The sequence below is a fragment of the Bombina bombina genome, chromosome 3 (genome assembly GCF_027579735.1).
Source record: "Bombina bombina isolate aBomBom1 chromosome 3, aBomBom1.pri, whole genome shotgun sequence".
NCBI lineage: Eukaryota > Metazoa > Chordata > Amphibia > Anura > Bombinatoridae > Bombina > Bombina bombina.
The window spans coordinates 527,551,986-527,617,707 of record NC_069501.1 but is presented as its reverse complement, the minus strand read 5'-3'; the positions used below and the strand labels follow the sequence as shown (position 1 = coordinate 527,617,707).

Here is a 65,722-nt window from a genome sequence, read left to right as displayed (position 1 = left end):
AAACCTAAAGTTTGTAAAAAAGTGAACGATTTTATTTATTTAATCGAATTTGGCGGGGAAATGGTGGTATGAAATATACCAAAATGGGCCTAGATCAATACTTGGGGTTGTCTACTACACTAAAGCTAAAATTAACCCTACAAGCTCCCTAATTAACCCCTTCTCTGCTGGGCATAATACACGTGTGGTGCGCAGTGGCATTTAGCTGCCTTCTAATTACCAAAACGCAACAACAAAGCCATATATGTCTGCTATTTCTGAACAAAGGGGATCCCAGAGAAGCATTTACAACCATTTGTGCCATAATTGCACAAGCTGTTTGTAAATAATTTCAGTAAGAAACCTAAAGTTTGTGAAAAAGTTAGTTTTTTTTTTTCATTTGATCGCATTTGGCGGTGAAATGGTAGCATGAAATATACCAAAATGGGCCTAGATCAATACTTTGGGTTGTCTACTAAAAAAATATATATACACATGTCAAGGTATATTTGGAGATTCCTGACAGATATCAGTGTTCCAATGTAATTATCGCTAATTTTGAAACAAATGGTTTGGAAATAGCAAAGTACTACTTGTATTTATTGCTTTATAACGTATACAAAAAACAAAAAGGAACTTGTAAATATTGGGTATTTCTTAACTCAGGACAAAATTTAGATTTTGGGGGTCAAAGTAAGAAAAAGTGTGGGTTTTTTTTCAATTTTTTCATCAAATTTTGTATATTTTTTATAGTAAATTATAAGATATGATGAAAATAATGGTATTTTTTAATGGCGAGACAATCGGTATATGTGTGGGTACAGTAAATGAGTAAGAGGAAAATTACAGCTAAACACAAACACCGGAGAAATGCAAAAATAGCCATACGGTGAACAAATGGAAAAGTGGTCTGTTCACAAAGGGGTTAAGGGCCAGCGCCGTACTCTATATGACGCTGCTGTCCTGGGCCTCTCTCTGCCGCGATCTCACTTAAAGTAGCGAGATTACGCTATTTCTGAATGCCCCATGATTGCAGCAGTGCAAAAATAGACGGGCAGAGTTACTGATGCAGAGGGCCACTCTGTATCGGACAGCGGTGGTACTGATTCATTGGGTGGGTGAGGAGGTAGGCAGCCCATCACTGGAGGGGGGGCGGTAGTGGGTGGGTCCGCTAGGCTACGGAAAAAAAGGTTCTCACACAGTGAGTGGGAAGGAGGGTCTTCTATATTGGAAAAGGTGATAAGTGGGTGGGAAAGCCATTTGGGAGGGGGTAGTATAGCAAACTGGGTACCTAAGATGGCGGCTCATAGGCAGAGGTTTAGACAGCTGTTGGGGGGGGGAATAATACACAATCCAGAAAATAGAGTGAAAAAAAGCCTTATGTTTTCATACTGGCAGACTTTCTGCCAGTAATTAAGATAGGGGTGACCTTTGGGGGTGGGAAGACAGTTTGAGAGGGGTCAGGAAGTTTCAGGTGGGAGGGTAATCTCTACAGTAAAGCTAAAATTAACCTTACAAGCTACCTGATTAACCCTTTCATTGTTGGGAATAATAAATGTGTTGTGCACAGCTTCAATTAGCTGCTTTCTAATTAACAAAAAACAATGGCAAAGCCACATAAGTCTGCTATTTTTGTACAAAGGGGATCCCAGAGAAGCTTTTACAGCCATTTGTGGCATGATTTCACAAGCTGTTTGTAAATAATTTCAGTGATAAACCTAAAGTATGTGAAAAAGTTAAAAAAAAAATTATTTGATCGCATTTGGTGATGAAATGGTGGCATGAAATATACCAAAATGAGCCTAGATCAATACTTTGGGTTGTCTTCAAAAATATATATATTTAGTTTTGATAGGTAAATATAAAAAAAGGCTCAATTTCTGTTTAAATACAGTGATGGCAGAAATGCTCTGGTCTTTTAGGGAAGTTTCAGTCTGAAATGCCCGGTCCTTAAGGGGTTAAACAATAATTTTCAGTTAGACAGTCCCTTTAACGTAAGAGGTCCTTTCCATAGTTTCATAGCCATATTTTTCTTTCACTACAAAAAAAATAAAATTACAATTTTTTTGCATTTTAAAACAAAGATGTACAACATTTTGAAATGAGACCATACTGTATTTTCACCCCCACACGAGGCCAATTTGAACAAGTATACTTAAAGGGACAGTAAAGTCATAATTAGACATTCATGATTCAGACAGAGCATACAATTTTAACCCCTTAATGACAACTGACGTACCAGGTACGTCATGCATTAACTTACAGTTAATGACAATAGACGTACCTGGTACGTCAGTTGTCTAAGAGAGTGCTGGAAGCGATCGCAATCGCTTCCAGCAGCTCTCAGGGTATTGCAGGATGCCTCCATATGGAGGCATCCTGCAATACCCTTTCAGAAGACTCTGATGCAGAGAGAGCCACTCTGTGGCCCTCTCTGCACCGGTAGCGATGGTGCCGGTTCGTTGGTGGGTGGGAGCTTACAGGGGAGGCGGGTGGGCGGCCCATCGCTACCCGGCATCCGGCTCCTGTAAGTGCAATGTGCACGCCGGGTGCCGGGAGCGTGCGGGGGCGCGCATGCGCGCGATTAGCTACCCACTGACACCAATGAGGAGGGAAGAGGGGGGAAAAAAGAATAAAATCAATAAATATATAAGGATCTGGGAGGGGGAGGGGGTATTGTGGGGGGCTGCTACACTACAGAAAACATTTTAAAATGGCAAAAAGATAAAAAAAACACTTGTTTTTGGGGCAAATTGGGTACTGGCAGACAGCTGCCAGTACCCAAGATGGCGGCAATTAGGTAGGGGAGAGGGTTAGAGAGCTGGGGGGGGGGGGGGATCATGGAGGTTGGGGCTAAGGCAGGGGTCCATCACAGCTAAAACATTTTATTTTTTTTTATTAAAAAAAAGAAAAACTCCTTTTATTTAGTACTGGCAGACTTTCTGCCAGTACTTAAGATGGCGGGGACAATTGTGGGGTGGGGGAGGGAAGAGAACTGTTTGGGAGGGATCAAGGGGTGGGATGTGTCAGGTGGGAGGCTGATCTCTACCCTAAAGCTAAAATTAACCCTGCAAGCTCCCTACAACCTACCTAATTAACCCCTTAACTGCTGGGCATAATTTACGTGTGGTGCGCAGCAGCATTTAGCGGCCTTCTACTTACCAAAAAGCAACCCCAAAGCCATATAAGTCTGCTATTTCTGAACAAAGGGGATCCCAAAGAAGCATTTACAACCATTTGTGCCTTAATTGCAGAAGCTGTTTGTAAATAATTTCAGTGGGAAACCTAAAGTTTGTGACAAAATTTGTGAAAAAGTGAACTTTTTTTTTAATTTGATGACATTTGGCGGTGAAATGGTGGCATGAAATATACCAAAATGGGCCTAGATCAATACTTTGGGTTGTCTTCTAAAAAAAAAATATATACATGTCAAGGGATATTCAGGTATTCCTGACAGATATCAGGGTTCCAATGTAACTAGCGCTAATTTTGAAAAAAAGTTGTTTGGAAATAGCAAAGTGCTACTTGTATTTATGGCCCTATAACTTGCAAAAAAAGTAAAGAACATGTAAACATTGGGTATTTCTAAACTCAGGACAAAATTTAGAAACTATTTAGCATAGGTGTTTTTTGGTGATTGTAGATGTGTAACAGATTTTGGGGGTCAAAGTTAGAAAAAGTGTGTTTTTTTCAATTTTTTCCTCATATTTTATATTTTTTTTATAGGAAATTATAAGATATGATGAAAATAATGGTTTTCTTTAGAAAGTCCATTTAATGGCGAGAAAAACGGTATATAATATGTGTGGGTACAGTAAATGAGTAAGAGGGAAATTACAGCTAAACACAAACACTGCAGAAATGTAAAAATAGCCATTGTCATTAAGGGTAAGAAAATTGAAAAATGGTCCTGTCATTAAGGGGTTAAACCATTTTCCTTCTATTGTCTATTCTTATTTTGCTTCCTTTTTTAATAGTTTTCTGAAAGGTTTATCATGGTAAGCTCAGGAGCAGCAAAGAACCTAGGTTCTAGCTGCCGATTGGTGGCTGCATATATACGCACCAATTGTCTCACCCATGTGTTCAGTTAGAAACGAGTAGTGAAATGCTGCACTTTCAACAAATTATACCAAGAGAATGAAACCAATTTTGATAATAGAAGTAAACTGAAATGTTGTTTACATTTTATGTAATGCCTAAAATCATGAAAGAACATTTTTGGGTTTCATGTCCCTTTAAAAAGGTATAGAAAGGTTAGAAATGTGTGCATGTTTGGGTGCATTTTTGTGCAATATACATCCATTAGCAAAAGAGCTTTTAATAAGTTACTGCTTACCGTTTTTCAGCGGCATACACACATATTGTAAATGCCATGTGCACCAACATTTAAACAATACACCTTCTTAGAGTAGGTAGCTGCTTATATGACTCAAATTAAGGCTTTACTGATAAAATACACAGCACTACCAGCTCTCTGAGCACGCATGGTGTTTTATGAGTATGCCGTTGAAACAGTAAAAACTTACTAGAAGCATTTTTGCTAATGGAAGTATATTTCAAAAATGCTTCTTTTAAAACTGAAATTCATTCATGCACATTTCAGTTTCGACTTTTCTAGCCCTTTAAAATAAGCTACAACAGCAAGATGTGCCCTTTGCTAAGAGGACAATAACATTTGTGTGGAGGGACACATTGTGCTTCAAAAGGTGCCTTAGGTATGACATCGCTACATAACTTTTTTTGTTATTTTATCAGGGAGGTAATATCAGCTGTTCTTATATCTAATTTCCAATCACAAAATTATTAAAGGGCCATTGTACACTAGATGCATAAATGAGCCATTGATATAGCCCACCTGGTAGTGTTTTTATGAAAATGTATAGTTTTGTTTATTTTTTTTAAGAACATTGTGCTGATTTTCAGACTCCTTACCAAGCCCCACAGTGTCAGATGTATACATGCGTTTACAGACTCTTGCAAGCTCTTGTTTATGTTATCTGTCTTTTCATATACATGGGGGGGTCACTTTAACGACCAGCGTAATTCGTCTTCTTTAGGGCTTTGTTTTTCAGCAGCACGGATTTGCCACCAACAGCAAGATTGCGCTATCTCAGGAAGCCTGCAGGAAGGAGAGAGGCTATAATAGTGCAGTCTTCCCGCTGGCGGTGAGACCCACGCTATTATATAGATAGGAAAACCCTTAAAGGGACAGTAAAGTAAAAAAAAAAACGACTCATGATTTCAATAGGACATGTAATTTTAAACAACTTTCCAATTTACTGTTATCAATTTTGCTTTGTTCTCTTGGTATTCTTAGTTGAAAGCTAAATCTAGGAGGTTCATATGCCAATTTCTTAGACCTTGAAGACTGCCTCTAATCTGAAAGCATTTTGACAGTTTTTCACCTCTAGAGGGCGTTAGTTCATGTGTTTCATATAGATAACATTGAGCTCAGGCATGTGAAGCTCCTAGGAGTCAGCACTGTCAAAAGAACTGAAATAAGGGGGCAGTTTGCAGAGGCATAGATACAAGGTAATCACAGAGGTAAAAAATACATTATTATAACTGTGTTGGTTGTGCAAAATTGGGGAATGGGTAATAAAGGGATTATCTACCTTTTTAAACAAAAAATAATTTCTGGTGTTTACTGTCCCTTTAACAACCAGCGACATACAGGGTAAAAATCCGAGGTATTTCTGGCTTTAAATATATACTAATGAAAATCCTCAGTTTGAACTCTGCACTCTGCCTTCTTATTACATTCAAGTTTAACTAAAAATGTTTACAACTGATTACATTATACCCGATAAATTTAGCAACAAGAGGGTCGCAGTTTTGTCTGAAGAGGTTATGAGGAGGTGATTAGTGAACATTTACAGCAAAGGAAGTTCCTGTCTTTGTCATGTTTAAAGGGATACAAAATAGTTATTTCATGATTCAGATAGAGCATGCAATTTTAAACAACTTTCCAATTTACTTCTAGTCTTTTTGCTTCATTCTCTTAGTATCCTTTGTTGAAGCAGCAGCAATGTAGTACTGGGAGGTAGATGAACACATTTGTAAGCCAATGACAAGATGCATATATATGCAGCCACCAAGCAACAGCTTGTTCCAAACTCCTAAGACTACCTAGCTATAATTTTGAACAAATACCACCAAAAGAACTAAACAAATTAGATAACAGAAGAAAACTTGAAAAATCGTTTAAAATTGTATGCTCTATCCGAATCGTGAAGGAAAAATTTGGTTTTTGATGTCCCTTTAAGATATCCCCAAGCATCTGCAGCTCAATTATATTTAAAAGATGTATGGCTATTACAGGGTTATATTATGCGTTTCATGCTTAGTAAACAGATGTCACCTGTAGTGTGGACTTTACTCACTAACGTGAGGTGTGACGTTCCTTTCTTAGCAAGGGTGTGCTTGCTCCTTGGAAATTATAGACACGTTAGAAATCCAACTTTTGAGTCTGTGTCTCTAAATTGTAACATGCAAACTTGGCCGAGTGGCGTTTTTGTGAAGAATGCTGCTGCAGCAAACAGTCTGTTTGTCCTGTCCTTTATCTCAATTCAAAGTCTGTGTTAAATGTGTGCGAGTGAGTTTGGTGGAACTTTTGAATTTCAAAATGACTAATATACATACAGAATAGAGACAGTTGCTCCACACCCTTTCCTTGCCAAACTGATCAAGTCTTGTAACTGATAAGTCATTTAGTACCAGAAAAATAGGGTTCCTCACCCAACACAAAACATTGTACTAGGGTAATCCAATATTTATAAGTGTGAGGCTACGATGGATTTGGTTTTATGCACAGGATGAAAGCCTTTTAGAAAAGCTATACACTTTAAACACTACAAAAATATACACAGACTAAAAACAAAAACACACAGGACAGAAATCAGCTTCCTGCAGTCTCTCTTGCAAATGGGGAAGAATGAGGAACGAGCCAGAGGGACACATTTCTGAACCAAGATGGGGGGGAAATAATTAAAAAAAAAAAAATTATGCACTTTTACAGTCGGGTTACATAAATATGTGGAAGCACATACAAAATAATGCACACACAGATGCAAACCAATTAACTTTTTTTTCTCCACATTTTAATGTCAGAAAGTTCACAATAAATTACAAGTTTTTGAAATTTTTTCCGCTTTAGTTTTTTTCCATAAAATATGCTATTTTTGATCATGAAAAAAAAAATAAAAAAAATATGTATGTGCAGGATAAGTGAGACAAGGCGTTTTTGTGGAGCACATGAGCGGTCAATTGGTATGTTTACCAATAAAATTATAATTTTATTGACAGTTTAACTGGATTGCACAGGTGATCAGCAAGCTTCTTCAAATTGTACATTTTAAATTCATGAGAGTTAGTCATTTTCAAATAAAACAGGGTATGATTAGGTTGATCAATCCTGAGTGGTATTATGCCTCTGAATGTAGTCAAACCCTGGACATGTCACATTAAACCATTATATCAACAACACAGATTGTTAAAGTTTCTTAGACCAGAAGATCCTACATACAAACCCTGCCACATTTTGACAGTCGTGGATACAGGACCACATGTATAACCAACATTCATACTGTTGCAGTCTAGAAGCCCTCTTCTTCCCCATCCAGGCTACAAGCACTAACTCATAACATTATTAATACAGGGAAGGCCAAACAAATCCCATGAAAGGATTATATTCAGTTCAGAGGGCTCACACAACCCCTTTTTACACTACATGAGATCACACAAACTCCTAACACACCATAGGACTAAAAATATTCACATATAAAAACTTTCATATCGCAATAAGTCAGACAAAGCTCATCAGTCCCAGGTTCCTTTGACGATTATGGGCCAAGACTAACAGCAATCACACATAAATCTCAATCAGAGTCTTGAGTAACAAAACTGTCCAAACACTGCCACATGCTAAAATGTCAAAGTCCCTTCTGATTAATGACCCAGCTTGGTCCAATGTAGGCCTTATGTACCAATAAATACTTATGTACAATCAAAGTGAGCCAAGCATACAAATTGTGTACTTTCAAACAGCAGCAGCTTATTTAAAAAAAATCCTGTGAGTTATCCAGTACTGCCACTGGAATGTGCAATCTTAAACCATTTTTTCCTTTACAGAATATAGAATGAAGGTGGAAAATTGTGGAGGCAGAACTCTTGAAGGGGAGTTATTGTCGAACACCAGCCCTTGTAAGGGTGATAAAAGATCGCAATCAACTCCTGTGCAAAAATAAATTGAGGGGGAGTCTACACAATGGGAACCAGAAATATACATTTTAAACTCAAAGCCCTTTAGTCCTATAACTGAAGCAGCAAAAAAAAAAAAATCAACCTTGGGTTGAATTAATTGGGCTAACATTTTACAGTGGATGGACAGAGGCTGAAGGCGCAAAAACAAATTAAGCAATTTATACCCATAAACAATTGTCTCTCAGCAAGATTTTTTTTGATTGTAAAAGGGATTCTGAGCTGGCTGAGTAAACCCACCCATTAAAAACATTCCACAATGAATCCCATATGGTGCTGGGGCCATCAACACCCACCCATCTCACAGTACCCACCCGAATTCCCAATTACACCCTTTGTTGGAGGAGTCGGTGTCACGTCTCCCATGTGAAGTTTCTGAAAGCAATCTGAATAAGGCGGAGCTCAAGTTGGAAAGCATCAGGACGCTCCTGTGGGTTTGCAGAAAGCATTTGGTGCAGCAACTTCTTCATGTGTCGATTCATTGATTTCTTTCTTACAGGAAGGGGGAGCTCCAGTTTGGGGTTTTCAAGCAGTGCCTCCCCCAATGGCACCACCTGGACCCCACGCTGCACAAAGCCGCCCAGCAGCCTCTTTTTTGTATGAGTGTCTGTGATGGTGATCCTCTCAAGCATAGCCCACAGAATGATGCCTAGTGCAAAGATGTCTGCTTTGGCAGTATAGTGTCCCTCCCATACTTCTGGTGCCATGTAAAAGTCTGTGCCACAGGCAGTAGACAGGAAGCTCTTATTGACACTAGCTGGTTCCTCTGGGTTCAAGCCAGAGCTGGAACACACTTTGCTCAGGCCAAAGTCAGCAATTTTTAGTGTAGGCTCTGTTGCACCATCTCGGGCCTTACACACAAGGATGTTATCAGGTTTCAAGTCACGATGGATGATCTGGTTCTTATGCAGAAAGGCCAGGGCACTGCTTAGTTGTAGCATGAAGCTGGTATTGATGCGTCGGCTTGGTCTCCGGGTCAAAAGGTACTCATTCATATCTCCGCCATCACAGAAATCCATCACAAACCAGAGGCAATATGTGCTGCGTGGGTCAAAAGCAATTTCTCCCTTGAGAGACGTCTCCACCAGCTTCAGGGGAACACAAAAAAATAAAGATAATAATAATAATAATCAACAATTTAACAAAAACAGAGAATGGTAGAGAGAGAATGTTTTAGAGTCTGATTAACACTTCAAACAAAGTCAGCACAAATAGCAGTGTATTTAAAAAGGGACAGTAAAGTCAAAATTAAACTTTCAAGATTCAGATAGGGCATGCAATTTCCAATTTACGTTTATAAAATTTGCTTTAATCTTTTGGTATTCTTGTTGAAGGCTAAATCTAGGTAGGCACATACGCAGATTTCTAAGCCCCTGATTCTAAACCTCTGCAGGCTGCCTCATCTCAGTGTATTTTATTAGTTTTTGCAGCTAGACAGTGCTAGCTCATGTGTGCAATATAGAGAACATTGTGCTCACTTCGGTGGACTTATGCATGAACCAGCACTAATAGGCTGAAATGCAAGTTTGTTAAAAGCAATGAAATAAGGGGGCAGTCTGAAGAGGTTTAGATAGAAGGTAATTACAGGGATAAAAAGTATATTAATATAACAGTGTTGGTTATGCAAAACTGGGGAATGGGTAATAAAAAGGGATCATCTATCTTTTTAAACAATAATGATTTTTAAGTAGACTGTCCCTTTAACCCCTTAACGACCAAGGACGTACGCCACACGTCCTCAAAAAAAAATACACTTAATGACCGAGGACGTGTGGCGTACGTCCTTGGTCTGGAAAGCAGCTGGAAGCGATCCTGCTCGCTACCAGTTGCTTTCCGGTTATTGCAGTGATACCTCGATATTGAGGCATCCTGCAATAACCTTTTTTTAGCAATCCGGTGCAGAGAGAGCCACTCTGTGGCCCTCTCTGCACCGGACATCACCGGCTAAATCCGTTGGTGGGTGGGAGCCGGGTCGGGAGGCGGCCATCGATGGCCCTGATGATGTGTAGGGGGGCGGGATCGTGGGCGGGGGTGATCAGAGGCGCGCACAGGCACGGGAGGGCGGGCGCGTGCACTGGGAGGGAGCGGGTGGGAACCGCTACACTACAGAAAAATTATGTATGAAAAGTTGTAAAAAATTGTTTTATTTATGTAAAAATACATTAGTCAGGGGGTGGGGGATAGGTCTGTGGGGGGGGGAGCTACACTACAGAAAAAAAGGCAAAAAAAAAAAAATTTTTTTTTTGCAAACTGGGTACTGGCAGACAGCTGCCAGTACCCAAGATGGCCCCCAATAAGGCAGAGGGGGAGGTTAGAGAGCTGTTTTGGGGGGGATCCTTCAAAGTAGCATATGTAAATATGCTAAAAAAAAACAACTTATTTTAGTACTGGCAGACTTTCTGCCAGTACTTAAGATGGCGGGGACAGTTGTGGGGTGGGGGAGGGAGCTGTTTGGGAGGGATCAGGGGGTTTGATGTGTCAGGTGGGAGGCTGATCTCTACACTAAAGCTAAAATTAACCCTGCAAGCTCCCTACAAACTACCTAATTAACCCCTTCACTGCTAGCCATAATACACGTGTGATGCGCAGCAGCACTTAGCGGCCTTTTAATTACCAAAAAGCAACGCCAAAGTCATATATGTCTGCTATTTCTGAACAAAGGGGATCCCAGAGAAGCATTTACAACCATTTGTGCCATAATTGCACAAACTGTTTGTAAATAATTTCAGTGAGAAACCTAAAATTGTGAAAAATTTAGCGTTTTTTTTTTTTAATTTGATTGCATTTGGCGGTGAAATGGTGGCATGAAATATACCAAAATGGGCCTAGATCAATACTTGTGGTTGTCTACTACACTACACTAAAGCTAAAATTAACCCTAGAAGCTCCCTACATGCTCCCTAATTAACCCCTTCACTGCTGGGCATAATACACGTGTGGTGCGCAGTCGCATTTAGCAGCCTTCTAATTAGTAAAAAGCAAAACCAAAGCCATATATGTCTGCTATTTATGAACAAAGGGGATCCCAGAGAAGCATTTACAACCATGTATGCTATAATTGCATAAGTTTTTTGTAAATAATTTCAGTGAGAAACCTAAAGTTTGTGAAAAAAATTGTGAAAAAGTGAACAATTTTTTTTTATTTGATCGCATTTGGCGGTGAAATGGTGGCATGAAATATACCAAAAATAGGCCTAGATCAATACTTTGGGATGTCTTCTAAAAAAAAATATATACATGTCAATGGATATTCGGGGATTCCTGAAAGATATCAGTGTCCCAATGTAACTATCGCTAATTTTGAAAAAAAGTGGTTTGGAAATAGCAAAGTGCTACTTGTATTTATGGTCCTATAACTTGCAAAAAAAGCAAAGAAAATGTAAACATTGGGTATTTCTAAACTCAGGACAAAATTTAGAAACTATTTAGCATATGTTTTTTTTGGTGGTTGTAGATGTATAACAGATTTTGGGGGTCAAAGTTAGAAAAAGTGTGGGTTTTTTTTCCCATTTTTTCCTCATATTTTATAATTTTTTTTATAGTAAATTATAAGATATGATGAAAATAATGGTATATTTTGAAAGTCCATTTAATGGCGAGAAAAAAGGTATATAATATGTGTGGGTACATTAAATGAGTAAGGGGAAAATTACAGCTAAACACAAACACCGCAGAAATGTAAAAATAACCTTGGTCCCAAACGGACAGAAAATGGAAAAGTGCTGTGGTCATTAAGGGGTTAAGTTAATTTACACCCAATAAAATAAATAGTCTAGCATTTATTCCAGTTGCAAACTTTTATACCATGTAGTAAAGAAAAAAAACAACAAAAAAACTATTAAAGTCAAAATAAATGTTTGTTATGATAAATGTATCACTAGGACAGAAATCATTTAATGTGTTACACATGTTGATAAATCTTACCAAAGACTATTTAGAATCCCTTTATCAATTACAACAATATTATTTTTTTTGAGATCTATCATACTTTATTTTTGCCATAATAAATGGGCTGAGCATTATGGAAATAGGAAATTGTTAGAAAGTTCAAGCAAAGAATGCATTTTAGGATTTTGATAAAAAGGACACTTGTTTAATATTTAGCTGTCGGAAGTTTAAATTTTAATCATGAAAGAGGTCATAGGATGACACAAGTGTTGCATAAGGCATTCTTGACATCTGGCTTCCAGCCCTCCCATTCACTCTACACATTGGCAGATAAACTATAGGATTTTCTCACCGGCAGATAGAGAGAAGAACTGGAACCATGCAACATCTGTTGCACCATGCCATCCCTTTGCAGCACACACTCCTCTAGGTGGATGACGTTCGGATGCTGGCTCTGGATACTGCTTAGAGCCCAGAACTCACGCAGTGCTAGCTCCACATTCTCTGGTGCCTGGCAGCGGATCTTCTTTACCGCCACACGTTGGCAAGTTTTACGTGCCAGAGCTTCATACACTACCCCGTAGCTGCCGCGGCCCACCTCCCGGATCAGGTCATACTTGGGCTGGCTGCTGACCATCTTTCAGGTTCACTGCAGAGAAGATAGATTACGATCAAGGTAAGACAAATATACATTATACTGTTAAAAATGACTAAACACAAGACATTTTATGTTGCTATTTAAAAAGTTTAATTACCATTATCCCAATAACACTTTCATTCCTAGTCTATATGTGTGGGTACATTAAATGTTCTTTTTATCGCTACACAAATAATCTAAATATTAACACAAAACAATAAGAGTAAACTTCTTAAACTTGCTCTTAGTAAGGTCCGTAGAATTAAATCTTGTTACCAAATAGGGTAAGTATACTATGCTGTGTTAATATTCATTTAATCTCAGATACTGACTTCAGCTATCTACATTCTAAATACAATTCCACTCTATTAATCAAAGAATTTGTTTCTCTTACCCAATACTATGTGAACTTTTCAGTCTTAGGCCACAATCTATTGTCGCATCTTCTCTACAGCAAGGGTTGACAAAATGTAATTAAAATTTAAGAGCCAGTAAGAATATTTAGGAGCCGGACAATGGTATTTGTATATAGATATATGGGCAATAACTCAAAATGTTAGGAGGCGGAGCCAGGGGTAAAATTCTAGGAAACAGCGGCTCCCTGGCTCATGTGTTTGTCGAACCCTGATCTAAAAGATTATATAGATTTATTTAGGAGCCAGCAAAAATATTAAGGAATCTGTCAAGGTTATTTGTATATAGATATTTGCAGGAAAAAAAAAAAATGGAATTAGACGTGGCTCATGGGCATCTGGTGTCTAGAGGGGGCAGATGCCCTTCCTACAATTTATAAGCACCCACATAAGCCAATATTTTTAAAAAGATGCACAAGACAATTGTTCAACATGCAACTCTCTCCTGCTGCAAATCTTGCCATTTTAAAGAAACAGTCTACACCAAAATTGCTATGGATTAAAAAGATAGATAACGCCTTTACTACCCATTCCCCAGCTTTGCACAACAAACATTGCTAAATGAATATATTTCATAACATTTAAACCTGTCTGCCTGTTTCAAAGCCAATACAGACAGCCTCTCATCACATGCTTTTTTATTAGCTTTTCGCAACAAGAGACTGCTAGTTCATGTGAGCCATATAGATAACAATATGCTCTTGCCCGAGGTGTTGTGGCTGACACTGCACTAATTGGAAAAAATGCAAGTCAATAGATAATAAATAGCCATGTGATCAGGGGGCTGTCAGAAGATGCTTAGATACAAGGTAATCACAGAGGTAAAAAGTATATTAATCTAACCATGTTGGTTATGCAAAATTGGGGAATGTGTAATAAAAGGGATTATCTATCTTTTTAAACAATATAAATTAGTAGTCAGTAGACTGTCCCTTTAAGCTTGAGCAAGTTAAAGGGATAGTCTAATCAAAAGTAAAATGATTCAGACAGAACATGCCATTTTAGGCAACTAACTTATTTTTTCTTCGTTCTCTTGGTATCTTTATTTGAAAAAGCAAAAATGTAAGCTTAGAAGCCGACTCATTTTTGGTTCAGAACCTGGGTAGTACTTGCTGATTGGCGACTAAATGTGCGGCATACACACATTACATGATGGTTGGTGGACCTGTATTTAAACACTACACCTTCTCAGAGTTAGCAGTGGTTTGTATGACACAAATGACATCTTCTGAATCAATAAACACCACCACCAGTTCTCTGAGCAGGCACAGTGTTTCAATATTGGCGAATGGGCATCACAGGATATGTATGTATGCTGCAGAAAAACTTAACTTTTACTAGAAGCATTTTTGCTAATAGAAATATAGTGCAAAACTACTTGTATTTCAAATTAAAATCTATTTATGCACATTTCAGTTTTGACCTTTCTATCCCTTTACTAGTCTAGACAAGGTGCACGGTGTTAACATATGTTAGATGTAAATAACAATTACAATGCATTAACCTTTTCCCGCTGTATTCCGTCACAACAGCGCTGGGCTTTGAAGCCGTTATGAAGGAATACAACGTCATAGCCAACGGCTGTCCTAAGGCCTACTGCGCTTGCAGGATTTGATAGCGGTCTGGAGGGCGTCCTAGCGTCATAGGGACGCCCCCCAGACCCGATCCCATAATTGAAATCTCACAATCGTTTAAAACCCGGTCACGAAAGGGTGAAAGGGACACTGAACCCAAATTTTTTCTTTTGTGATTCATAGTAGATAACGTTGAAAAAAGACTTAAGTCCATCGAGTTCAACCTATACAAATCTAAAATACTTACAAAAAGCTCCAGTTAAGCTTAAATAACCCCATTAAAATGTGACAAATTTAATACTAGCAATCATATCCATGAATTTTGTTTATATACAGAAATTTATCCAGACTATTTTTAAATGTATCTATGGTATTGGCATTCACTACCTCCTTTGGTAATGAGTTCCACAATTTTATTGCTCTTACAGTGAAAAAATGTTTCCATTGCAGGAGATTAAATCTCCTTTCCTCCAACCTTAAAGGGACACTGTACCCAATAAATTTCTTTCGTGATTCAGGTTGAGCATGAAATTTTAAGCAACTTTCTAATTTACTCCTATTATCAAATTTTCTTCATTCTCTTGGTATCTTTATTTGAAATGCAAGAATGTAAGTTTAGATGCCGGCCCATTTTTGGTGAACAACCTGGGTTGTCCTTGCTGATTGGTGGATAAATTCATCCACCAATAAAAAAGTGCTGTCCAGAGTACTGAAACAAAAAAAAGCTTAGATGCCTTCTTTTTCAAATAATGATAGCAAGAGAACGAAGAAAAATTGATAATAGGAGTAAATTAGAAAGTTGCTTAAAATTGCATGCTCTTTCTGAATTACAAAAGAAAAAATTTGGGTACAGTGTCCCTTTAACCCCTTAATGACCGGACCATTTTTCAATTTTCTTACCCTTAATGACAATGGCTATTTTTACATTTCTGCAGTGTTTGTGTTTAGCTGTAATTTTCCTCTTACTCATTTACTGTACCCATACATATTATATACCGTTTTTCTCGCCATTAAATGGACTTTCTAAGGATACCATTATTTTCATCATATCTTATAATTTCCTATAAAAAAAAATATAAAATATGAGGAAAAAATTGAAAAAAACACACTTTTTCTAACTTTGACCCCCAAAATCTGTTACACATCTACAATCACCAAAAAACACCTATGCTAAATAGTTTCTAAATTTTGTCCTGAGTTTAGAAATACCCAATGTTCACATGTTCTTTACTTTTTTTGCAAGTTATAGGGCCATAAATACAAGTAGCACTTTGCTATTTCCAAACAACTTTTTTTCAAAATTAGCGCTAGTTACATTGGAACCCTGATATCTGTCAGGAATACCTGAATATCCCTTGACATGTATATATTTTTTTTTAGAAGACAACCCAAAGTATTGATCTAGGCCCATTTTGGTATATTTCATGCCACCATTTCACCGCCAAATGTCATCAAATAAAAAAAAAGTTCACTTTTTCACAAATTTTGTCACAAACTTTAGGTTTCCCACTGAAATTATTTACAAACAGCTTCTGCAATTAAGGCACAAATGGTTGTAAATGCTTCTTTGGGATCCCCTTTGTTCAGAAATAGCAGACTTATATGGCTTTGTGGTTGCTTTTTGGTAAGTAGAAGGCCGCTAAATGCTGCTGCGCACCACACGTAAATTATGCCCAGCAGTTAAGGGGTTAAATTAGGTAGCTTGTAGGGAGCTTGCAGGGTTAATTTTAGCTTTAGGGTAGAGATCAGCCTCCCACCTGACACATCCCACCCCCTGATCCCTCCCAAACAGTTCTCTTCCCTCCCCCACCCCACAATTGTCCCCGCCATCTTAAGTACTGGCAGAAAGTCTGCCAGTACTAAATAAAAGGAGTTTTTATTTTTTTTAATAAAAAAAAATAAAATGTTTTAGCTGTGATGGACTCCTGCCTTAGCCCCAACCTCCATGATCCCCCCCCCCAGCAATCTAACCCTCTCCCCTACCTAATTGCCGCCATCTTGGGTACTGGCAGCTGTCTGCCAGTACCCAATTTGCCCCCCAAAAAAGTGTTTTTAATTATTTTTTATTACTAATTTATTTTTTTCTGTAGTGTAGCAGCCCCCCACAATACCCCAACCCCCTCCCCCTCCCAGATCCTCATATATATATATTTCCCCCCCTCTTCCCACTCATTGGTGTCAGTGTGGGTAGGTGATCGCGGGCATGCGCGCCCCCGCACGCTCCCGGCACCCGGCGTGCACATTGCACTAACAGGAGCCGGATGCCGGGTAGCGATGGGCCGCCCACCCGCCTCCCAGTTGCGCTCCCACCCACCAACGAACCGGCCGCATCGCTACCGGTGCAGAGAGGGCCACAGAGTGGCTCTCTCTGCATCGGATGCTTTCTAAGGGTATTGCAGGATGCCTCAATATCGAGGCATCACTGCAATACCCTGAGAGCTGCTGGAAGCGTTTGCGATCGCTTCCAGCACTCTCTTAGACAAGTGACGTACCAGGTACGTCCATTGTCACTAACTGCAAGTTTTTGCAGGACGTACCTGGTACGTCACTTGTCATTAAGGGGTTAAATTATGACCTCTTGTCAGAAACAATTTTCTTGGAATAAACAGAGCTTCTGCCCTCTCTGTATATGGGCCTTGAATATATTTATATAAAGTAATCATGTAACCTCTCAAGCGCCTTTTTTCTAAAGAAAACAGACCCAGTTTGGCTAGCCTCTCCTCATAGGTTAATTTCTCCAATCCCCTTTATTAGCTTTGTGGCCCTTTCAGATAGAGCTTGCAATTTTAAGCAACTTTCTAATTTACTCCTATTATCAAATTTTCTTCATTCTCTAGGTATCTTTATTTGAAATGTAAGAAAGTTTAGATGCCAGCCCATTTTTGGTGAACAACCTGGATTGATATTGATATTAGTAAATTAGCAAGTTGCTTGAAAATTGCATGCTCTATCTGAATCACTAAAGAAAAAATTTGGGTTCAGTGTCCCTTTAAAGTGAAGGTAAAGTTTGCCCGATCGCATGATCAAATTATACTACTCACCCTAAATTAATAGTACTTTCATTCATCAGTTTTTTTTATTTGAAGTATAAACTGAGTTTTAGAGCTTTAAACTTACTTTTTTTTAGCCGTAAATTCAACCCCTCAATTTTATTTTTTTTATTTGCAGGTCACTTATTTTTATCTGCCTATTGAAACCCTGGCCATTAGGCAGCCGTCAAACTTCATCATCCACCTAAGGGATGTTCTGCGCAGGCGTTTAGAATTTTTTTTGGGATAGCAGATTACCGCATGCGCAGTGCTTCATAGTCAATGCTGTGCGCAGTTCATTTGGATCCTCCTGAACGTGATTTTGAGACACGAATAGAGCGGGTGGAACCGCTCTATACGCCACTCTCTCACTAAGATCAGGAAATGGATATGGGGAGGAGTTATAAACAGAATGGTAGGTAAATATAAAACAAAATTACCGGTATTTTAAAATTATATAATGAATTGTAAAAATAAAGTTAGCGATTTTATTATTTAAACTAGGAATAATTTGTTACTGTTTACAGATAGGTAACACTTTACCTTCACTTTAAATAATTGCCCTGGGTAGTGCATTTTGTAAAAAACAAACAAAAATAAAGTAAAAGTAGGCAAATTGCATTAAATGTATATTTTAGACCCATTTGTGCTATATTATATTTACTACCCCAGCTGCCTTTCTGTCCCAAGCATTTTGTTTTTAAAATCTGACACAGCAGGTAGTACTACCAATCATGTGTCCCATTGACAGAAAGCATAGCGCACTATCAGCACCTCTGCTTCTAGTATATGAAAAGTGCAACTATTTTTTTTGGTGACACATGAGGTGAAGAAAAATCAATCTAACATAAAAGCATTAAAAAAAAAACAGAAAAAAAAAAAAAAAAAAAAACTTATTACAAAGGCAATAAGTTTCTTCCACTTTAGTGGGATCTGTAGTTTGGTCAAATCCAGTTTCAAGGATCTCAAACAATGAGCAAAGTCATAATCACTTGCCTGTTATTAGTTCTCTAGTGAAATCTATGGTTAACACAGTAGATAAAAGCCACAAGGAATAACTACTTGGTACATCATTTAAACGTTTTAACTCATTTCTATCCTGAAGGCTTATAAAAGTATTGTGCCTTTCTTGTCCAAGTTGAAGAAACACTCATATGATATAAAGGAATTTAAAGGGATATTCCGGTCAAAATTTAAATGCACATAGATGAATTACATCTTTGAATAGAAACAGGTTTGTAATATACAAAATTGCTTCAAGTAAAAGTTATAACTGGTTTAATGTTAACATTTTTCTCTGCACGCGCATGTGAGGCATAACTAGATATCCTACAGTATGTGCACCAATATTTTAAATACTACAGCAGCTCATGGAGCCAGTGGGGCTTGTATCATGTCAGAAAATAACAAATTGAGTCATTACCAGAGCACTTTAGGCTCTTTGAGCAAGTGCTGTGCTTAAAATGCTGGTGCATGGTGCATACTTAAATACACTTTTTAAACAGCTATAGTTTTTACTAGAAGCATTCTTGCTAATATGTGTATATTTCAGAAATGCTTCTATTCAAAACTCAAATGCATCCATGTGGATTCCAATTTTGGCTGGGATGTCCCTTTTTATTGGTTAATTAGCTTTTTACAACCCTGCACCTGTCTGCATCTCTTGCCATATTAATGCTACTACAAACCATCACACGTCACTTAAGCATCTCCCCTAGGTTATAAAATATCTAATAGTAGATAAATCGCCATGTATATAAACATCCTTTGGGGGGAAAAGACAGTGCCTGTGGGTATAAGATCTCATAGCTTGATGGAAACAGCTATACAACTGAAAGAAGATTCCTTCTCTCATCAGCATTTAACCCTGCTTCACACGCCCCCCTCATAGGATGTGTCCTCACACAGGGCCCACAGCTCCATCGATACCACCATATTCTGTCACAGGCCACATGGCTGCATTGTCCCCCATTGTATAGGGATGTAGGATAGAAGCAGAACACACACGAAAATGTACACGATTAAGCGCGTACAAAGAGCATCTCTCCGCATATAACCATATATAATCCCTTTTCCACAAAGTGTGCATACTACGTATCATATATATTAGTTATCAGCTGCTCGTGTATTCATATATTTTTATATAATCTCACCTCAGGTCCTCTCTCCTGTGGTAGTCGCCATTTTGTCACGCGCGCCACCACTGTCTTGGGTGCACGCGCCTCAGTATTTTCGTCACAAACTTACTCCCATTGTCACTTTAGATCGCGCTTCCGTATGCTAAACCAATAGGATCGTAGGAAAATCGCAAGCGCGCGACCTAAGTGGGCGTGTTCATTACATACCACTGGGGCGGGAAAACGAAAAAAAAAACGAGCGAAAAAAGAAAGGAGGGGGTGTGTGCGTCAGAATGCTTTACAGTTTGCACTTTGCTGCTTTGTATACGATAATAAGTTTTGACGTTTTACTCTAAATTTGCAATTATTACAGTAAAATAAGTATACTTTAGATTAATCTTGCTTGTTAATTGACTGTAAACGTCTGCATTAGTGTACTATTAACTGCTTACATTTCCTTTAAATGTATTCTCTACTGTGAAACTGAATCTTAAAATTTGGAGGGATAACAAAGGTAGTCAAAAAAGTTAATTGACAGTTAATGCTGTTGTGTGCTATCCTTTTTATACATCTCAACCTCAAATATATTTCTAAACAACCATAATAGTAAAGAAACTTGAAATGTTATTGTTTAAAAATATAGATAACCATTCCCCAGTTTTGCATAACCAACACTTATATTAAAGGGACATTAAAGTGAAGGTCAAGTCCGGGGTTGTGCTTATCATTTTTCAATAAGTTAGATATAGTTAGTATGAGGTTCATTCATGAAATCATAGGAAAATGCAATAAAAAGTTTATTTTTTACGATCTGAATGCGCTCCGTTTCAGCATTACAATACGCCCGTCACAGTGCCTTTATTGATTGACAGTTTATCTCTTTAATCTTCGGTTTACCCTGTGGCGTCCAGCCCCTTTTCTGTTTCGTCATTGAAACAATATGCGCATGCGTGTAATTGAAAAGCGCGTCATCATCGGCATGCTCGTTCATGTTACGCGCATGCGTTCTCCGCTGTCATATTTTTTTGATACATTGCATCGGCATCATCTGTCTCCCGCATCCTAGAAAAATAACAGCGATCTCTAAGAACAGGTACAAATGAATAAGCTGCTCATCTAACCCACGGATTGTGATACTTTTGGATTAATTACGGCCGTAAATGAAAACGCATGCGCATTTAGAGACAACACAGTGAAGGGGTTAATTAGGGAGCATGTAGGGAGCTTTTAGGGTTAATTTTAGCTTTAGTGTAGTAGACAACCCCAAGTATTGATCTAGGCCCATCTTGGTATATTTCATGCCACCATTTCACCGCCAAATGCGATCAAATAAAAAAAAAAAAGTTACATTTTTCACAATGTTAGGTTTCTCACTGAAATTATTTACAAACATCTTGTGCAATTATGGCATAAATGGTTGTAAATGCTTCTCTGGGATCCCCTTTGTTCAGAAATAGCAGACATATATGGCTTTGGCGTTGCTTTTTGGTAATTAGAAGGCCGCTAAATGCCACTACGCACCACACGTGTATTATGCCCAGCAGAGAAGGGGTTAATTAGGGAGCTTGTAGGGTTAATTTTAGTGTAGTTTAGTAGACAACCCCAAGTATTGATCTAGGCCCATTTTGGTATATTTCATGCCACCATTTCACCGCCCAAATGCGATCAAATAAAAAAAAAAAAGTAAAATTTTTCACAATTTTAGGTTTCTCACTGAAATTATTTACAAACAACTTGTGCAATTATGACATAAATGGTTGTAAATGCTTCTCTGGTATCCCCTTTGTTCAGAAATAGCAGACATTTATGGCTTTTGTGTTGCTTTTTGGTAATTAGAAGGCCGCTAAATGCTGCTGCTCATCACACGTGTATTATGCCCAGCAGTGCAGGGGTTAATCAGATAGCTTGTAGGGAGCTTTAGGGTTAATTTTAGCTTTAGTGTAGAGATTAGCCTCCCACCTGACACATCCCACCCCCTGATCCCTCCCAAACATCTCTCTTCCCTCCCCCACCCCACAATTGTCCCGCCATCTTAAGTACTGGCAGAAAGTCTGCCAGTACTAAAATAAAAGGCTTTTTTTTTATGAATTTAAAAAAAAATAAAAAAATATCTGTTTAGCTGTGATGGACCCCCCCCACCCTTAGCCCCCAACCTCTCTGATCCCCCCAAACAGCTCTATAACCCTTGCCCACAACATATTTGCTGCCATCTTTGGTACTAGCAGATGTCTGCCAGTACCCAATTTGCCTCCCAAAAATGTTTATTTTTTATTTTTTTTATGTAATTACATTTTTTCTGTAGTGTAGCTGCCCCCCCTCTATACCCTCCTCCCTCTCCCCCTCCCCGATCCTTTTGACAGTTATTTCCCCCCTCCCTCTCTCCCATTCATTCATTCATTGGTGGCAGTGGTTGTTAATCCCTGCAGGCCCCCGCACACTCCCGGCACCCAGCGTGCACATTGCACATTCAGGAACCGGATGCCGGGTAGCGATGGGCCGCCCACCCGCCTCCCTGCAGCTGCTCCCACCCACCAACGATCGGGTCCATCGCTACCGGTGCAGAGAGGGCCACAGAGTGGCTCTCTCTGCATCGGTTTTGGAAAAAAGGTATTGCAGTGATGCCTCAATATCGATGCATCACAGCAATACCTTGAAAGCGGCTGGAAGTGATCAGGATCGCTTTCAGCCGCTTTAAACCCTGATGTCGTACAGGGTACGTCGCTGGTCTTTAAAGACCAGGTTGTGTGTGACATACCCTGTACGACATGCGTCGTTAAAGGGTTAATATACTTCTTACCACATACAGTTTTTCAATACATGTAACAATGACATAGTGAAGAAGTTGTATATATAGCTATTGAAAAATCCTCGTAACATCGATCGTGACTTACTATATGCACATATATCCTAGATGACTCATATAATATGTTTATTAAACATTCATATATAATATATACAAATATATGAAACATTCCATGAGTCTAATATCAGCCATCGCCAGTTAGTTTACATGTTTTATGATCAGCCAATGATTTATCACTAATATTACACACACAGTTACTCTAACAATTCTAAAGCCACGGATTGGTTTTTAACTACGATGAGTCATGAATAGGTATTCACCCACTCTATGATGATCACTACGAGATACGTCGGCCATTAATTTCTAAACTGATGATTAATTTATCCAATAACAGGCTGATACCTCCTTTCGTTATAACCAATGATATACAGGAGGATGGTCCAGTCTAGTTTAGACTCTTTGACGCTACACACCCATTCCGTTCAATACGCGTAAATGACAGATGCAATGATTGACAGTAGATGCATCCTATCACAGGTGGACAACGCCTACTACTAAGACCAATAATTTTTAGTAGGTGGGCCAAAAGTCGGCATAAATCACGGCAAGTAAAAGCGGCCCGCACCACCTCTGAGGAAGCGTTTGTGAAACGCGCGTTAGGGGTCCGACAGGGGCAGCTTTGTCTCTCCTGTTCGTCTTTTAACTAGCTTGCTCGTGTTGACAAAAATATGCTTTATTAACTTAATAATATCCTTCTCAGCCTCTGGTCTTTAATAGTGTAATGGTAATAATAATTAGCCCTCGGATTGTAAGGGCTTAGTCTATTTATATTATATTTGGGACTGAGGACTGGTGGATACTTTGAATCACTTTTTCAATACCTAATTGCGACAGCGCAGTCAACTGAGTTCAAGTGTTTTTAATTTCTTAGCCCTGTCACTGTATGTGTGTGAGTTCCTAGTTGAATTAATAAAGTTTAATAGTATGAATGATATGGAACACTTTTAACTTGTGTATACCTTTGCTCTTGCAGAGCTAATTAGTTTTATACTATTGCAGCACTGGTTTCCTTTTCTAAACTGGATTGTATCCTCTATTACAATTAGTTTAACTAGTTGTTGCATACTTCTTACCGCTACTATTACCATGTATTTAAACTTCTGCAGACAGCCTCCTTGTTTTATATCTTTTGACTCTTAAATAACTCCACTGGAGTGAGCACAAATGTTACAAACTGCTATTTGTAACTGGCCCTTTAAATGGAAAATTGCCCTGCTTCCCTGGATTTTGGAGAAGCCTATTTGCCAGCCTCCTTCCTCATGACTATGGCCCCTGGAAGATTGTGCCCCTGAAAACATATTAACTTTTATTGGGTGTGTATGGCCCTTTAAGAACCGTCTGGGGACATATTGTGACTTTGGTGAACAATGCCCCTTTAAGACTTTAAGACCTGTGAAATGACTTGTCCCTGGCTTTCTCCCACTTGGTTCAGTGGATAGGGCTTGCTGAACCAAGTGCCACACAGGCAGAGTGTTCCACAGAGGGGAAGCACTATTGCAAAGGCATTGGTTTTCATTGTGTGCCATTAAGAGTTAATTTTGTTCAATTCCAAATACAAGTTTGCTGGGATCAGCTCTAATTAAGTTTAGTGATAAAACATTCCCATTGTCTAATCAGACTGCTAGTGATAAGGTGGACTGCATTGTTTTATTGTGTGTAATGTTATCTGCTGAAGTAATGTTGTGGCCAGTAAAAGGGCATTGTCTCTCTAAATGTATCAAGTGTGTGATTGGGGATTTTATGCCTCCCCCTGAGAGTGTCTTTTTTTTGCATGTAACCTCAATAAAAACCAGGCTGTGTGTTCCAGCACATCAGACCTATTCTGACCCTCTAACTTGCAGCTTTGACTCATGTTTGTAGGGTACAGCTATAATCACTACAGGGATTGCTATGCTCTATATACTCCCTTAGTTACTGAGCTCCTGTAAGAGCTCTTGTTCCTGATCCTGCTTCGCTCTAAAGAAGGAAGAGGTTCACCTACTGGAGCCTGGTCGTAGGTCCAGGGCGCAGAGCAGACGGCGAGATACCAGCCCAGCAGCGGTGGTTCGTAGAGTCTGCATTACTTATGGTGGCTACGCAGCAGTTATAGTGTCTACGGTGCTGATGATCCTTTGGGGAGCGCTAGGAGCATCCTTTTCTACGGTCCAACTTCCAGCCAGCCTGGAGGCAACCATAACAACAATGTTAACTCTATGGCACACATGAACAAACAGTACATATTATTAGCTATTCTGATTCACAGCCAGACTGAGATAAGAGGTGGACTGCAGAGTCTTAGAAATCAGCCTATGAGCCTACCTAGGTTTAGCCTTTAGCTAAAAATACCAAGAGAAAAAAAAGCAAATTTGGAAAGTTGTTTAAAACCACATGTCCTATCTGAATCATGAAAGTCTAATTTGGAATTTTCTGTCCATTTCATTTTACCACTATCTTCCCTGCTTTACTGTGCATTTAGCCCCCACAAAGGGATTAAACAAATGGTAGAAATGCGGCTTGGGACCCACGGTGCACTCCTGTTCCCGAGCCAATCTCATCGTTGATCCAATAAGCAGCGCTAATTGCACATCTGAGTCATGCAACTATGCAGCGCGGGTCCCGAGCTGCACTTCTGCTGTGTATTAAACCCCTTTGCGGGGGTTAAACACACATTAGAGAAGGGCCGATAGTTGTAAAATTACACGCTCTAATAAATTAGAGCATGTAATGTTTAGACTACTATGGCACCTTAATTTAGAAATTAAATATTCAAAATGATTCATTAATAATTAAAGTAATAATAACACAAAAAAAGAAACCAGAACTCTATCATTTGGAAACAAGACCTTTATTTTTTATTCTCTATAAAAGAAACCAAAATAAATCACAGGGAACTCTGCATTACATATTACAAATTTAATTAGTGAACCAGAATCATATAGCTTGATAAACAACAGATTATTCACAATATAAAAATAACAAAATATAATGGACACTCGCCACCTACTCATTTGGCCTTACCCTTTTAAAAACACATGTGTTGGTCATGAGTTTCTTATGATAGAAAATAAGAACCTATTTCCCACCAGAAACCCATAAGAAGGGGAGGGGAATGTCCTTAATATTATAAACACTTTCTAAATCCAAATTTAACATCTGTCCAACTTCCCAAAACTCCCAAGATTATAATTCAGTAGTTTTTACAATAACAATAACTAAAATTATTTTTTATTTTTTTGTAATTTATTATCTTGTACTTTTTACAACAATGTTTGAATATGATATCTAATCATAAATAAATTGGATACATTTAAATCTGCTAATTTTGCATTTCTTAGACAAGTCACATGCACATGCTCATGCCCTTTAAGCAAAAGCTTAAATGTCATAAAAAGTAAAAAAAAAAAAACCTATCAACAAATAGATTTTCACAAACTTGTCATCTCTTTTTACTCAGCTATTTGATTCCTTCTGGGTATTTTCTAGAGAAACAATGATCTATGAGATCTGACATCAATAACACAACAAGATGAACCTAGAGGTTGCTGTCAGATATTTATTACTACTATGGTGACATGGACATTCACAACTTTGCTGCCGAATGCAGAAGCAGACGGCCCCTCATTGACCATGGCTCTTTTCGTACTCGGATTTATGCTTGTAAAAAAATCACCACACTAAAATCTGGTTTTGCACAGATCGTAGTATGGTGATCTTTCACAAGTATAAATCCAGCACAGAAAATAGCCAAAGTCAACGAGGGGCAGCCTACTTCTGCATTCGGCAGCTAAGGAAGCTGACAAATGTTGATGTCGTATGGTTATCACCCAATAGCTGTCAGAACATTAAACCCATTTTCTCCAACATTGGTGTGTCCGGTCCACGGCGTCATCCTTACTTGTGGGATATTCTCTTCCCCAACAGGAAATGGCAAAGAGTCCCAGCAAAGCTGGTCACATGATCCCTCCTAGGCTCCGCCCACCCCAGTCATTCTCTTTGCCGTTGCACAGGCAACATCTCCACGGAGATGGTTAAGAGTTTTTTGGTGTTTAAATGTAGTTTTTATTCTTCTATCAAGTGTTTGTTATTTTAAAATAGTGCTGGTATGTACTATTTACTCTGAAACAGAAAAAGGATGAAGATTTCTGTTTGTAAGAGGAAGATGATTTTAGCAGACAGTAACTAAAATCGATTGCTGTTTCCACACAGGACTGTTGAGATGAAGTAACTTCAGTTGGGGGAAACAGTTAGCAGACTTTTCTGCTTAAGGTATGACTAGCCATATTTCTAACAAGACCATGTAATGCTGGAAGGCTGTCATTTCCCCTCATGGGGACCGGTAAGCCATTTTCTTAGTTAAACATAAAAGAATAAAGGGCTTCAAAAAGGGCTTAAAAACTGGTAGACATTTTTCTGGGCTAAAACGATTGCTTTACTAGGCATATTATGCAGATTCTAACTAATAATTGGTATTATAATCTTGGGGAACGTTTAGAAAAACGGCAGGCACTGTGTTGGACACCTTTTTCAGATGGGGGCCTTTCTAGTTATAGACAGAGCCTCATTTTCGCGCCATTAATGCGCACTTGTTTTTGGAGAGCAAGGCATGCAGATGCATGTGTGAGGAGCTAAGAATCACTGAAAAAGCTTATAGAAGGCGTCATTTGGTATCGTATTCCCCTCTGGGCTTGGTTGGGTCTCAGCAAAGCATATAGCTGGGACTGTATAGGGGTTAAATGTAAAAACGGCTCCGGTTCCGTTATTTTAAGGGTTAAAGCTCTGAAATTTGGTGTGCAATACTTTTAATGCTTTAAGACACTGTGGTGAAATTTTGGTAATTTTTGAACAATTCCTTCATACTTTTTCACATATTCAGTAATAAAGTGTTTTCAGTTTGAAATTTAAAGAGACAGTAACGGTTTTATTTTAAAACGTTTTTTGTGCTTGGTTGACAAGTTTAAGCCTGTTTAACATGTCTGTACCATCAGATAAGCTATGTTCTATATGTATGAAAGCCAATGTGTCTCCCCATTTAAATTTATGTGATAAGTGTGCCATAGTGTCCAAACAAAGTAAGGACAGTAATGCCACAGATGATGATATTGCCCAAGATGATTCCTCAAATGAGGGGAGTAAACATGATACTACATCATCCCCTAATGTGTCTACACCAGTTTTGCCCACACAGGAGGCCCCTAGTACATCTAGTGCGCCAATACTTATTACCATGCAACAATTAACGGCTGTAATGGATAACTCCATAGCAAATCTTTTATCCAAAATGCCTACTTATCAGAGAAAGCGCGATTGCTCTGTTTTAAACACTGAAGAGCAGGAGGGCGCTGATGATATTTGTTCTGACATACCCTCACACCAATCTCAAGGGGCCATGAGGGAGGTTTTGTCTGATGGAGAAATCTCAGATTCAGGAAAAATTTCTCATCAAGCTGAAACTGATGTTGTGACATTTAAATTTAAATTAGAACATCTCCGCGCACTGCTTAAGGAGGTGTTATCTACTCTGGATGATTGTGACAATTTGGTCATTCCAGAGAAATTATGTAAGATGGACAAGTTCCTAGAGGTTCCGGTGCCCCCCGACGCTTTTCCTATACCCAAGCGGGTGGCGGACATAGTAAATAACGAGTGGGAAAGGCCCGGCATACCTTTTGTCCCCCCCCCTATATTTAAGAAATTATTTCCTATAGTCGACCCCAGAAAGGACTTATGGCAGACAGTCCCCAAGGTCGAGGGGGCGGTTTCTACTCTAAACAAACGCACTACTATTCCTATCGAAGACAGTTGTGCTTTTAAAGATCCTATGGATAAAAAATTAGAGGGTTTGCTTAAAAAGATTTTTGTACAGCAAGGGTTCCTTCTACAACCAATTTCATGCATTGTTCCTGTCACTACGGCAGCGTGCTTCTGGTTCGAGGAACTAGAAAAGTCGCTCAGTAGAGAATCTTCGTATGAGGAGGTTATGGACAGAGTTCAAGCACTTAAATTGGCTAACTCTTTTGTTTTAGATGCCGCTTTGCAATTAGCTAGATTAGCGGCAAAAAATTCAGGGTTTGCTATCGTGGCGCGCAGAGCGCTTTGGCTAAAGTCTTGGTCAGCGGATGTGTCATCCAAGACAAAATTGCTTAACATTCCTTTCAAAGGTAAAACATTATTTGGACCAGATTTGAAAGAGATTATTTCAGACATCACTGGAGGAAAGGGCCACGCCCTCCCACAGGATAGGTCTTTTAAGGCTAAAAATAAGCCTAATTTTCGTCCCTTTCGCAGAAACGGCCTCTAATTCTGCATCCTCTAAGCAAGAGGGTAATACTTCACAACCCAAACCAGCCTGGAAACCAATGCAAGGCTGGAACAAGGGTAAGCAGGCCAAGAAGCCTACCACTGCTACCAAAACAGCATGAAGGGATAGCCCCCGATCCGGAACCGGATCTAGTGGGGGGCAGACTCTCTCTCTTTGCTCAGGCTTGGGCAAGAGATGTTCAGGATCCTTGGGCGCTAGAAATAGTTTCTCAAGGTTATCTTCTGGAATTCAAGGAACTACCCCCAAGGGGAAGGTTCCACAGGTCTCAATTATCCTCAAACCAAATAAATAGACAGGCATTCTTACATTGCGTAGAAGACCTGTTAAAGATGGGAGTGATACATCCAGTTCCAATAAAAGAACAAGGAATTTTACTCAAATCTGTTCGTAGTTCCCAAAAAAGAGGGAACATTCAGACCAATTTTGGATCTGAAGATCCTAAACAAATTTCTCAGGGTTCCATCGTTCAAAATGGAAACCATTCGAACGATCCTTCCCACCATCCAGGAAAGTCAATTTATGACCACCGTGGATTTAAAGGATGCGTACCTACATATTCCTATCCACAAGGAACATCATCAGTTCCTAAGGTTCGCTTTTCTGGACAAGCATTACCAGTTTGTGGCACTTCCATTCGGATTAGCCACTGTTCCGAGAATTTTCACAAAGGTACTAGGGTCCCTTCTAGCGGTTCTAAGACCAAGGGGCATTGCAGTAGTACCTTACTTGGACGACATCCTAATTCAAGCGTCGTCCCTGTCAAAAGCAAAGGCTCATACGGACATCGTCCTAGCCTTTCTCAGATCTCACGGATGGAAGGTGAACAAAGAAAAAAGTTCTCTGTCCCCGTCAACAAGAGTTCCCTTCTTGGGAACAATAATAGATTCCTTAGAAATGAGGATTTTTCTGACAGAGGTCAGAAAATCAAAACTTCTAAGCTCTTGTCAAGTACTTCACTCTGTTCCTCGTCCTTCCATAGCGCAGTGCATGGAGGTAATAGGTTTGATGGTTGCAACAATGGACATAGTTCCTTTTGCACGAATTCATCTAAGACCATTACAACTGTGCATACTCAAACAGAGGAATGGGGATTATACAGACTTGTCTCCGATGATTCAAGTAGATCAAAAGACCAGAGATTCACTCCGTTGGTGGCTGACCCTGGACAATCTGTCACAGGGAATGAGCTTCCGCAGACCAGAGTGGGTCATTGTCACGACCGGCGCCAGTCTAGTGGGCTGGGGCGCGGTCTGGGAATCCCTGAAAGCTCAGGGTTTATGGTCTCGGGAAGAGTCTCTTCTCCCAATAAACATTCTGGAACTGAGAGCGATATTCAATGCTCTCAAAGCTTGGCCTCAACTAGCAAAGGCCAAATTCATAAGGTTTCAATCAGACAACATGACGACTGTTGCATATATCAATCATCAGGGGGGAACAAGGAGTTCCCTGGCGATGAAAGAAGTGACCAAGATAATTCAATGGGCGGAGGATCACTCCTGCCACTTGTCTGCGATCCACATCCCAGGAGTGGAAAATTGGGAAGCGGATTTTCGGAGTCGTCAGACATTCCATCCGGGGGAGTGGGAACTTCATCCGGAAATCTTTGCCCAAATAACTCAATTATGGGGCATTCCAGACATGGATCTGATGGCGTCTCGTCAGAACTTCAAGGTTCCTTGCTACGGGCCCAGATCCAGGGATCCCAAGGCGACTCTAGTAGATGCACTAGTAGCACCTTGGACCTTCAACCTAGCTTATGTATTCCCACCGTTTCCTCTCATTCCCAGGCTGGTAGCCAGGATCAATCAGGAGAGGGCCTCGGTGATCTTGATAGCTCCTACGTGGCCACGCAGGACTTGGTATGCAGACCTGGTGAATATGTCATCGGCTCCACCATGGAAGCTACCTTTGAGACAGGACCTTCTTGTTCAGGGTCCATTCGAACATCCGAATCTGGTTTCCCTCCAACTGACGGCTTGGAGATTGAACGCTTGATTTTATCAAAGCGTGGGTTTTCAGATTCTGTAATAGATACTCTGATTCAGGCTAGAAAGCCTGTAACTAGAAAAATTTACCATAAAATATGGAAAAAATATATCTGTTGGTGTAAATCCAAAGGATTGCCATGCCATTAGGTGACCTGATTTGCTCCCTCCCTTCATCCGTGTCCTAAAGCTTTGGTATTGGTTCCCACAAGTAAGGATGACGCCGTGGACCGGACACACCAATGTTGGAGAAAACAGAATTTATGCTTACCTGATAAATTACTTTCTCCAACGGTGTGTCCGGTCCACGGCCCGCCCTGGTTTTTTTAATCAGGTCTGATGAATTATTTTCTCTAACTACAGTCACCACGGTATCATATGATTTCTCCTATGATTTTTCCTATATATATTTCCTCCTGTCCGTCGGTCGAATGACTGGGGTGGGCGGAGCCTAGGAGGGATCATGTGACCAGCTTTGCTGGGACTCTTTGCCATTTCCTGTTGGGGAAGAGAATATCCCACAAGTAAGGATGACGCCGTGGACCGGACACACCGTTGGAGAAAGTAATTTATCAGGTAAGCATAAATTCTGTTATTCGATTGACAGGAAACCCATTTTTCAAATAATGAGTCTTATGATACATTTCTATGAAGAGGGTAAATAAAGGATTCTTTAGAGTCACCAAACCCCTAAAATGGAACCAGTCCTATGGTATTTGTCATTGTTGTTACAAACATCTGGTAGCTGGATGGCCACATGGTCACTCATTTGAAAGCAGAGGGTTATCAAAGAAAGGCTCTGCCTCTTACATCCCTCTGTCTATAGTAGGATTAGAGATAAGAACTATGAAACACCATTATTTTGTTTTATATGCCTATGGTTTTATTAAGTGACCACTGTGTCATGGGAAACACTTGATAGCCACATTGGACTGATAGCCTTATGGGTACATTACCACTAATTTGCAAAAGGGAGCTTTCACATTTTGAGGATAAGCTGGGGGTGTTAGGTTATAGTTCACAGCCAAAAACAACCTACAAATCTACTACTGTGCAGTAGATGGTAATTGCTTATGCTGCCACCTGCTACCTAGAGGATCATGTGACTCCTCATCTGAAAAATTATATTCTTATATTTTATATGAAGGGAATTTTGTGTGTCTGATGCGTGCTATGTTGAGGGGTGGGGGGTTAAGGGATTCCCTTATTATTATAGAGATAATACGGGTACCAATTTAACTTTGGTACTACTGGTTCTTGTTACTTTCACCCAGGCCTGCCCTTTGGGCAGGGTGAGAGGGGCAGCCTCCCAGGGCTCTGCTCTTTGGGGGCCCCCGCAGTGTCAGGGGTGAGCGTATAAGAAGGTGCCATATACATCCTGTATTTAGTTTATGAAAAAGTGTTTATGGCTTAAGGAGGTGTAATGTATAGTGTTGTTTTTATATAGGTAGCACTGAATGTTGGGACATAGAGGGGGCAGGGCATACAGGGGGAGGGGAAGAAGGGTGCTGAGCTGAGAGGCCCCAGAAATTTGTCTTGCCCAGGGCCCTGCAAATGCTAGAGGTGGCTCTGCTTTCACCTAGAAGGAACTGTTAAAGGGACTCTAAACACTTTGGGCTAGATTACAAGTGGATCGCTAATATATTGCGGGACCGCAAACGGGCAAATTTGCCTGTTTGCAGGCGCGCAATAAATAATCAGCCATTGCAAGTGGCATATTATTGCTACCGCAAGCTCACGGTAGCAATTAGTGCTTATAAAAATTAACCAGAGATCAGATCTCTGGTTAATTTTTATAAATGTGCCCCAAATGACCCCAAAATACAGTGGTGTGTTTATTATTAAAAAAGAAAAAAAATTAGCATTTTTATTTTTTAATAAAATAACTGCACTTGGCAGTATTTTGGGGGTAAAGTTTGCGGGTGTGAGTTAGAAAAAAAACGACACTGAAAAGTGTCTTTACATTGCGGTCTATGGGAGCTGTGTGTTCCCAGTAAATATATATGTATATGCTTATATACATATATATTTATGTGTTAATATGTGTATATATGTATATTAACACATAAATACAGTATCTCACAAAAGTGAATACACCCCTCACATTTTTAATTTTTTTTATTATATCTTTTCATGTGACCAACACTGAAGAAATTACACTTTGCTACAATGTAAAGTAGTGAGTGTACAGCCTGTATAACAGTGTATATTTGCTGTCCCCTTAAAATAACTTAACACACGGCCATTAATGTCTAAACCGTTGGCAACAAAAGTGAGTACACCCCTAAGTGGAAATGTCCAAATTGGGCCAAATTAGCCATTTTCCCTCCCCAGTGTCATGTGACTCGTTAGTGTTACAAGGTCTCAGGTGTGAATGGGGAGCAGGTGTGTTAAATTTAGTGTTATCGCTCTCACACTCTTTCATACTGGCCACTGGAAGTTCAACATGGCACCTCATGGCAAAGAACTCTCTGAGGATCTGAAAAAAAGAATTGTTGCTCTACATAAAGATGGCCTAGGCTATAAGAAGATTGCCAAGACCCTGAAACTGAGCTGCAGCACGGTGGGCAAGATCATACAGTGGTTTCACAGGACAGGTTCCACTCAGAACAGGCCTCGCTATGATCGACCAAAGAAGCTGAGTGCACACGCTCAGCGTCATATCCAGAGGGTGTCTTTGGGAAATAGACGTATGAGTGCTGTCAGCATTGCTGCAGAGGTTTAAAGGGTGGGGGGTCAGCCTATCAGTGCTCAGACCATACGCCGCACACTGCATCAAATTGGTCTGCATGGCTGTCGTCCCAGAAGGAAACTTCTTCTAAAGATGGTGCACAAGAAAGGCCACAAACAGTTTGCTGAAGACAAGCAGGCTAAGGACATGGATTACTGGAACCATGTCCTGTGGTCTGATGAGACCAAGATAAAATTATTTGATTCAGATGGTGTCAAGCATGTGTGGAGGCAACCAGGTGAGGAGTACAAAGACAAGTGTGTCTTGCCTACAGTCAAGCATGGTGATGGGAGTGTCATGGTCTGGGCCTGCATGAGTGCTGCCAGCACTGGGGAGCTACAGTTCATTGAGGGAACCATGAATGCCAACTTGTACTGTGACATACTGAAGCAGAGCATGATCCCCTCCCTTAGGAGACTGGGCTGCAGGGCAGTATTCCAACATGATAACGACCCCAAACACACCTCCAAGACGACCACTGCCTTGCTAAAGAAGCTGAGGGTAAAGGTGATGGACTGGCCAAGCATGTCTCCAGACCTAAACCTATTGAGCATCTGTGGGGCATCTTCAAACAGAAGGTGGGGGAGTGCAAGATCTCTAACATCCATCAGCTCTGTGATGTCGTCATGGAGGAGTAGAAGAGGACTCAAGTGGCAACCTGTGAAGCTCTGGTGAGCTCCATGCCCAAGAGGGTTAAGGCAGTGCTGGAAAATTATGATGGCCACACAAAATATTGACACTTTGGGCCCAATTTGGACATTTCCACTTAGGGGTGTACTCACTTTTGTTGCTAACAGTTTAGACATTAATGGCTGTGTGTTGAGTTATTTTGAGGGGACAGCAAATTTACACCGTTATACAGGCTGTACACTCACACTACTTTACATTGTAGCAAAGTGTAATTTCTTCAGTGTTGTCACATGAAAAGATATAATAAAATATTTACAAAAATGTGAGGGGTGTACTCACTTTTGTGAGATACTGTATATATGTATATAAGCATATGCATATACATATATATTTACAATTTTCTGCCATTGCTGTACGACTTAACCCCTTCGCCGTGCTTTGGTTCTGTGCCGTGTATGACGGCATCAGAACGAGGCTCTCATTGGAGCCTATGGAAGCGTGCTCTCATGAGCGCAATGCTTCCCAGCAATGTGAAAGCAAACTCGTGTTCGCATTGCCGTCTCTTTGTGCGAGTATTTCAAGTTGAAAGTAAAATGTTTGCGCGCAAGCGAAACCCGTCGCACGCAAATACTGTGACCGTGTTAACTTATTTTCCTCATAGAAGTCAATGGAGAGTGCACAAGAAAAAAAAAATACCTATAGCTCACGCACTAACCCAACAGGAGTTATTCATATTTCACATTCCAGTGTTCTTCACATACAGAACAATGTAATTTTTATTGTAAATACATATTTCTATATCTATCTATCTATCTATCTATCTATCTACTTGTATGTCTATTCCTATAGATATATAGGTATAGATATCTAAGTTAGATTAACATGATCACACACACATATATATATATATATATATATATATATATTTATTTATTTAATAATAACAAATAAAAATGTTTTCTATGTGATGAACATAGGAATGTAAAATATGCACATCACGCATTGTGCGTTTTAAGGTCTAACACTGTGTCGGGTTAACGCACATGAAAAATTGCTAACTTCGATGCACGTTATTGAAATATTACAAAATATTAAAAAAAGGATTAAAAATTATTATACATGCTGTAAAAAAATTCTAAATACAAGCGTACCTCAGAGATATTGCGGGTTCGGTTCCAGACCAACGCAATAAAGCGAATATATTAAAGTGAGTCACACAAATTTTTTCTTCCCCAGTGCATATAAAAGTTATGTTTAAATTCTCCTCTAGTCTATTAAGTGTGTAATAGCATTATGTCTAAAAAAAACAACGTTCATACCTTAACTAAAAATACATTATTCCTAAACAATGCTAACCATCATCTGAGCATTCATTGAGTCATTGGGGTAGATTTACCAAGCAGCAGATGCTGCAATCTACCCTGAAGTTTCCGGCTTGCTGGAAACTTAAGTTAAGAAGCAGCTCTGAGGTGGTGGACAGCAATCATCCCGATCAGACACCCCCTGGCCGCGAATGTGCAGGGGGCAGCATTGCGCTAGCATTTCACCAGAAATGCTTGTGCAATGTTAAATGCCGACAGCGTATGCTGTCTGCATTTAGCAATGTCGGGCAGACATGATTTGCCACAGCGACTCATGTCCGCCTGCCGCGTGATAATTCTATACATATGTGATAATTTTAATGTAAAGTAGATATTTATACCTATATATCTATAGGAACATATATTCATGTATATGTATATATAGATATTTATAGAAATCTACATATTTACAAAAAAATTACATTGTCCTGTAAGTGAAGAACATTGGAATGTTAAATATGTGCAGTAAATATACAAAAAAACACATAAATGCGTAAATACATCTGTACACACACATATACATATGATATATATATATATATATATATATATATATATATATATACAGTCGTATGCAAAAGTTTAGGCACCTCTGACAATTTCCATGATTTTCATTTATAAATAATTGGGTGTTTGGATCAGCAATTTCATTTTGCTCTATCAAATAACTCAAGGACACAGTAATATTTCAGTAGTGAAATGAGGTTTATTGGATTAACAGAAAATGTGCAATATGCATCAAAACAAAATTAGACAGGTGCATAAATTTGGGCACCCTTGTCATTTTGTTGATTTGAATACCTGTAACTACCTAGCACTGATTAATTGGAACACAAAATCGGTTTGGTGAGCCCATTAAGCCTTGAACTTCATAGACAGGTGCATCCAATCATGATACAAGGTATTTAAGGTGGCCAATTGCAAGTTGTTGTTCTATTTGACTCTCCTCTGAAGAGTGGCAACATGGGGGCCTCAAAACAACTCTCAAATGACCTGAAAACAAAGATTATTCAACATTATGGTTTAGGGGAATGCTACAAAAAACTATTGCAGAGATTTAAGCTGTCAGTGTCCACTGTGAGGAACATAGTGAGGAAATGGAAGACCACAGGCACAGTTCTTGTTAAGGCCAGAAGTGGCAGGCCAAGTAAAATATCGGAGAGGCAAAGGCAAAGGATGGTGAGATCAGTGAAAAGCAGTCCACAAACCACCTCCAAAGACCTACAACATCATCTTGCTGCAGATGGTGTCACTGTGCATCGTTCAACAATTCAGCGCACTTTGCACAAGGAGAAGCTGTATGGGAGAGTGATGCGGAAGAAGCCTTTTCTGCACACACGCCACAAACAGAGTCGCTTGAGGTATGCAAATACCCATTTGGACAGGCCGGCTTCATTTTGGAAGAAGGTGCTATGGACTGATGAAACAAAGATGGAGTTATTTGGTCATAACAAGGGGCGTTATGCATGGCAGCAAAAGAACATAGCATTCCAAGACAAACACTTGCTACCCACAGTAAAATTTGGTGGATGTTCCATCATGCAGTGGGGCTGTGTGGCTAGTGCCGGTACTGGGAATCTTGTTAAAGTTGATGGATTCCACTCAATATCAGCAGATACTTGAGAATAATGTTGAGGAATCAATCACAACGTTGAAGTTAAGCCAGGGCTGTATATTTCAACAAGACATCGACCCAAAACACTGCTCAAAATCTACTCTGGCATTTATGCAGAGGAACAAGTACAATGTTCTGGAATGGCCATCCCAGTCCCCAGACCTGAATATCATTGAAAATCTGTGGGGTGATTTGAAGCGGGCTGTCTATGCTCTGCAACCATCAAACCTAACTGAACTGGAGATGTTTTGCAAGGAGGAATGGTCCAAAATACCTTCATCCAGAATCCAGACACTCATTACAGGCTTTAGGAAGCATCTAGAGGCTGTTATTTCTGCTGAAGGAGGCTCTACTAAATATTGATGCAATATTTTAGTTTAGGTGCCCAAATTTATGCACCTGTCTAATTTTGTTTGGATGCATATTTCACATTTTCTGTTAATCCAATAAACCTCATTTCACTACTGAAATATTACTGTGTCCTTCAGTTATTTAATAGATCAAAATGAAATTGCTGAACCAAAATCATGGAAATTGTCAGGGGTGCCTAAACTTTTGCATATGACTGTTTTATATATATATATATATATATATATATATATATATATATATATATATATATATACACACACACACACACACACACACGCATACACATATTTAAACATGTATATGTAAGTGTATATATATATATAATAGCCCTTTGCAGTCAAACACCTTGTTATATATGCCTTTTAACTTTTATAACTATTTTTTAACATTCATATGAATATTTTTTATCAGATAGTGTTTATATGAGTATAACTGTAATTTGGAATATATTTGTTAAATTTAGTACAGATTTTTTTTAGCACACCACTCTATATGCAAGGGTTTCAGTTGCATTAACCCAATGAACGTAAAATGCGTTTGCACTCTCGCAATAACATTTACTTTCAACTTGTAATGCGCTCGCTATTTCCAATGCGCACAAAAAGGTCTGAGTTTGCAGTTTTTACCAATGCGCAAAACACGATCATGACCTCACAGCCACATTTACTACCCACTTTTAATATCAGTAGTTTTCGATTGTGCCCGAAAAGGCAAATTTTTGCCCCAATGCGAGGCCTAAATGTGAATATATGCATAATACCATTATATAAAAAAAAATTCCTGGGATTTTTCTGCCCAGAGTTCTCTGACACTTTAAAATGAGTCTTCATCCTCATCTTATATACTAAAGGAATGGTAAACTTTGCTTACCTCGAAATAGCGATTGTAAAGAAAATCCGAAAAATGTCATTTTCATTCATGATATTTTCTGATTCGCTATATTTGTTTACATATCTTCGATTATAATTTAGAAATTCTAACTGCCATCCTCCTCCCGTGCAATGTCCGCCATTGATTTTCTCCTGTCACGTATTTATTTTAACCATTGACAACAAAACGCCCTTCAAGAGATATGCGCATGCGCTAGCACTTTTTTCCTTTCCTGATATTGTTATATTGCCGAAACGCAGGCGCATAGCTAAGCGTGAAGAATGGCATGCCAGTGTTCTGACGTGGAGAGGGGAGGTACAGCTCTCTCGCCGGGATGAGAATATTAACAGGAAGTAAGGCAGGGGGAGGAGCAAGGAGCGGTAACGCTCTGGAAGTAAATTATAATTTTCTTACATATTGGAATAACCTAATAAAAAAATAAATATGGCGATTTAGGTTAATAATGGTCGAGTATTAATATTATAGTGTTTAATCAGTAAAAATTTACCATCACTTCAAAATTGATTGAACCAGAAAAAGTAGCTACAAAAAAGTTAAAAGGGGGGTGAAGTCAGCCAGCAACAGGAGCAGACGTGCTTTTACTCTGCTCCGCTGTTCTGTGTACAAAATTAGCCGAAAAAGCACTATAATTGTTATTTAAGTGCTCCACTTTCCACCAGCCAGCATTTTACTTCACTATAGGCGGTGGTTTTGCAGGCAATAGTGAAGCTAGGAGCCTGCTAGCAACTTACAAGTATCCAGACCAGGAGTCGCAGGAATCTGAGGGAGCCATCACACACCTCCGGACTCAAAGACTCACAACGTGAGTCATCCAGGCAGCAGACTCCCTGCATCCTGTGGCGAGGCCTAGAGGGGGATCTTTTCACGCCGGAACATCGACGATCGGAGGTACACTTACAGTGGCGCGAATCGTAATTTTGTTGGCGCGCCCCATACACACTTTGGCGATCCCGTCTACCGGCCTTACTGCTTTGGGGCCAACAAAGACCCGAGTACTACTTCTCTCTGAGGCTCCCATGCATACTGGAGCTTAACCGGGATAATCATTGTGACACCCGCTCCTCCATCGCATCATGTCAGGGCCGCAGAGCGGAAATAGGCCTGTGTGGCTAACACTGATGACCAGGTACGCACCAACATAACACCGACACGCTACAAGTGTTTTTCTCACCAGAACTGACTAAGCTACGTACATCTAAGAGACTGTGTGGGTGATCAAAACATATACCAAAAAGAACTGGACTTTAAATTAGGGCCCAGTCGTCTTCCGGTTGGGCGGGGCATAGGAGCGTGCGGGAGAGACTCGCGTCTTGAGCCTCACATAACCGCTAGGCCTTAGATCAGCCCCAATAAGCCACAACCTAGGTGACAGAGTGTAAAACGGTCCCCTTATATAAAAATTCAGCCTGAAGCTATCCAAAATGAAATTCTGAATTCATTTAAAAATACAGAATGCTTTATAGAATCACAAATATTTGGGGATTGGAGTAATATTGTCTAAACCAATTTATATAACTTGTTTTAAACTATGGCTAGAAAGAGGAATGTTTCTATAATTTATAGGTCTAAATTTATTCAGAGATTAGAGGATATAAGGCTTTTAAATTTAGAAAGAGATTGAACTGCCACAATAAGGAAACAAGATACAAACATGAAAAAGATATGAAATGTATGGATATTTTTCTTCCTTGTTTTTTTTTTTTATTATTTATTAACGATGTTTAAATAAAGAAATAATTAAAAAAAAAAAAGTCACACTTGCCTACATCTCATATGCCACGTGTGCAGGAAAGCAGTACATCACCAAACGAATCTCAAGTTTGAGCAGGTTATAGAGAATTATTATGTTCTCTTGTTATTGTTGCACTGTTATTTATGTTGATATTGCTTATGTATTATTGTTTTGCTCCTTTTTTCTCCTTCCCTTGACTACGAAATTTACCACTTCTTAGAAGACGTCCAGATAATGCATAAGACTAATAAGGTAATACCCCTATAACCCCCCCTGACCTAAAACCTTCTACGTATGCCGGTGTCTGCTATACAGACAACCATGTGTCCCCGGCAGTAAGTTTAGCCATTTCTTAACTGAGTACAGGATATGATAATTAAGTCCTGCATGGTAACACTGTAATTTCCCACCTATCCCATCCCTTCTATATTAAACCACATTCCTCTCAGCCAGGGAGGCAAGCACTAACAACTACCATAATAACTAATACCCCCCCCCCATAGACTAAATATATGTATACTTACTTTTGTGCCACACTGGGACCCGGAGACATGGGGTTACAGCGTGGCCTTGGGCAGTGCTTTTATGCGCTTGCCTTACCCGTACCATTTATCAAATGTGTACTACTGATGTTTGCAGTTGCAGTGATCTGCCATCCTGAAGTATGCCTAAAGTTTATCTCTTCCCCTACTCTGCTCCATTCCCTCCCATCCACTCTCTCTCTTTTTTTCTCCTCTCTCCCTCTCCCCCTCTTTCTCCCTCTCTCTCAAATTGGTACTCCATATCAACAATATTATGTTCCCTAACCCCCCCAACTACTTGAATGTCTTCGTTAAAATTGGCCCCCTTTAATGTTAAGGGTTTGAATTCCCCTACCAAGAGAAGCCTTCTACTTAGATACCTCCAGAAATACAAAATTGGCATAGCTTACCTCCAGGAAACCCACTGGACGAACTCCCCCCTATCTGATCTTACATTTAATCTGTATACGACCTGTGTTCATGCCACATACAAGATAAAAAAGAGAGGTGTTGCGATTCTACTTCAGAGCGACAAAGCCTATACCCCGATAGTTATTGATACTGACCCAGAAGGTAGATATTTGATTATAGTATGCGAACTAAACAATGTAGTGTGCACCCTCATAAATGTCTATGCCCCAAATGAGAAGCAATGGTCCTTCTTCCGACTCCTACTCCAGCGCATTACACAAATAAGGAGGGGCCCACATCTTATGGGTGGGGATTTTAACATCACCTGGGACCCTTTAGTTGACAAAAAACATCCTAAAAAATTGAAACCTGACTCACATACAGTAACGGAATCCAAGAGATTCCAAAACATAATGATACAACATAATTTATTTGACTCCTGGAGGTGTCTCCACCCCAATGACGGGGACTATACATTTTACTCCACAGCCCACAACTCTTACTCTTGACTAGATAAATTCTTCTGTGACTCTTGGTCTCTAGACAAAATCACCCGAGCGCATATCTCAATTTGCCCATGGTCAGACCATGATATAGTAACAATTAGTTCATCCATCTCTCCTCAGAATGAAGGTTCTAGGTTGTTGAGACTAGCAGACTATTTAATAAAAAAAAACCCATGGACAACACAGACTGCCACAGACCTCCAAGAATACTTCACACTCAATGATAATGGACAGACAGATGATGACACACTATGGGCCTCAATGAAAGCTTATATGAGAGGGACTTTCTTAAAAAGGGTATCCCAATTAAGACGAGGGGGGGGTACTCTGGCGCAACTATTTGGGGAACTAAGGACTTTAGAAAGTAAAAATAAGTATAATCCTGACAGTACTCTAGCTGTCCGTATAGGCAAACTTCAAACAGAAATAACTGGTAAAGAGATACAGAGAATTCAAGATAACATACTCAGACTGAAACAGTTATACTATTACCAAGGAAATCGAGCTGATAGATTATTAGCAAACAAATTAAGAGCCAGACTGAAATCATCCCGAATCCAAAAATTAAAAATAGCAGATAAGGTTATATACTCCCCGAAAGATATCAGAGAAGCATTTAAGAACTACTATAATAATCTATATAACATAGGTGCACAAGAAGAGACTGAGATGGCAGATAGACCAGCAATCTCTAGATTTCTGGAATCCCTAAAACTCCACAAAATTGCTAACTTATTCGATCCTATTACCTACCAAGAAATCAAAACAGCGATTAAACAACTAAAACTCCACAAGACCCGAGGCCCAGATGGATACACTATTTTACGAAACCTATACAAACATCCTAACCCCCTATTTACAGAGACTCTTTGCTAAGGCTTTCGATACAGAATCTTTATTTCCGGAATTCCTAGAGGCTACTATTCTTACAATACCAAAGGAGGGAAAAGACCCCCAGCTGTGTCCTAGCTACCACCCCATATAGCTCATAAACATAGATGTTAAGTTGGTCGCCAAAATCCTAACTTTTAGACTTCGTAAATTATTGCCAGATATCACCCATAAAGACCAAGTAGGTTTCGTTATTAATAGGCAGGGTACAGATAGTACAAGACAACTCCTGAACATATTCACAGAGGTGCATAGACTAGGGCTTCCACTTGTGACCCTGTTGTTTGATGCTGAGAAAGCATTTGACAGGGTACGGTGGGAATATATGAAGGAAGTTATGGGAAAAATGGGCATACCTCAAACATTCCAAACAGCAATTAGAGCTCTATACTCTAGCCCAATGGCCAGAGTTAGAGGACTTGACTTCTTTTCAGATTCCTTCCCCCTTAGTAACGGTATGCGCCAGAGGTGCCCATTATCTCCCCTTCTATTCACTATAGCCTTTGAGCCACTGGCGGTAGCGATCAGGCAACATCCAGGGCTTATATATTCATGGTGTCCTACAAAAATTGAGTCTCTTTGCAGATGACTTGACGGTATTCCTCACAGACCCAAACACCTCCCTATCCCCTCTCTTAGACTTATTCAACCTCTTCGGTACTCTTTTGTTCGACAATCTTAATGTAGAGAAGACAGAGGCCTACCCTCTAAATCTCCCTGAAACCCAAATCAAACTCCTTTGGAATCAATACTCATTTAAATGGAACAGAAAAGGACATAAACACTTGGGAGTTCAACTCTCAAATGATACGAAAAAAGTAATTGAATGGAATCATAATCATATATAACAGATACTAAAACACGATCTTACATTCCCCAGATATAAAGAGAAATAGTAGATGGGGAGAATCTCTGCTTTCAAGATGATGTTGCTTTCGAAGCTTACATACTTATTTAGATGCTTACCCTTAAGAGTCCTGAAGGCTTTAATAGATCAATACCGATCCCTCTTGAACACCTAAGCCTGGGCTAATACTCGCCCTCATATCTCCCGCAATATTCTTCAGTCACCAATTGATAGAGGAGGTCTAAGTCTACCCAACCTAACTGGCGTGGTTCTGGTGAACGACCCAGATGGTATGAGATAGAACAGGCATCACTGCCATATGATATTTACCTCTCTGACCTAATTTGGGTCCCTCAGCACTATCTGTCGACTTTTCCTCTTACCAATGTAGTTATAAAGGAATGCTTAAATTTATGGCATAGGCTTAGACACTCCCCACAGGTAGCTCCTCACCCCTCCCCAATTCAAGGAATCAGAGGCCTAGTCTTAGGGCTCCCAGAATCAAATCCCACTTTGTGTGAAAACACTAACCTCAGAGTGATAGGAGCGCTCTATAATGGATCCAATTGGCTCACACATGCTGAAATAAAGCTAAAATTTACTTTTTCCCTGAAGCTAGACTTTGAGACTATGCGTTTCCGATCTCTGATATGTAGTTGGGGATTTACTACAACAGTGCCTAGAGACTTAACTATATGGGAGATTAGATGGAAGGCAGGAGTACAAGGACAGAGATCTATGATGATACACTATCAATGCCTCTTAGACTCCCAGACGTTACGTAAGACACATAATATCTTAGCATGGGAGAGACCTCGAATGGAATATGGACCCCAAACATTAGTTAACAGCCTTCAGAGTTACTAAGAGGCCTATTTATCAAAACGTCAACTGAAAATACGCTGGAATTCCACGTCGTAATTGTTGCGAGATTGATCCGCCATAATTATCAAATGTCAAGATCGTCAAATGTTGAAATTTGTGACGTAACATACGATCCCGCAATCTCAATCCGACACAGATCAATGCGAGTTGAAAACCTGTGGAATTCGAGCAGAATTGTGTTCATTCGCATTCCTATTCGACACTATTTGAAGATCTTACGAAGTTATCAAAAATTCAACAGTAACGCTTGCATCTTTTCCGACGCAGCGTACTTAGTTTACAATCCGCCAGCCTTGAGGTCGCGGATGCCATAGAACTCAATGGGAGTCGGAAAACACTGAAATCTTATGTTCGATGCTGCAAGACAATGAAGCATATCACCTAATAAAAGTGTAATATTTTAGACAAGGATTTTAAAATTCGAATTGATGTTTGTTTCAATAAAATCTTAAGCTGATAGCTCAAAGGGATAGCCCACCTAACTTTAAACTTTCATGATTCAGATACAGCAGAAATTAAATTCACCTCTTTACTGTCATGATATGTTTAGTGTATTTCTTCCTTTTCTTGAATTTCTTTTTCAGTAAGAAATGTCATCTTATATGCCAGGCCATTTTATAACACCTGTGAAGGGGTGGTTTTTAAAAATAGATTGCAATCAGGAGGGGTAAGACAGGTGCAGAGAGAAACCTGGCCCAGCTCTTAAAGGGTCAGGAAAACCCAAAATATTATTTCAAGATTTGGATAGAACATACAATTTTAAACAACTTTCCAATTTACTTCTATTATAACATTTGCTTAATTCTCTTGTTATCCTTTGCGGAAGGAACAGCATTGCACTACTGGCAGCTAGCTGAACACATCTATTTAGCCAATCACAAGAGACAAATATGAGCAGGCACCAATTAGCAGCTAGCTCCCACTAGTGCAACTTAAATTTTCACTTTCCTATCCCTTTAAAATAGCCATAGATTTCAAATAAATACATATGATACTCTTATTACATGTTATATTCGAAATTATTCCTGCTCAGAATAATAATACATTTACAATATATACATATAGTGGTATAAATAAACACAGAGATATGACAGACAACATTGTTTAGAACCAAAAAATGAACTTCGGGACATGTAAATATGTTTGCAAAAGATTTCTGACATAACACACACACACACATAAATATATGTATATGTGTGTGCATACATACTAAAATATGTATGTCCAATCTTAAAAAGAGTTGTAATAATTCACTCTCCACTTTGCACCAAATATGTCGCTACTTGCTATATTCGCAATTAGTCCTGCTCAGAAAAAGAATACATTTATAAAAGGCCAAGTGTGTTTGTCCGAAGCTGTCATGCGCAGTAGAGACAGCACAAGGACAAACACACCTGGCCTTTGAGTCCTACTCCCTAGCTGATCTGCGGCAGAAGTGGGAGTGGGCGAGCGTGAGAGGCGTGAAGGGGCGTGACCGGGCGTGAATGGCCGTGAAGGGGGCGTTGCCGGACATGAAGGGGGCGTGGCCGGACGCGGTCATGAGATAGAGAGGGGAGAGAGATAGAGAGAGAGAGGAGGGGAGAGAGAGAGAGAGAGAGGAGAGGGGGGAGAGAGAGAGAGGAGGGGAGAGAGAGAGGAGAGGGGGGAAAGAGAGAGGGGGGAGAGTGGAGGGAGAGAGAGGGGAGAGATAGAGGAGGGGAGAGATAGAGGAGAGGGGGGGAGAGAGAGAGGAGAGGGGGGAGAGAGGAGTGGGGGGGAGAGAGAGAGGAGATTGGGGGAGAGAGAGGAGAGGGGGGAGAGAGGAGAGGGGGGAGAGGAGAGGGGGGAGAGGAGGGGGGGAGAGGAGAGGGGGGGAGAGGAGAGGGGGGGAGAGAGAGGAGAGGGGGAGAGAGAGAGGAGAGGGGGGAGAGATAGGAGAGGGGGGAGAGAGAGGAGAAAGGGGAAGAGAGAGGAGAGGGGGGTGAGAGAGAGGAGAGGGGGGTGAGAGAGAGGAGAGGGGGGTGAGAGAGAGGAGAGGGGGGGTGAGAGAGAGGAGAGGGGGGGAGAGAGAGAGGAGAGGGGGGGAGAGAGAGAGGAGAGGAGGGGAGAGAGAGAGGAGAGGGAGGGGAGAGAGAGAGGAGAGGGGGGGGGAGAGAGAGAGGAGAGGGGGGGGAGAGAGAGAGGAGAGGGGGGGAGAGAGAGAGGAGAGGGGGGGAGAGAGAGGAGAGGGGGGAGAGAGAGAGAGGAGAGGGGGGGAGAGGGGGGAGAGAGAGGAGAGGGGGAGAGAGGGGGAGGGAGAGAGGAGAGGGGGCGAGAGAGAGGAGAGGGGGGAGAGGAGAGGGAGAGAGAGAGCTTAAAAGAGAGGGGGAGAGAGAGCGCAAAAGTGATGGGGGAGAGAGAGCTCAAAAGAGAGGGGGAGAGAGAGTGCAAAAGAGATGGGGGAGAGAGCAAAAGAGAGGGGGGGAGAGAGCGCAAAAGAGAGGGGGAGAGAGAGATCGCAAAAGAGAGGGGGAGAGAGAGAGCGCAAAAGAGAGGGGGAGAGAGAGAGAGAGCAAAAGAGGGGGGGAGAGAGAGAGCACAAAAGAGGGGGGAGAGAGAGCACACATGAGAGGGGGGAGAGAGAGCAAATGAGAGGGGGAGAGAGAGAGCAAAAGAGAGGGGGAGAGAGAGAGAGCAAAAGAGAGGGGGAGAGAGAGAGCGCAAAAGAGAGGGGGAGAGAGAGAGCGCAAAAGAGAGGGGGAGAGAGAGAGCGCAAAAGAGAGGGGGAGAGAGAGAGCGCAAAACAGAGGGGGGAGAGAGAGAGTGCAAAACAGAGGGGGGAGAGAGAGAGAGCACAAAAGAGAGGGGGGAGAGAGAGAGGAGGGGAGAGGGAGAGAGAGAGGAGGGGAGAGAGAGAGAGAGGTGGGGAGAGAGAGAGGAGAGGGGGGAGGGAGAGGGGGAGAGAGAGAGAGGAGAGGGGGGAGAGAGAGAGAGGAGGGGGGGAGAGAGGGGAGGGAGAGAGAGAGGGGGGAGAGAGAGAGCTCAAAAGAGAGGGGGAGAGAGAGCGCAAAAGAGATGGGGAGAGAGAGAGTAAAAGAGAGGGGGGAGAGTGCGAAGAGAGGGGGAGAGAGCGCAAAAGAGAGGGGGAGAGAGAGAGCGCAAAAGAAAGGGGGAGAAAGAAAGCACAAAAGAGAGGGGGGGAAAGATAGAGCATAAAAGAGATGGGGGAGAGAGAGAGCGCAAAAGAGAGGGGGAGAGAGAGAGTGCAAAAGAGGGGGGAGAGAGCGCAAAATAGAGGGGGAGAGAGAGAGCGCAAAAGAGAGGGCGAGAGAGAGCTCAAAAGAGAGGGGGGAGAGGGAGCGCAAAAGAGAGGGGGGAGAGAGAGCAAAAGAGAGGAGGAGAGAGAGAGCACAAGGGGTGGGACCGCTGTACTGCAAAAAATGGCCCGTGTGAACGGGCTTTAAGACTAGTATACAATAATGTGCTAAAGAGAAATGTGCTAGTTCGTGGACAGTATTGAAATGGTATAAATAAAGTTGGGAAAAGCCAGAATAGCCGCAACATTGATGACTGTTAGTTAACACCAGTACTAGACGCGCGTGTTTTTGACGGCTTTTTTGATAAATAAGGAGATCGTATTCAGATCCGCGGCCGCGATGTTTGGCGAGCTTATTGACGCCCGCGAATGCAACATTGTTGATGCTTTGATAACTAGGCCTCTATGTCTGCTATACATTGTATTACATTGTTTGAACTCTACTACACACTTCTGACTAGATGGCACTGGGTTCCTAGTAGGTTACATAGAGTTTCCATGTGGGAATAAAGGTGATGATCTTCATATATGGTGGGATTGCTCGCGTATACAACGCCTTTGAGGGGAGATTCTTGGTTTATGCTCACGGATGGGTCTTCCATCTTTACGTAACCCAGCAAGGGCCGTCTTTAGCACAGGGGAAAAGGGGCAGCTGCCCAGGGCCCAATCTCTGTTGAGGGGCCCAAGAGTCCTAAAAAAATTTTTTTATTTTTTTTTAAGGTTCATACCAGACTGCTGATGTGACATGGGGAACACACACATTCAGTCCTAATACTGTCACAGTCAAAAGTTCTCTGCTTTATATTTATTTTTTTTAAACTGTGCCAGACCATGCCGGTGTCATGTGATATGCCAAGCTATTGCCATGTGCTGTTTTAGATGTGCACTGTGCAGCACTGAATGCAAATCCCTAACTCGGCATCCAGCCATTTCCACTGCATCAGAAAAGGTCCTACTGGGGTTACCACTGTTACCAGGTAACTGCTCTGGTTGTGGGGACTGTTTCTGGGTAGGGCTGACTGTAGGCGCATGCAGCTGGAGCGGCAGGCACGTGAGGATTTGAGCATCTGTGCAGCATACACTGCTCTCTTCAGTCTTGAGGCTGTGTGACTCATCTCACACTGTATCCATGCAGCCTTGGACAGACAGCATCCAGTCTACTGGTCCCCTTAGCCCTGCTCTTTCTGCTGTGGCCCTAAGATCAACTAACTGAAGTTTGTTAGGGGAACAGTGCTTTGTAGAAAGGTGTCAGTGGGAAGAATAAGTGATTGCACACACGCTCCTCCCCATGCAGCATTGACTAATGCAGGGTGAGAGGGAACTTGTTCCTAGCAAAGAAGCGACATGTGCTGCTGTGGCTGATGTATAGTGTCATGCTGATACTTCACACATTAATGTAAGGTTTATTTTTATAGTTTTTATTTTCTCTCAGTCTCAGATTTTACAGCTTCCCATAGTAGTTCTGCTGTTCCAGTCAGTAAACTTATATTTGTCTGCACCTCCATGCTTCCTCCTCAGTCTTTACCTTGATTTGCTCCTGTTGGCTGCCCTAAATCTCTTTAACCGGCTAACCTCACACCAGAATCACATTCAAAAGAATATTAAATGAATCCACAGCAGTGATTAGCCCAGCAGTGGATGATCCACCGCTGGGCTAATAATTAAAAAAAAATAAAAAAATTGATTTATTTGTTTTTTGGGATGTTGGGGTGAAGAGCGAAATTTCATGGGATGGGAGGGCCCAAGAAAACTTTTGCCCAGGGTCCAGTCAATATTAAAGACGGCCCTGAACCCAGCAATGTGCTTACTACACTTAGAACTCCCCAGAATTTCCAAGGCGAAAAAACATCTATACATGTATATCATGATGGCAGCCAAATTATCAATAGCGAGGCACTGGAGGCAACAGGTTGCCCCCATAAAATATCTGAAATAGTTGAATATGTTAGGAAAATGGAAGAAGCATTATCTATAAACAGAGACACTTTATACCTCTATTCTGATATCTGGGAACCCTGGAATTCTCTCTCCCCTCATCCAATAAATCCTCCCTCCCATAGGTGATATCTACCCTGAGAGAATTTCTTTTTTTCTCTCTCTCTTTCCCTCCTTACCTCTTCTACCCCCTCCCCTTTTACAATCTATGCACTGATATTACTGATGAAAATGTTCTTATTGTTGTGAAATTGTTTTGTATTATTGTTACTAATACACTAAGTTAAAGTGTAGCTTTCACTTACAGTAACGTTATAATAACTTTATTCCGCTACGAGATTATGGACTCTTTTCTTCTTATCCATGAACAATTCATATTCAGGTACCGAAAGGTACTAGTTCTGAGTTTCATATATGTTTCTTTCAGAAAAATTAGGCATATATCTAAATTGATTCCGTAGGCCAGACAACTGCATTTTTTCAAAACCTGTTTACTATGTAATATGGAAAAATGTAACCTAACTTGTTTAGCCTTACAGTTTAAATTTGTTATATGTAATATGTGATTTATTGCCTCACATAAAAATATATATATATAAAAAAAAAGTTAAAGGGGCACAAAACCTATCCTATTAAAAATAACATTACTTAAAATTCATACTTACCTTGCAGAACCTGTAAGAAACAGAAAAAAAGTTAATCCAGCCAATTATAGTGAGTGTATACTTTAAAAGCAGGTGTTTCGGGCCTATCTCTTGGAGTAATATGAATTTATAAAAAAAATTTTTACCGATATATATTTTTATTTTGATGTAAATACATTTGTGAATAACAACAGCAGGTGAATCAATTTCCATTACAATCATAGGTCCAATAGTTATCACATGGTAAGTACAATTAGTTTTTTTACAAGTACAGTTCAAAGAGTATGGCATATATGTATAGAGTCTCATCAATTTAAGAGGGTGTCCAAGCGAGCAATAATTAACCTATAAAAATTGCTGTATTGCATTATTCAAAAAATATTAACTAAACCTTATAATGGCTTCTAAAAGTCAGCCAACGGATTCCAATTACCATTCCTCTTCCAGTAACCCAGCGGGCTAGATATAGTGCGCATCTCTAGGCGGGGCAGCCTGTCATAGAAAGGTAAAAAGGGAGGGGGATAAGGGGTGGGACAGGGGGTATAGGCCACATAATAGAGTGAGGGAGGGAGGGAAGGGAGGGAGAGTGTGTATCAGAGTTTAAGAATAGGGGGGAGCAGATGGGGGTCCTTACTTATGTAGCAGATTAGTATGGGGAATTGAAGCTAAGCCTCATTAGGGGGGGGGTCTAGGGGTCTCTCCATAGCTGTGTGTTTGTCTACTATCTTCCAGATAGCTGAACCAAGGTTCCCAAATCTGCCATTAGAGTTCCTCCTTGTCCATGTTAAAGTAAAAACTTTGTTCCATCTTGGCATATACCTGCATTATGGTGGTGATAGTTGTAATATCTGGGGGTTGGGCCTGTTTCCATGCTCTCGCTATCGCTAGCTTTGTGGCTGCGAGAATAAAGACTATCTTTTTAGGCTTATGTATGCCTTTTCTGCTCACAGTCCCCTTATTCAAAGCCCTTCTCCCACGAGTGGAAGGCCCCCCAGACAACCCGCTCCCCCTTATGGCTCCACCTACCATCGTACCGCTGACCGCAGGGACCTGATGCCCCAGGGTAACAGAGCCACACTCGACCACTCCTGCCCCATCCATCGCCGCAATGCAATGTGCTTGCATAGGCGGTCCCAAGATGGCGACCGGAAGTGCGGTGGACAGGGCCTTCTAGGGCGCACGCGACTGAATCTCGCTGCACAACAGATCTCCACATGGCGCCTCAAGGAATGGCGCGCAGGGCCTACCCTCCATCCCCCTCTGTCCTGACAAAAAAGAGGGGGATGGTGACTCCCTGCTACTCCCCGGGGAGAAACGCATCTCCGGGGAGTAGAGCAGCTGATCTGCCAATGAATGGGGAGCTACAGCCGCATTCCAGCTAGGAACCGGCTGTCGCCCCAAAATAACAGCCTGAGAGGTACTGGTTAGGGATAGAGAGGTAACGTTAGGGACAGATAATCTAACAGGAAGAGGGGGAAGAAGAGGGGGCGTTAAGAGGACACAAGGGGAGAAGAAGTGGATACAGACACAGAGGAAAAAAGAGAAGGGGAAGAGAAAACAGGGGCAGAAGAAGAGACAGACAGAGAAATAGAGTAAGCAGGGACAAAGGAGGGGGAAAAAACAGAACCCACAGCAACAGATACAAACTGGGATACAGGGAAATTAGAAACCACAGGAACAAACACAGAAGAAAGAGGGATATCACCACTAGCAGTAACCACAGGCTTTTTCTTTCTTGCAGGAGCATCCTCCTCCTCAACGAATCTACGTGGAGCCTTCACAGCACGCTTGGACCTCTCCATGATGCAACCTGCAAGACAAGAAACAGGTTAGTGGTTTTACTTTCAGTTATGCAGCTCTATTATCAGCTCTGAATCTCCGCCTCCTAAAGCTCCCCCCACTTCCTTTTAACCCATTACCATTTTCTCCTTCATTTAAAAAATTTAACCCTTAAATTGTTACATACCTAAATAGGTCTTCCACTTTCCAATGCTCCCAATCTCCCCAGGTCTGATACATTCAACACTTTATCCTCCCTCCCCCCCTTTTTTTTCTTCTTCTTTTCCTTCTTTCCCTTTCTTCTTCACTTCCCTTTTCTACTAATCCTGAACACTTACCTCATATTGTTGCACACAACTAATTATTTATCTTGTTTGAACCTACTAAAGTACTATGTGAAATGTTTATTTTAAACAAACACTTAGGACACTTTAAATTTGTTGATAACAAAAATGTAGTTAAAAACAGAGCTGTTAACACAGAGTAAGCACTCTATAACTTTCAAATGGACTTCTGTATATCATTGCCTGGGAATCTACAGACATTTTGTTTTTCATTCCAGTTTAGTTGTATGAAGATGCCTCTTGTTGTTGTATTGCAATTAGTTTCAATAAAGCTCTAAAAAAAGAGAAAGAAATAAAGAGTGGGGGAAAAAAAATTAAAGAAAAAAAATTAAAGAAACAAATAATAATAATATTATAAAACAATCTACAAGCCACCCCCCAACAGTATTGACATGGAGGAAACTCAATTGTTAATACAAATAGGAAAGGCTGCTAATAATAACATATTTTTGACTAGCAATAAAGCTAAGGGAGATTTGTAAGGCAGAATTTTAAATACACTCAAAGATAATTTTGTCACAATTAATAGAGGAGCAAACATGAGATAATGCTGTACTGAATTTAGTGCTAAAAAATATCATCAAGCATAAAGGTCAAATAATATTTAGGTAACAGTGATATTAACATGGTCACATTTCCATAAGCAGTGTTTAACCAACAATTTAAGACAATCATTAAATTGCATAAATTAGGAAAACTTATTCTCAAATAAAACCAGAGGATACATTTAAAACTTTGTGAAATAAATATACATATTAACACATACCACATGGTTATAAAATAAATCCAAGCAAAGCTATTTTAAAGAAGGAATTGCAAGATCCACAAAGATCGTGACAATCACTGTAATAATAGTGATAATATGCAAGATAGGTAACACTAGATACCATAGAGTTTTCAGTAAGTGGGTAGTGCTCTTACAGAGCCCCTTTCATCCCCCTATACAACCTTGAGAGACAAGTGACTTAAAGGGACATTAAACACTTTGAGATAGTAATATAAAATAATAAATCGTGCATTTAAAAAAAAAAAAAAACTGCAATATTTATTTTGTCCCTATTTCCTGTTATTCCATTCTGATATTGTAAACTTTTCAGTTCCTGTTAGAAATGGAAGTGGAAGTGCAGAACACTGTTATTTTACACACAGCCATTGGCTGCACACTCTACTGACCTATTTATAACTTTCCCTGATTGGCCACAGCAGAGAAGGTAATCTAAGTTACAACCTAGCAGCTCCCATTGTTTTATAGGCCTCTACTTATCAAGCCGTCAACCGCAAATACGCTTGAATTCCGCAGTGTATTTGTGGCGAGCCTGATTCGCCTTAGTTATCAAACCCTACAGACCGGCAAAAGTAGAATTTAGTTACATTTAGTAACATACGATCCGCCAGTCTCAGTCCGACACAGATCGATGCTTACATCACTACAGATGTTCCGAATGAAGGTTCCTTTAAATGACGTCATCCAAGATGGCGTCCCTTGAATTCCGATTGGCTGATAGAATTCTATCAGCCAATCGGAATTAAGGTAGGAAAAAAACCTATTGGCTGATGCAATCAGCCAATAGGATTGAGCTCACATTCTATTGGCTGTTCCAATCAGCCAATAGAATGCGAGCTCAATACTATTGGCTGATTGCATCAGCCAATAGGATTTTTCCTACCTTAATTCCGATTGGCTGATAGAATTCTATCAGCCAATCGGAATTCAAGGAACGCCATCTTGGAGGACGTCATTTAAAGGAACCTTCATTCGTCGGATAGTCGTCGGCCAGGAAGGATGCTCCGCGTCGGATGTCTTGAAGATGGAGCCGCTCCGCGGCAGGATAGGGGTTAATAACTGTATGTAGGTGGCGGCGGTATAGGGGGCGGAAGATTAGGGGTTAATATGTATAATGTAGGTGGCGGTGGGCTCCGGGAGCGGCGGTTTAGGGGTTAATACATTTATTAGAGTTGCGGTGGGCTCCGGGAGCGGCGGTTTAGGGGTTAAATAGTTAGTATAGTGTGGGTGTTTAGTGACAGGGTACCAAGAAAGCTTTAAAAAAGCTGAAGAGCAGCAAGATCGATGACTGTTAGTTAACAACAGCCCGCTGTTCATCGCACCGTACTTGGTGCGCGGCTTTTTGACAGCTTTTTTGATAATTTTGGAGAACGTATGCAGGTCCGCGGCCGCGATGTGAGGCGATCTTAGGAGAGCGTATTGGTGCCGTCGAATGCAGGTAAGTTGACGGCTTGATAAATAGAGGCCATAGACTCTAAAACGTTACACTTATTGCCCAGCTAGTCTCATTATTACATAAATATGAAGTTTGCTGACAAATTCCTTCCTATATTACTCTCATCTACCCTGGCCTCATGCAAAGTTCTTATTTTATTTATACATTTTGTGTTCTGCTTTGCTGGCATTCTTCATGAGAGTCACTGCAATTAAGGAATGTCTTCATATGCACAGTTTGGAGAATTCTTATAATGATGCTATATTGCATCTCCTTGTCTCGTCCTCAAAAGCCTTTTAAATGGAATAGCAATCTGAAGCTCTACTTTTGAAAGCATCATAGCATGCCCCTTCTCACTTTTCAGTGCCAAGGGAAATTACATCCATAGTGAGACTGGGGTGATCTCAATATCCAATAAACATCAGGGCTGAGCTTTCCTCATCTCCTGTTATTAGGATGCCCGTATATCTTACATACACAAGGAAAAAACTCAGTAGTGCTAAAAGGCAAATAAGTGAATAACCACTTCAGGTCAGCTAATATTGTGACGGATTCCAAACGATATACCAGCTTTCAGAAAACTTTCACAAATGACTGCAGAAGCAATTGCCGAGATCAATCACCCCACTGTTGCCCAAGCCTGCTTACTCTACCGGAACTTTGGGATCTGCGATGCACGGGTACCTCGTACCACCTCCAAGTGCTCGTCTCTCCACCGACTCAGCTGCTTGGCGTCCTCGTGGGTCTGCAGATGTACAGCGTCTCTCCTTCTCGATGAGCGCTCGATCCTATTGGCTGGTATTAGTGTCAGTCAGCGGGAACCAATCCATGGTAAGAAAAACGGCTGAAAGTTCACCACTGGTTATTAGCTGCAAACACACACCTCCCCACAGCTAAAACAATCCAGGAATCACTGGCAAATAGTGAAAAATAGAAAAATGGTAGTCCTGGAGAGTATAGTTAAAAAGTCTTTTATTTCAAACTCTGATTAAAAAGCGAATGGCAAACACAAGTAAAAGCACAACAGGTGTGGCACTGTCTGGCTTACGCGTTTCGGCTTGGAGCCGTAGTCATAGCCTATAGTGCTATCTGACACACCTTTTAAATACCCACACCTAAAATCCGATTGGTTAAAAATAAAGCACACCTATTATTTACCTACTCTATACATAGTGAAACTAATTTCTACAGAACCTCCAAAGCAATTTAACATTAACAAAAATTGCCAGTATCACGATCCAATATGACAGGGAAATGGATTTAAATAAATTCATCAGAAATATAACTTTAAAAAAAATTTTTTCCACTACTAGTGAAGTCAGTGATAATGAACAACAGGGGACTTCGACTTACACTGAGTCTCTCTCCTTTTCTCAAACCTGTGATGTGGTCTCTTTGCAACAACTTCAGTCAGAATCCATTCACAATTTGCAAGGTACTCTCAGTAGAGGCCCCCTGATGAAGGGTAAGTCTACCTTTTACCCTATACAGGTCAGGGGTAATATTGTAGAAACTTTTTACAACAGGGTCGAACAGGATCTTATTGCCCTGAAACAGTCTAACAAACGACCTAAGAACAACCTAAGTTTCAGGGAAAGAGCAGCAGTCAATGAGTTAAAAGATAACTCCAGCATTACTATAAGAAAAGCCGACAAAGGCGGTATGACTGTTGTTCTTGACCGTGAAGCTTACGTGGCAGAAGCATTAAGGCAACTTAATAATAGGGACGAATATTCCATCCTTAAAGGTGATCCCACCTCTATTTTCAGGAGGGAACTTGTGGATCTTTTGGATGAGGGTGTGGAATCAGGGTTTATTGACTCGACAACTTTTGCATATTTGGTTCCTGATTTTCCAAAAATTCCCGCCTTCCATCATTTTCCCAAGGTCCACAAGTCCCTCCAGGAAATTAAGGGTCGTCCTATTGTAAGTGGGGTAGATTCCCTGTTGTGTAATCTATCTGAGTGGGTAGACAGCATCCTACAGCCAATTGTAACTTCATTACCTCGCATTTGCGAGACACAAAACATGTTTTGCAGTTAATGGAAAATGTTGTCTGGACATCACAATCAAGATGGCTGACTGTGGATGCTGTCTCACTCTACTCCTGTATACCCCATGACATAGGCTTAAAGGCAATTTGTTTTTTCTTAGACAATTTTGGCAATTACACTGACGATTTCAATTGTTTCATTGTGAAGGTTGTAGGGTTCCTCCTTACACACAATTTTTTTGTGTTTGAGGGGGTATACTATCTCCAAAGATGTGGAACAGCGATGGGGGCGAAATTTGCCCCCTCGTATGCTAATCTGTTCCTAGGATTCTGGGAGTTCTTCCACATCTTTGGAGATAGTAACCCCTTCCGTGTCTATATATCCACATACAAGAGATATATAGACGATTTGATTTTTATATGGACAGGAACCCAGCAACAAGCTATGGAATTCTGTTCATCCCTCAATTCGAATGACATGAATCTGAAATTTACAGCCGCGCCTCTGGGCTTTCTCCACTCCACAAATCAAGTCTTGATGAATGTTAAAGTCTTCAAATTCACAAACTAACTATAAGTGAAAATTACAACAACACCATACTGGCAGTCAAACAGTTAACCGAAACAGGTATAAATAGCAGGCCAATCTACCCATCAGGTATCTTGAGAAAGGCTTTGAAGCCGAAACGCGTTGATACCCGAGCACCCTCACACGGATTTGCAGGACACAAGAAGAGCGCTTCCATCCAAACATCAAAGAACAAAAGCCGGACCGGTCACTGACCGACATTAAACAAAGGCAGAAGAATAAACATCTGAAGCGGCAAAGATTTCACACCTGACGGACAAATTATCAGGAAACATCATCCTTTAAGGAGCTAGATCGGTCACTGACCGACAACACACTAAGCGGTCACGGGAACCGCACGAAGCATATTCGTCAGTGTGAATTACCACGAAGAACAACACCATCTATTTTTATCTACAGCAGGTTGATCTCAAACTGCAGCAAAGTCACCATAGCGGCATATATTTAACCGCCAGAGAGATCTAACATCACGACTCACCAAGCAAACTCAGTCACTAAAGGGAATCAAACAGCGGCATATATTTAACCGCAGTATTCTCCAACGTAAAAAGTGTCATCAGACGGATACACTTTAAGGTACTTTATAGCACTAATACAATACAGTGAACCATCACGTATACCCGGCCAAAACTGTAAGGTTAAAATATTTAGAAAATCCAAACTATATGAAGCACATTGCTAAAATATATACAGATTGAATGTCAATAATATTGTAACCTACCAATGTAAATTGGCTTTTACTGTGAAAACAAGCAACTCTTAACGTATATACCTAACGTTTTTATTACCTTTTTATCATCATTCTATTAACTTTTAACTTTATATTTTCTTTTAAGAATTCAAGAGTATCATTAGACACCGGTGTCAATAGTATGCAAAGCGTATACATATATATATATTTTATGATTCAATAAAATTGTTTTATACATAACCAGCACATTGGCTTTTATTTATTTAAGGAGTATATTATTAATACATAGTCACGCAAATAGAATACTCACAATTAGTAGCAATTGTAGTAATTAAAGCTTAGCAAAAATACCCACTAATTTGGGCTAGATCGAATTCACAGCGACACTCGCATAACGAAGAAAATAAAGATATTTCCAACCAACATTGAGATAGTAACACATCATTTGCAGGGAATCAGCATTGGTTTGCGCCACCTACCCTCACCTCAGCTCATTACCTTACATATTAACCCACTTTTCCAACTACTTGGATAATATTGTATTATCAATCCTATCTTCCATTATTGTAATACGTTATTTTATTTATATACATGCTATAAGGTGAGGGTGTATCATAATATATCTTCCAATATGTAATTGACTTTCATGTTTGCCCTCTGACCCTTTAGATCCTCTGATACACTGATCATTTGTACATTTGCCTTTGGTGCATTGTGTTGATTGTAGTTCGCATTACCACTATTTTGTCTCCATTTATGAACATTTATTTAGTATTGTTTTATTGTGTGTATTGTCCCACTCCTCTACCTTCATTTCCCTGCCATATTGGATCGTGATACTGGCAATTTTTGTTAATGTTAAATTGCTTTGGAGGTTTTGTAGAAATTAGTTTCACTATGTATAGAGTAGGTAAATAATAGGTGTGCTTTATTTTTAACCAATCGGATTTTAGGTATGGGTATTTAACCCTTTAAGGACACAGCTTTCAGTTTGCTCAATTGTTTTATGACGGAAAAATTCCGTCATATGTCCTTAAGAGGTTAAAAGGTGTGTCACATAGCACTATAGGCTATGACTACGGCTCCAAGCCGAAACGCGTAAGCCAGACAGTGCCACACCTGTTGTGCTTTTACTTGTGTTTGCCATTCGCTTTTTAATCAGAGTTTGAAATAAAAGACTTTTTAACTATACTCTCCAGGACTACCATTTTTCTATTTTGCCCGTATATCTTATACATACAGTAACAGGGCACAAACCTTTGTTCTTACTGTGGGATAGACGCTTACTGTAGCGTGCAAGAGATATGGGCTATTTCTCCATAGAAATAACGCACGTATTACGAGTTGAAAGTGAATGCATTTTCTTTAACACGTGTCGGGTTAGCATGACTTTAGAGTTCTAGTTAACTGTTGCGTGAGACAAAAAGGTTGCACAAAATACATAAAAAATACAATTAACTGTAAAGTTACACTCATTAACACTGTCTGATAACATTTATTAAAAAATTGCATTGAAAAAAAGTTATAAGGGCTCAGATATGAGGTCTCGGGTGATAAAAAAAAGGCCTTGAAATCTTCTCCCTCAGGTATTCTGTAATTCTAACATATCTTTAATTATATAATAGTGCCTCACCTATACAGTAACTAATTTGCCCTCTGGGTATTTATTCTCCTGTGCTACTACAATTTTTAATGAGTTCTACATGTTATAGGAACATGGAACCAAAAATGTTTCTATCAGAAATCAAGAGAATACAATTTTAAATAATGTTCCAGTTTACTTTTATTATCTAATTTGCTTCATTCTCTTGGAATCATTTTGTTGAATAATCAGCCATGTACTACTGGGAGCTAGCTAAATGCACTGGGTGAGTAAGTAAATAACATTAAGGGGTCAATTTATCAAGTGCTGGGTGGACACGATTCGATGTAGCGGATCATGTCTGCCCGGCATCGCTAAATGCCGACAGCATATGCTGTCGGCATTTAACATTGCACAAGCATTTCTTGTGAAATGCTTGTGCAATGCCGCCCCCTGCACATTCGCTGCCAATCATACGCTAGCATGGGGTGTCAATCATCCTGATTGTATCTGATCGGGATGATTGCATCTGATCGGGATGATTGCAGTCCGCATCTTAAAGGTGGCAGAGAATTTAAGGAGCAGCGGTTTTAAGACTGCTGCTTTTTAACTTCTGTTTCCGGGAAGCGGGAAACTATGGGGGTAGATAGCAGCATCCGCTGCTTATTAAATCTACCCCTAGGCATTTATGTGCAGCCACTGGGTCTACCTAGTTAACCTTTCAACAAAGGATACCAAAAGAAAAACAAATGAGATAAAATAGAAGTAAATTGGAAAGTTGTTTGATATCACATGCTCTATCTGCATCATGTGTCCCTAAAATTGAACAAGTTGGGTCTGTTCCTTTAGTCACTTCCCCTTTTCCCCATTTTAACCATGGTGTATTTCCCCTAACCTTCAGTGAACATAGAGGGGCCTATTTATCAAAGCTTCAACTGTGAATGCACTTGAATTTCGCATCAAATTAGACGTCAAGTTGATCCGCCGTAGTTAACCCAACGTCAATGTTAAAATGTTAGACATAATATACACTCCTGCAAGATCAATCCGATGCAAACCGATGCTTGCATTATGTGAGCGTAATACTGATCATCTGCCTTCACATTCAAATCTATTCGATCGTAATACTGATGATCCGCCTTCACATTCGACTCTATTTGACCCTCTTACCAATTTATCAAACAATCAACAGGTTCGCTCGCGTCTATTCTGATGCAGTATTCCTATCCTTCAAACCGCCACCACTGAGGCTGCAAATGCTATAGAAATCAATGGGAGTCTGAAAAGGTTTTGTTCTATGCTGTTTGTCATCGCAGACACTTAATGAACATGCAGAATATTTATAAATTTGCGATACTTTTATGACACGGAAGGAGGATATTAATGAACCATATTAATCATGAACTCTAATAAAAATGTTTCATGTCCCTTTGATCTTTTGTTATAAAAAAATATATTAAGATCTGCCCTTATTACTAAATTAAATCAAGTAGGGAGATGTTACCCTACTTATGGGTTAGGTTTCATCTTTGTCTCTCTGTCGTAGAGTTCACTACAAAGCAAAGGGGCAAGTTATTATTTATACAGGAATGAAAGAAAGGAACACAGTCTCTGACTTTTTCTACGCAGAAGGAGGGGATTAAAGGGACATAAAACCCAATTTTTTTTTCTTTCATGATTCAGATAGAGCATACAATTTTAAACAACTTTCCAATTTACGTCTGTTATCAAATTTTCTTCGTTTTCTTGTTATCCTTTGTTGAAAAGCTGGGATGTAAGCTCATGAGTGTGCACGTGTCCACAAAACTATATAGATGGCATAGATGGCAGCACTATTTCCTGTCATGTAGTGCTTCAGGCATGTGCATGCTACCTACCTAGGTATCCCTTCAACAAAGAATAACATGAGAGCGAAACAAATTCGATAATATAAGTAAATTGAAAACTTTTTAAAAATTGTATTCTCTATCTGAATCATGAAATAAAATTTTAGGGTTTACTGTCCCTTAATAAAATACATTTTTGGGTCATGTTTAACGCATGGAACAATTACCCCAGGAGATGATGTTCATAGTTGAAAGCAAATACAAAAAGAACTCTCACAACATTTTTGTTCCTTCTAAGTCAATTATCGACCATGTTTTATTGGGAAATGCATAATCATGTGATTAATGAAATAAGCAAATCAGAAGTTAACATAGGTTTTCTACTCTCAATAACAAATCTAATTGGTCAATACTGGTGGAATTGGTGTCGCAGTAGTAGTTAGTGTTAGAGACGACAAAAAAGGATTATAACATTCATGAGATGATGGGACGTAAGTGCCGCATATCTGGGATAAATATGACACGGGGAATATGTATAAGGCGATATAGTGACCAATGACGCAAAAAACTGTGTTATAAGGATATCAAATCCATTGTCAAAAATTGTGACATTTGTTAGATTGTGGCTGTCACTTTCACTTCATGAACAATTGGTTGTCACATGAACATAATCAAAAAGGATCAGAAAATGTAATATTCAGAAAATACATAATTAGTCAACATTTGTAAGAGTATTATAATAAAATAAAATCTGAAAATAATATTTGATTCAATATAATCTTAAGCAGAAAGGAATAGTCTACATACAATTAAACTGTCAATATTCAGATGTAGGGGCCTATTTATCAAAGGTCTTGCGGACCTGATCCGACAGTGCGGATCAGGTCCGCAAGACCTCGCTGAATGCGGAGAGCAATACGCTCTCCGTATTCAGCATTGAAGACTCGCCAGAAACACGGGCCCACAAGCTCCGTTCGGAGCTTGATAAATGGGCCCCAAAGCAGCAATTATAATCACCTCTATACTGTTTTCCCATTATCATTGTTTGATTCCGTCTCTTGAACTGTTTTAGAATTTAAAAGTTTAATCTAAAAGGCCAGCCCATGATTTTAACACCTGTGTAGTATTGGTCTTGAAATAGAGACTCCAATAAGGAAACGATAAACAGGTGCAGCACAAAAACTGGGCCAGCACTTGAACTTGCATTATTTTTGAAGAAATTAAAAGATAAATAAGACATGTAAATATGTTTGCAAAACATTTCAGAAATAAAACATATATATATACACACAAGTATGTGCAAAGAGATAGGTACATATTCGAGTATTAAGAATCATATAAAATTGAGGATAAAAAGTAAGATATCCACAGGTACATTTCTATGAGATTTATTGTTTGTTCAGGTATAAATAGAGCTATTTCAAAAAAATCTCTGCAACATCGATGGTTCAGATTTATCAACGGTCCGATGTTATTCGCGTTGGACTTGACACAGTGTTTTTGACAGACCTGTTGATAAATAAGGCCGTCAAATGTAGATTCGCGCCAGCGATGTATAGCGAGCGTATAGCCCATAGAGAATGCGTTGATATTGACGCCTTGATAAATCAGCCCTGAGTCTGTATACAGTATTTTCTATGAACTTACTTTTACAATAGTTGTATTGGTTTAAAAACAGTGGCACCAGTGTAATAAAATAATTTTCCTTAAAGGGACAGTCTACTTCAAAATTGTTATTGTTTTAAAAGTTAATTATAATCCCTTTATTACCTTTATTAGCGTTCTTATGACCGCTGCTTCTTAACTTCTGTTTCAGGCGGACTTGAAACAATGGGGCTCCGAAGCAGTATCCACTGCTTAATATATGGAGCCCATAGTCTCACTGCATTACTGTGTAAATAAAACTATAAACAAATAGAACAACTTTTAAGAACATTATCACTATAATGTTAGAACGTTTGGGAGATTCCATTCTAAGATGGCACTATTAAAAGAGATATATGGAAAAAGGATCCTTTTACTATATTACAATATGTCCTATGAATATCACCGAAATGTTGTGGGCTAGATTACAAGTGACGTGTTTTTTTTGGGTTTTTTGCACTAGGGAAAAGTCAGCTTGGATTTTCATTTTTTAGTTTTTTGGGTTGCGTTTGTATTACAAGTTTCAAAAAAACTTATTTTACGCTAGCGTTATCCCGAATAGCACAAAAAACAAACTTAATTTTCCATGTGCATGTATTCCCCTATAGGGATCAATGGAGAAAAAAAAGTGAAAAAACCCCAAAACACCAGAGATCGCGCAAATGCCAATGCCTTTTCGCATTCCCCATAGAAGTCAATGGAAAAAAAATTACCCATCGCCCAAACAACATAGCATATTCGCAGTACTAAATGTGAATTATTTACAGCTCAACTTCCTTTTAGATATATATGAAGATATGTATTTATTTATTCACATATTTTATATAGTTCTGATGTAGGATGATCCTCTGCATACCAATTGAACTAATACATTTATAGTGATTTATACTTTAGAAAACTCTGGCTACCTTTTTTATGACCCCCTCTTTTAACAATTCGTTTTTTCATTAATGATACCTCGTTATGATACTCGTTTATGATTTCGAGCATGATGTCTTTTTCAAGATGTCTTCCCAACAATGTCTCATGACATGTTGTTAAATATATTTTGTACATATTTTTTTATACATATGGGAACATATTGTAGCGTTTTAAAAATACATATAATCTTCGCCCCTAAATAAATTATGTATGCACAATTGGCAAACTCCTAATGATCACATATAAAGCTAGTTTATCGCATCATTTACCTCCCTCTTGATGGCATGTAGAACATTTGAAAATGCCCTTAAACAAGATGGTAGCGAACCAGCCCACATGTTTCATACAATCGGTCACCAGAAATGACGTCATTTGAAATCGCGGTGACTGGAAATGACTATTACATGCAATATCTAAACCAGAAGTAGTCGCAAACCGGAAATCACATTAACCGGATCCATCTCTTTGGTGGTAAAAACCTTTTTTGGCGGTTATTTTCTTATAGGCTAATATCCCTATAAATATACAATCCATCTCAGGAGCTGGTATAGTCTTGATAAAGGCCTTATTAAAGGCCAAAACGCATTGACAATTCATTTTGACCTACCAGTCAGAGTTTCCTGTCATATCAATAGGTAAGCCTACTTCCCTATAAGCTTGATCTATCACTCAGACTTTTTGCACATGTACTTCCCCCCCCCCCCCCCACCACCACCACAGGTTTCCTAAGGACACCTACCCTATTGGACATATATCCTCTTATTCATATTTTAGATATACCTATTTCCATTTTTTTGGACACTCAAAGATCTATTCCCTCACTCTTGGATTCTCCATTTTTGGATTTAACATCCCATACTGTTTACTTATTTTTTGGGACAATACACTCCCCTTATTTTGTACACAATCAGACTTACTTATGTCATTTTTCACATTTTCTTTTTTAATATACATTTTTTTATTTTATATTTTTTTGTGCACACACCCAACCTTGGGTGATAGTGAACACCAAGTAATCACTGGTCATAGGTTGTCATATTCTGACTGCTTGCAGCTTTTATAAGACGTGTATACTGTGTTTTTATATACTGTGTTTTTATATTCTGCATTCTGTACATTTAAATTTTAAATTCTAATTTGAATTTTGATCTTAGAATTTTGATATATATTCAGCTGTCTATTAAATATGTATTATTTTATTTTATGATTATTCATTTCTCTGTTAACACACACTTTAGCCTTTTTGTCGCTCCTTCCTAATCCCTACTTGCTCATTTCTAACAATTGTGTTAGGTAATCGTTATCTCAGTGAGCTTGTGCGCATGCCCTTCTGGCTCTGTATACTACATTATTCTCCAAGACCAAAGAGCTGTCTAAGGATGTCAGGGACAAGATTGTAGACCTACAAGACCATCGCCAAGCAGCTTGGTGAGAATGTCATAACAGTTGATGCGATTATTCGCAAAAGGAAGAAACACAAAATAACTGTCAATCTCCCTCGGTCTGGGGCTCCATGCAAGATCTCACCTCGTGGAGTTTCAGTGATTATGATAACGGTGAGGAATCAACGGTGAGTTAACTTTCCAATTAACATCTGAATGATTTAGAGGTGAACTGGGGGAAAGTGTTGGGGTCAGATAAGATCAAAATCGAGCTCCTTGGCATCAACTCAACTCGCCGTGTTTGGAGGAGGAGGAATGCTGCCTATGACCCCAAGAACACCATCCCCACCATCAAACATGGAGGTTAAAACATTATGCTTTAGGGGTGTTTTTCTGCTAAGTGGACAGGACAACTTTACCGCATTAAAGGGACGATGGACGGGGTCATGTACCGTCAAATCTTG

The 65,722-nt window shown here is 40.0% G+C and overlaps 1 protein-coding gene across 1 annotated transcript; it reads right to left on the bottom strand.

Moving 5' to 3' along the window:
* Positions 1 to 7,057: 7,057 nt before the first annotated feature.
* Positions 7,058 to 20,028, bottom strand: PDIK1L (PDLIM1 interacting kinase 1 like). Its single transcript, XM_053704759.1, has 3 exons — positions 19,933 to 20,028; positions 12,479 to 12,775; positions 7,058 to 9,326 (listed from the first exon to the last, which is right to left on the bottom strand). Exons 2-3 carry the CDS (start codon positions 12,761 to 12,763, stop codon positions 8,592 to 8,594), a joined length of 1,020 nt encoding a protein of 339 aa, XP_053560734.1. The 5' UTR covers positions 12,764 to 12,775; positions 19,933 to 20,028; the 3' UTR covers positions 7,058 to 8,591.
* Between the last annotated feature and the right edge of the window lie 45,694 nt (positions 20,029 to 65,722).

What these genes read in the sequence shown, in the direction of transcription:
- PDIK1L (XM_053704759.1), bottom strand. Translation starts at nt 12,763, where the DNA reads ATGGTCAGCAGCCAGCCCAAGTATGACCTGATCCGGGAGGTGGGCCGC. An exon ending in GTTCTTCTCTCTATCTGCCG is followed by an intron (nt 9,327 to 12,478) that starts GTGAGAAAATCC and finishes GTTCCCCTGAAG; the next exon opens with CTGGTGGAGACGTCTCTCAA.